The sequence below is a fragment of the Lactuca sativa genome, chromosome 3 (genome assembly GCF_002870075.4).
Source record: "Lactuca sativa cultivar Salinas chromosome 3, Lsat_Salinas_v11, whole genome shotgun sequence".
Lineage (NCBI taxonomy): Eukaryota > Viridiplantae > Streptophyta > Magnoliopsida > Asterales > Asteraceae > Lactuca > Lactuca sativa.
The window spans coordinates 83766348-83838436 of NC_056625.2; the positions used below are offsets into that span (position 1 = coordinate 83766348).

Here is a 72089-nt window from a genome sequence, read left to right on the forward strand (position 1 = left end):
CAATACCAGATTCATTTGCATTTGTAAAACGATGTTTTGCAAGATGTTTTGGAAGAAACTTCAGCGACTGCTTTATGGTTAAAGTTAGAGCAATTGTTGGTAACGAAGAGCCTACCAAACAAGTTGCATTTAATGCAGCGGTTGTCCTATCTAAAAATAATTGAAGGAGGTTCATTTGTTGAATATTGACTCACATTCAAACAATTAGTATGTAACTTGGAGAATATGGATGTTCATATGATGATGAAGATTTAACTTTATTCTTGATGCCTTCGTTGTCCGAATCCTACAACCATTTTTGTGACACTATCATCTATAGCCGTGAAACTCTTGGCTTAGATGAAGTTTTTACAACTTTGGATTCAAAAGAGAAGATGCAGCATATTAATGGTGGTGGTTCGAGTGATGCGAATGCCGAATGTTTAAATGCCCGAGGAAGGACTACAGATAGAGGTAAAAATCCTCAATCTTCCAACAAGAGCATATCCATGTCTAAAAGAAAATGAAAGTTTTGTAATTAATGTAAAAAAAGGGACATAAGATTGATGAATGCTTCAAGTTGAATAATAAAGAGAAAGCAAAAGAAAATGGTAAACAAGTTAGCACTTCAGGTGAAGCCGATGTAACAGAGGTCGGTTGTATTGGAGAACTTCTCACAACTTATTCAGATAAACTTGATTCAAGTGGTGAATGGATACTCGATTTTGGTTGAACTTTTCATATATGTCACAACAGAAGTTGGTTTTACACATTTTAAAAGGTTAACCTAGGCTATGTTCTGATGGGTAACAATTCTACATGTCTAGTTGTTGGACATGGCTTAGTAAGAATCTGGATGTTTGACAAGGTTATCTGAACCATTAAGGAAGTTAGATATGTTCCGAACCTTAGAAGAAACTTGGGGATACGAGTTTGCTGGTAAAGGTGGAGTTCTCAAGGTATTCAAAGATGGTTCTGACAGACTAAGGACCAAGCATAAAACCTTCTCTACTTTCTTGACGCACAAATGATTTCGAGTGAAGTTGTTTTTTTAATGTCTCTTTCTGATCCATATCAGTCCCGTCTTCGACACTTACGACTCGGCCATATGAGCTTGCAAGGCATGTCTGAAGTGAGTCGAAGAGGACTACTTGGTGAAAAAAAGATTATTGATTTAGATTTCTTTAAAGACTGTGTATATGGAAAGGCAAAATGAGTGAGATTTTTAAGTGGTATTCATACAATGAAAGGACCACTTTACTATGTACAATCAGATTTGTGGGGACCGACTCGAGTTGCTTCAAAAGGTGGAGTTGTTTATGTGTTCACTATCATTGATGATCCTATAGGAAGGTGTCGTCTTTCTTCTTGAAACATAAGGGATATGTTTTTTCTACCTTAAGAAATTGGAAACTACAAGTTGAAAAGCAATCAAGGTTGGTGGTAAAGTATGGTCGCATCGATAATAGACTTGAGTTATGCTCAGAAGAGTTTAATGCCTAGTGCATAATGTAACAACCCAAAGTTTTTAGTAAAATTTTTCATTTAGATAACGCAAACATTTTCATTAATTATAAAATTACAAACACATTTTTTTTCGAAATCCAAACATCAAATAAATTATTCATAATATCAGAGTGTCCAAAATAAAACACCATAGAGTGCATGTCGCGTCATCAGGTCGGGCTCTTTCTCTTAGATCCTGAAGTACCTGAAACAACCAATAAATTGTAAGCTAATGCTTAGTGGGTTCCCCATAACATACCCCACAATCCACATAATCACATAACCACATCAATCACATAAGCCATGCACAAAAACATATAAGGATGTCATGCAAACCCTCCAAGCTCTTACTCCAGGATGTTGTGGGCTCCTCCTAAGGTCTTATACCTATATGCCATGAGCTCCCCCATGGTCTTAGCTACTTGCCATGGGCTCCCCCATGGTCTTAGCTACTTGCCATGGGCTCCCCCATGGTCTTTACCTGGAATGCCATGGGCTCCCCCCATGGTTTGATATCCAACTGCCTTGGGTCATATTTCTATCCAGCATATTTAGCTTGCGTTTCCATTCCTCATTAGACGATTTAGTTCACACACATATGTTTAGAGCATGTGTTCTTCTTTCTGTAATTAGGGTTTCTTTATACTTTAGGGTTTCTTTGTAACCCTAGTTTTCTCTCTAAGTTCTTTACATTCTTATATGTTCTTGAGAGGAGTTTAGTTTAAGAGTAGAAAAGGATTGTTGTAGTGGCTTTAATTTGTAAGTTCTTACAAATAATATGGCTCTTAACATTTTATAAGAGAACTGATTATGTTGGGATGTGTTTGTGTACTTCTTAAGATGGTATGACAGCAATAGTGCTTGATCGTTCCTTGTCGCTATTCATTGGTCTCATTGCAGCGAAAGTTAGGGTTTTCGTTCTCATCTTTACTTCCGTTTTTGATTGTGGCCATTGTTTTACGATCATTATAGATTTGACACTCTTTGTGTCATATCTAGGATCTATTTTCTTTTATCATGTGGATCTGTCTCATTGGAGTCAGATCTAGGGTTTCTTCGTTGATCCTTTTAGATTGCTCACCTCTGGTGTTGATCTAGGGTTCTTCTTTGAGTGTCACCGCTATTTTAGACCTCGGTTACTGTGAGTCTGTGGTTTGTTTGTAGGTACTGCTTCCGCTAGTCGGTGAAATCTTTTGTGAGTTGAAGGAAGTTGGTTGCAATGCGATTCGATCGGTCAAACTCCAAGAGTGTTCTAATTATTCTCACTCGAAAACGGATTTGATCACCGAAATAATTCAAGTGAGGAATAGAACCAGAGATTAAGGTCTCTCCAAAAGTGTCTATTAGGATTATTGTGAGTTGTTTCTTGTTCCCTTCTATTATCGGTTTGAGAGAACTTGGTTATCTTGAGCACACCAGTCATTTTTTGTACCTTATCTCGTTGCTGGTTCTTCCTTGGTTTCTTCACCTGTGTAGACTTGTCTTAGGCCCCAACAAATCGTGGTGACCATTGGGACTTTAAGGCCTACACTTGGTTTGTGTTTCCTGTGTGTGATCTATTTTTTCTTTCTTGACCTGTGTAGACTTGTCTTAGGCCCCAACAAACTGTGGTGACCATTAGGACTTTAAGGCCTACACTTGGTTTGTGTTTTCTGTGTGTGATCTATTTGTTCTTTGTCTGGTTGTATATGATTGTTCATTATGACTGGACATGTTGATTCTGGTAGTACTGGTAGTAGTGGTACTAAAATTGACCATGTTGGTTTTGATGATCCTCTTTATGTTCATCAATCTGATAATATCGTAGCTACTATTGTTTCAATCAAACTTATTGGTAATGAAAATTTTAGGTAATGGCGAAGTTCTATGCTTAGAGTCCTTAAGGTCAGAAACAAAGTAGGGTTTATAGATGGTACATTAAAAAAGAGCAGTAATCCTGATACTAAAACCGTAAAATGGGAATGTACCAACGATGTTGTTTATTCTTGGATTCTTGGGTCTATCTTTTAGTCAATTTGTGCTGGTTATGCCTACTCTGAAATTGTTGAAGAGATTTGAAACGAAATGTTTGAAACCTATAATAAAGTTGACGGTTCTGTAGTGTTTAATATTCATCAACAAATAAAGTCCCTCAAACAAAATGGAACTAATTTGTTTGACTATTATAATAAGCTTGACTCTATTTGGAAAGACTTTGATGGTCAAACTAATTTGTCTGAGTGTACATGTGAGGTTGCTACAATGTTCAATAATCGTGCTATGCTTATGAATCTTATTAAATTTTTGAGTGGTCTTGACGATTCCTATAATTAGGTAAAGAGTCACGTTTTACTAATGGACCCCTTACCTAATGACAAGACTGCTTTCTCTATTTTCTCTCATGAAGTGTCTCATCAAAGAAATGGATATTTGTCTTCTACAAACATGGTAAAAATAATTAAAATCAAAATAGGGTTTATAATTAGAATTTACAATGTAAAAATTATAGGTTGAAAGGTTATTTAATGGAAAAATGTTATAAGCTGATTGGTTATCCAAATGATTATATACCTAAATGCGAGTTCAACAATCAAGAAATAGGCATTACTCTATTAATTCATCTATTTCTTCTAACAATACTCCTATTGTTTCCTCTAAATCTATTGTAGTGGGGGATACTCATTATCTTACAAGTGAGGATTACAACAAGTTTTTTCGTCTTATTCATGACAAGACTGTTATTGATGAAGCACCTACTAGTGCCAACATGACAGGTACTTCATTGTTTAACTCTTTTAACTATAATGTAAGTTTTCAAAAAAGGGTAGTTGATTCAGGAGCAAATCAACATATGATTGCAAACGAATCTCTACTCCATGATATTATTGATGTTTCTAAACTCATTCTTTAAGTGGATTATAACACTCCAAAATTCATAAAAATTTAAAAATTTTAAATTTCAACCATTAACCAATCATTGTGTACAAAATAGTCATTGTTTCAAAAGTATTATTCAAAATCATAGTTTTCCCAAGATCCAATAACGCAAAACAGGAATATGTGCACGATCAGGCCTTTGCTTTCCCACGATCATCCAAACTACCTGAAACAATAAAGTGAAGTTGTAAGCCAAAGCTTAGTGACTTCCCCCAAAGTACCAACACACACAACATATAACAACATATATTGGGTCCACAGTTAAAAGATTCGATTACCCCTAAGCCTACAATATGATTCTGGATTGCCTATCGGGCCTACAGCTTAGATATGGCTTGCTCCCGAGCCTACATCATAAGTATGGCTTGCCCTCGGGGCCCACATCTTATGCATGTCTTACTCCCAACTATGTTGGCTACCACACAATGTTGAACGATCTCAAACCAACCATACTATATCGACATATGCATAACTGATAACATGTATCCAACAAACAGATAATCATATTGTTGGATTAGGTGTCTAAGCTTATAACTATAATTGGTATGTACTTGACCTGATAGTAGCATGGTCCTTTTGGGTTGCCTTCACCGAAGCAACTAGACTGGATGAATAACAGAAAAAGAGGTAATTATGATTTATTAATATATTATGAGAATAATATATTAAAGGAGAAATCATATTGTTTAATTAATATTGGTCAAAAATTAATTTAGAATTAGTTTTGTGGTCAAAAGAAATTAATTAAACTAGGGGACTGTTATTGTAATTATTGGATAATTGCAAAGTGGGCTGAGGAAACCCTAAAGTAGGGAGTGGACGAAATCCATATGGATAGCCCATAAGCTTTCGTCCAAGCTAGAGTTCGAGAAGGATCTTATGGGCAACTTAGAGCCTAAGCAATCGATAAGTGTTTGACTGAAACCCTAATTCCTCAATTATATAAAGACCATCTTGGCTACCTATTTTCATCGACATATAACCCTAAAGACTTCTAGGAGACGAAATTAACCCATCCCCTCTCTATATAAGATTCTCCAATTGTTTGGTGTTTGTGATCTATCAGAGGCACAACACTTAGGGTGCTAGGATGTTAGGTTTTGTATACTACAACATCCTATAGTGCACATACAACCCTAAATACCTTGGATCTACGTTTTCACTAATTATACATGCAAATGGTTTCGAGGTCATTAAACCTATAACTAGCATGCATTTGACATAAACCATATAAGATACTAGTTAGGATAACATACCTTTTGATGGACCTTGAAGTCTTGATGTATTTGGCCTTAAAGAGCTTAACCCCAATAGTGTGGAAGCCTCACGTGGAATCACAACGCAATATGGACAAATGTGGAACTTGAGAGAAAATTTTGTGCACCCAAAAACACCCATGAACTCCAAGAACTTCATGTGTAACCACAAGTGGCGTTTTTTATGTCATGATGCATGTATTTATATGTGTAGTATTTCAAGAGTCATGGGTATAACCCAAATCCATACCCATGGGTTTTATGATCTATGGTTCATGTAGCCCAACTCTTTATGTATCTATATGTAAACTTGGTCCAACATTGATCATAAGCCCAACACATATACATATAACTAATTACCATAATTAGTCCCCATAGATTTATCCCTCCAAGGGTGAAAGGAATGGATAAACTTTGACTCATATGCTTACTCTATTTACTCATGAAATCACACACAAAAATGCGTTTTATAACACCAAGTTACCGGTGCTTTTTTTCATAATCAATGTGTAACCGACTTGTAGATTGTAACTCATATCTCTCAGTTTGAATAATATAAGATATTATCATCTCATGATCACTTGTGATAAAATCCATGAAGTGATACAAATGAGCGTGGGTTTAATCCAATACTCTAATCTTATTCCAGGAGCACTCATTAATACTACAGCTATGTCTAGGCTACCTAGACAAACTACAGACCCATTCATGACAATCTTGCCTCAATACCTACTTCCAAAGTATGATCGAGTGTGGACGGTTTGAATAATCTAGTTATTCGGGAAGTCAAAACATATAAAGTGAAACACAAGAATAATACTAATCCTATATGGCACCGAAACTTTTTGAATCATATTGATTACTCATTATTCATTGTATAATGTTTCGGATAATCAACTCAATACTTGAATGAAAACAATAGTTATGTCATGCTCCAAGCATGCACACTATGTTTACCTACGGTCATATCTTTGTGAAGTAGATCAATTGACAACATTTCTATGATGCTCATTTCACAATTTCCAAATCCTTATGATAAATGTAAGAATACAAGATTCTTAGACATTTACTGAAATCTGTTAGATTATAAAGTTATATGCAATGATCCTCTTGGAATGACTATGCACAAAAGTCACAAAGACTTGGCAACATACATTACAAAATATTCCAATTGAGAGCAATTCCATGGAAGTAAAGTCTTAAATTCAAAGTACATTCCTTTGAACATCCTTCTTGCATTAAGTTTTCTAATCTTACACATATTCAAAAAATAACTTCCACCTATGGAAACATTTACATATTCCCATTTTGACTATCACTTCTGAACAAGAGTTACCTATTTTCTAGAATATGTCAATATGGTCCTTTCCAAAATTTACATTATACTTCCAATTGTCCATGAGTAACCAGTCTGTGGTAAACCTCATATTGTCCTCGACAATTTCTTAATCATTTTAGTCATATCCAATTCTAATCCTTTTTCCCTCTTAATTCCCTAGGAATTTAAAAAATTTAGAACGGATAAATATTATAGCACATGTAATCGATCCTATACCAGAAGCACATGAGACACGATTCATGAAGAGGGATGTCGTAATCATAATCGAACTTTTGAGAACGCAACATATATAGAATTTCCTTATGTTGAACCATTCCAACATAACATTCATATATATATCCTTGACTAAAGTTTATTAAAATCTCAATCTAAGCTTGTAGAATTGGAATAAAGTATAAAATCCTCTCCCTTAATTATAGCAAAACAACTTTTAAAAGCGAATTGAAACTTTTGTTTTCTATAATTAACATTGCTAACTTGCAGTACTTACCATAATTGATTATGCTCCCACTTGCATAATAATTATTATTTTACTAGCATAACACTTATGCTCCCACTAGCTTTGACATGTACCCAGAAATCAGCTGGACTTCTAGAAATCAATACTTTATTGACTTTCTTACCAAAGTTTAGATTCCAGATACGATATGCTTTGATAACACTTTATCAAAATCTTACACCTTTCCTTACATAGCTCACATGTGTGTCTAAACAATTATGAAGTGGGTTGTCGTAATCATAATGTTTAGAACTTTTTTCCATTTTCAGAAGTCCATGTTAGTGTGCCGGTTAACCACACACGCTCCACTAACGACTTTGAGAATGCAAATATCACAATTGCTATCTACTTAAAATCTACTTAGTGAATGCATTTCCTCAACATCATTTTCATGAATTGGAGAGAAACCTTATGACACTTAGATTTTTCTGGTGTGTGTGTTCCTATCCATATAAATTTGTGATAACCACAATCACAAGACAAGGTTAGTGACAAATCCAAACTCATATGGACTGAACTTGTTTAATTTTAATTTTTTGCCTCCTGGCAGCTCAAGGGCCTACCATTGTTTCTAGGTTGTTATGCAAACAATTGAGAATTCATAGAACTCACAAGCATAGTCAACTTTTGACTGGAATAGACACAGAAATAAGAATATGTCAACATGATAGGTTACAAACCTCAAGTCATGGGCTAGTGATTAACATCACTCTTGATTAGTTCTTGAAACTATATCAAGATATTTTAAGACTCGAGAACCATTCCTTGACAAAACAAATATTCAAGAGTTAGTGCGGATTCTTATCAAGTTAAACACTTCACACAATTGCTCTTAGTTGGTATTTGTTTTATCCAAAACATCACAACTTACCAATTTCAAATGTATATGAGTACAAAACATTTTAATCTACATTTGAAAAGTGTTTTAAACCTTTTTAAGATTATGTCACTCAAGGCTCAATCTTGGAGTATGACTCTAGACTTGTTTTGGGAACGATGTATGATTCACTTTTTGATTTAACCATTTCAACAATTCTCGATTCCCCTTCTTAGCCATACAAATGACCTAAGATGTCCTTAGAGGATCAATTGTGATATGGTTTCATAATCATTAAGATGATCATAAAATATGATACTTAAGTACTCTCCCATCTTTTCAGATTGGAGAAACTTTTATCTTTCTGCCTAATTTGATTCTTCTCATTCGTCCTGCCATACATTGAAACTTTTCCAATGTTTCAGAATTACACTTAAACTTGTAAGAATAACCATATTTACTAAACTTTTAGTAAATCATATCAAATAGTCTCATCGTTCTCTGTGGTGGACCTAACCAACGCACAACCAAGTGTATTTGAACCCCTTTTCCTTCACTTGACTCACATACACATGTGGAAAAGGAATTAGTCTTAATTTTCCAAAGATGAAAATTCTCATTCTGTAACAACCCGAAGTTGTCCAACGCCGAAAACCGTTCTACCCGTAAAGATTCGCCGTTTACCAATTTGTTCCGATTTCGTTTGGGGCTAAATGATTTAAACTTATATGTTTATTGTAATCTAATGAGTGTCCAAACCCCTTAGGAACTCACGAAATTAGCCCAAAATGTTTAATTCAGAAATTTTAGAAACGTCCCCGCCAGGTTACGGAAACTTAATCAGGTGCGACCGAAAGCCCCGTTTAATGCTGGTATCGGGTAGAATTCCACCGTGTCCAAGTTTTGGGACCTATTTAAACGCGTTCAAGCTACCATTTGAAGCTTTTGCTTCTTCTCTCTACTCTCTCTCTAACCTTTCTCCTCAACCAAGATTAAGGGTCCAAAACCTCAAATTTAAGGCTTCTAATCACCAAGGTACCTTCCTTCACTCCTTGTATAAGATATTTGACCTTCAAATTTGAGATTAAAGCACGAATTAGGACCTTGTTCATGTGTTTACGGCCCTAGAACATGCTTGGGCCGCAAACACATATAAAGGGGATTTAGATACGACTTGTAGAATTATGGATTTGGCCTTGGAACACCTTGAACATCAATTTAGAGGAGTAAACTTGAGTTTACTGCCCAAGAACATGCTTGGGTCGTAAACTCTTATTCTTGGAGAGTAAACTCCTCTAAATGTGTTAAGATGCCACTTAAACACACCTTAAACCTTGGGATAAATTCTAGAAGAGTCTACCATCAATTTAGAAGCCTTAAACCTTAATAAAACACCCATCTAAGGAGTTCACGGCCATGAGGGGGTTCATGGGCCATAAACTCCTAAATCCATGCTAAAACTCCCCTAAAAATCCATACAAGGCTTGGGAAAAATCATTGGAATCACATGTGATTGTTTAAGGACCAAAACATTAAGGATTGGATGTGAGGGGGAGTTTACGGCCGTAAACTCCATGTTTACTGCCGTAAACTCCAACAAATGGTCCCTAAGTAAGTTTTGAACCATTCCAAAGTCAAAAATCCAAGTCTAGCATTTATTCTCGATTGTTATGAAGCCATTTTGCACCCAAAATCACCATCCATGAGTTCACGGCTGTGAACTCATGTGGATGCGGTGTTTAGGGCATTAAACTCCTTAAGGAGTTTACTCTTGAAGAGTAAACTCCATTCCCTAGTCATACAAGTCCTTAAATGCCACCCGGGTCCTTCCAAACACTTGTCATGGAGTGTTTCCACAACTAGAAGTGTATGTCCCTAACAAATAAATTAATCAAGTTTTAATTAGATACAAATCTATATCATTTCATAATCCATAGGAATCTTTTGTGTTCGCGAACCCAGAAGTGACGTTTAGGATCCAAACTGATGCGTTTCTCAACCGGTGAGTTCATACCCCTACCCTTTTTCAATGGTTTCCAATGTTTTAGGGGGGGGGGGGGGGGGGAATACAAGCAAATTACAAATGTTTTCAAAACATAACATTGATGTATTTCAATAAATATCTGGCAAATTTATAAATATTTTTACCCCTTATGTATTATGTTGAGCATAAGGGATGATTTATTAACTACAACTATATGAATTTCAGTTAAGGAAATAATCTAACTAATCAAATTATTATGGGAATAATTTGGGGTTCTTTAGTTCTCGTTTAATCACATACTTATATATATATATATATATATATATATATAAAGTTATTAGATAAACTATTTCTGATTCAATTTATCTCTGTTTAACTTCAGAATATATATTGCCAGATAATTTCATTGTATATAACTGTATTCACTGTATTACGTTTCATATCATTTTGTATGTTTGATATTGTATGAGAACCCTGTGAATAATTTAGTACTAGCTTGTGAGTTTTGTCATTACCCTTTGGGTTATCAGTAAATCCTCCCCGGAAGTGTAACCAGAGTCTCCTGGAGGGAGAGCATTAAATTTGTGAATAGATCTATTCGGGACTGACAATCCCACACCTTAACTGCTAGCTACAATTCGGCGGGCACGCCTGGGGTGACAAATTCTGGATATCGTCGGACGTCTGACAAGCGTCAAGGAGGTCTCGTTGTCGTATCAACATGGTTACCTGACTCACAATATGTATTAATATAAGTTTATTCACGGTTTCGCTTTGGGATTTGGTTTTGACTTTGATTCGATTTCATATCTACTTTCTATCTATAGTTTCCATATCTAGTACGAGATGATAGTCCCATGGTTTTCAATCTATTGATCTTTTATCTAGTGTAGGATGTTATTCCTATGGTTTTCAGTATGTATATATCTTATATCTAGTACGGGATGATAGTCCCTTGATTTCAATCTATATCTTGTACGGGATGTTAGTCCCATGGTTTTGAATCTATATTTAGTACGGGATGATAGTCCCATGGTCTTCAATATATATATATATATATATATATATATATATATATATATATATATATATATATATATATATATATATATATATAGTCCGGGATGGTAGTCGCATGGTTTTCAATCTATATTTTCATGTATATCAAACTATCTTGTATCTAGTACGGGATATTAGTCCCATGGTTTTCAAACTATTTACATCTATAGTTCATGTATATCAAACTATCTTGTATCTAGCACGGGATATTAGTCCCAGGGTTTTCAAACTATTTCCATCTATAGTTCATGTATATCAAACTATTTTATATGTAGTTCGGGATAGTACTCCCATGATTTTCGATATATAGTTTTATGTATTAAACTATACTCTGTGATATTAAACCGGTTTTGCAATTAGGAAAATATGGGATTTTCCTGGGGTAAAATACAACACATTATCAAATCAGTAATAAGTGATAACTAAACTACTTTACATAAGAAAATATGGGATTTTCTTGATTTCGTAACTATTTCAGAAAACTAAAGGAAACTGGTACATTTTTCAGAAAACAAACATCTTATGAACTCACCAGCTTTATGCTGATTTTCAAACTGCTTGTATTCTCAAGTCTGCCTTAGACAGGTACCCGGTGATCTCTTTTGGTGAAGACGGAGTGCGTAGAAGACACGTCTTTCTTTTTGTTCATATATATATATATATATATATATATATATATATATATATATATATATATATATATATACACACACACACACACACACATATATATATATATATATATATATACTATGTATCACACTTGTACGATTTACTTTTGAAACAATGTAAACTTTTATATATGTAATGTAATGGTTGTTTACTTTGATTACAATGTGCATTGGATTTGATACTCAACATGGAGTCAACCCCGGAAATCTTTCCACCTTTGGTTTTCGGGGTGTGACACATTCATCACACAACCCAAGTTGCATGATTCCAAGTTTCTATCCAACTGAAACTTGGGTGATGAGAATCTTTCCTTATTTGGTAAATTAGGACACTACCACAAACAAAAGAATCAAATTATTTTCCAATATTGCTATCAATGGAAACATATAAACAACAATTTTAACAAATGTCATTGTAAGGATATTTAAAATAAATGAAATAAAATAAAAATTCTCTTTATTAAAAATTGCGGAAAAATTTATCCTTACAATGCAAATACATATGAAAACTATGTTTTTATCTATTCCTAAGCAATCTATCATAACTCTTAAGCAGCAACTCAAAATTCTGATCATCGAACCATGCGATCGAAATCTATCTCTTCATGATCAGAATCAACTTAATCTTCCTTTAAGCTTCCTTTGATTCTACTAAACATCAAAATGTAATTACATTACATCATCTATTAAGAATCTCCAAACAGGAGCTTAATAGAATGGATTGAAACTCCTAGATCCTTTGAGATTCATTGAACATTTCAATGACATGTTTAAATCAATAGAAACTTGAACCACTTTTGGTTTTTCAATCCCATCATCCATTAGTTTAATAGTCAATCTAGAATTGCAAGCTAACTAAAAAAATAATAAAATAAATACCTCCGGTATTGGATTAAACCAATCTAAATCATACCTACAAGATGCGAAAGAGTCATCACGGTTCAAATTGAATAAGTATGCATCATGCAACTTGGCTTAAAAAATCTAGAAATCAAGAGATGATTATTCTTTGGAGCAATACATCGAACAGTTGGAGTGTGAAGCAGTTGCAAAGAGAACGTATGTGTGGTCTTCACTTAACACATAATCAGTGCCTAAAGTGTAGCAACTAATTGTTGTCTCCATTGACAAAACCATAATTTTTTTTTGGGAAAAGTGGAATCATTGATCAAATATTTTATTACAAACAACCAAATAAATTTGATCCCAATAGGCATACGTTGAACAATCAATTAACCTGAAAATAATTTAGAAAAAATATCAATATTGAGTAACCTACCTAATCTAGAAGATAAAGATGAACAAATTTTTGCATTTTACAATCAAATTAAATCCTTCGTTTAAAGGAGGTTGAGAAATCGAACAGTCAAATCCGTAAGGTGATTGTCATTGACGATGAACAAGAGAAAAAGAGGTGAAAAATAAAATGGGTAAGTGAAAAAATAAAGTCAACTAGCCATTAATATATAAATTAATATTTCATTTAATTAAGTAATATTTTTAATTAAAACGTAAGATTACTAATATACCCTTTATTAGGATTTTGAAATGATTGGTTCATATTGATCCCTACATCCACACAATATTTATCAATCCACATATGAACCTAGCTCTCTCGCTCTATCTCTCTCTGTGCGTATATATATATATATATATATATATATATATATATATATATATATATATATATATATATATATATATATATATAGGGTTAGGTTATTTTGTTTTCACTATTTATTGTGTGCATGTATGACTGATTCTGGACCAATCATTTTAGTTATTTTGAGAAAGTAATTAATGCATATTACATGTTGAAGATATAATAGGTATTAATTACATCTTCAGCATTTAATATGCATTAATTAGTTTCTTAAAATAACTAAAATGATTGGTCCAGAATCAATCATACGGGCACACAATAGATAGTGAAAACATTTGAACCTAACTCTCTCTCTCTCTCTCTCTCTCTCTATATATATATATATATATATATATATATATATATATATATATATACACACACACACACACACACTAGGCGAATGCCCGCGCGTTACGCAGGAACACCTTTATATTTGAAATCTTTACAATATTGATTATTTTGAATTGTATGATAACATATACATCTATTATAACTATATAATATCAATCGTTTGAATGACTTCTACTCACGAGTTACTCATGAATAAAATTAAATATAATATATGGTTTAATGTTATTTATAGTTGTTGTTATTGTTAATTAATTTTTGAAAATTGATTTGTTTAATGTTTTAATTTCTATCATTATAATTATTTAAAACATCAAACATTATTTTTTTGATTTTAACGGTAACAATATAATCATTTATATAGAGTTATCTTTAACAATTGTTATTGTAATTATTTTAAACTACTTATTTGAAATTTTCTAACGATTCTAAAAATATCTTTAGGAAATATTTTAGTTAAATTGAAATTACAATTTAGTTTTTGCATTTAGCACTACAATTTATCACTTTTAACTATTCACAAAATATATTCATTGGGGTTTTTAAGTGGAACTGAAATTTATATTTTAGATGACAATGTTATATTTAAATTGACAATTTAAGTATTTTGTCCAAACTGTTCAATAGTTATAGCTTTAAACTGATAATGGTTTATATGCAACAACATATTAAATCTTATAAATTAAGTATAATATGTTAAAAGTTAAAGACATACCTTTAAAAGTAAAAGTGAATATATTATTTTAATATTGAAATTCACTTTATTTATGATTACACTTTAGGTTTGAGATTTATTTAACCTTATTAACCAACTTAAAATCATTATTAGAAAGACACTACAATTTATCAATTTTAACTATTTAAAAAATATTCTTTGGGTTGTCTAAGTTAAACTAAAATTTATATTTAAGTTGGCCCTATAATGTCATATTTAAATTAATAATTTAAGTATTATATACAAATTGTTCAAAAGTTGTAGTTAAAATGATAATGGTTTACATCCGACAATATATTAAAACTAATAAATTAAGTATAATTGAAAGTTAAAAGACATAACTTTATAATTAGAAGTAAAAATATTTTTTTAATAATGAAATTTAGTTTATATATGATTACAATTTAGGTTTGATTTTTATTTAACCTTATTAAGCAACTTATAATCATTATTAGAAAGAAATTGAAAAGTCATGGAAGTTTCAAATGAATGTGGTGAAAGCAAAAATACTTACTAATATTGAAATTTAATTTATATATGATTACACTTTAGGTTTGATACTTATTTAACGTTATTAAGTAACTTATAATCATTATTAGATTGAAATTGAAAAGTCATGGGAGTTTCAAATGAATGTGGTGAAAAGCAAAATGCTTCCTTTATATATATATATATATATATATATATATATATATATATATATATATATATATATATATATATATATATATATATATATATATATATATATAGTTAGGTTCAAGTATAAAACCATAAAATAATGTGTGAATGTATGACCAATTCTGGACCATTCATTTGACAAGGGTATAATAGTAACTTTAGCTATAGTTAATTATGGTAAAAACTTAAATCTTTTAATAACCGTTTATATTGATACTACACGTTAACAAAAAAAACCAACACCACGCATCATCGTCTTCGTCCCACAAACAACACCACCGACCCTCATCACCAGGTCCATCCCCCATCATCGGTGCCTCTCTTCTTCTTGTCTCTATGTTGTTCTTGTGGTGTTCTTCTCTGGTAAGTATCTTCATGAGTTGATGAACCCTTTTATCGTCCAGATTCAACCTCTATGGCTTCTGCAACTACAATCGTCGGGCCACCTACCTTCTCTCTGATTTCTCTGATTGACTGTTACATCCATGTTAACTTGTAAGTCGAAGACTGTACATCTTCTTTTTCCCCTTGTCTTGTTTATTTTATCTCTTATTAGAGATTTGGAGTATTGATTCAGGGTTTCTTAATTGCTTTTTATTAGGATTTTAATGTTTTGATTTTTTAAGAATAAGTGCTAAATCTAGTTAGAAAAAAAAAATAATATAACACGCATCAATCTTTTGCATTCATAATCATGTATTTAAAACTAACTTGAGTTGGCTTACACTCTACCTGCTTCTGAGTTTATTTTTTCTACTAGTAATTTCCTCAAACACTTTATCTGCATACAATAGTAATTCAAGTTTCTACATTTTTAATATGCTTGATTGGTATGATAGTTTATCATCGTTGAATTTGGAGTTTTGAATTGCAAATAATAAAGCCTATATTTTCACTTCACTAAATTAGCTTGGTTTTCACCTCTGCTTTCTATGAAAATTCAGTTTTTTTACTGGAAATTTCACATACAGTTCTTGCTGTTTTCTTTCATATTGCAATAGTAAAGTAACATTTTTTTCCATTTTATCCTCTTTATTCTTAGGTATATGTAATTAGTTTACTTAATAATAAATTATTATCTTGAAAAAAAATAAGAATCTCATAGTTTATGTAAACTATGGAAAATCCGTTGGTTGTTCTAGATAAAAAGCTATCAGCAGACTAGTTTTTGATTAGAGAAGAAGCTCGGTGTATGATGGGAGGTGGATTACTAGATGAAAGAAATAACTATGGTTTAAGTACATTACCTCAATCATAGGTATATTTCTATATCTTTAAAATATGTATATATTGAGTATTCACAAGAAAATGTTGTTGAAATTTGCTACATATATATTGTATTTATGTGCAGGTGAAGTTCTTGACCAAACTTGTTGCTTAGAAACCTGGAAAAACAGTATACGAAATGATTATGGATGTAATACTAGGCAAATAAGAAGATTTTGGCAGTAGTTATGAGGAAGAAAGTACAAGGGGGTATAAAGGTCTTTTCTTTTTCTTCATATTAAGTGATGTTTGAATAAAGTTTTTGTGTGAAAAATGATGTTTATAAAATATTCAAGAAAATGATGGTATTGAATCATATATTCTACAAGAATGTGAAAGATGCTAACAATTTCTTTGTTAAAAGTATGAAAGAATGGGATTGAATCATATATTCTCCAAGAATATGTATGTATCTTTTGTCTATATATTCATCAAGATTGCTTTTTTTTTTTTATCAATAAATATCAAATTATAAATGCTTAAAGAATGTATTCAAATTTGTTTCACATCATATAATAGAAAGTTGTATGCTACTAATGATATTGTTGTAATTACAGTTGTAGTACAAGCAGCACCACAACAACAACAGGAACCTATACAAGCCCAACTTGTACAAAAAGATGCATGATCCTATATGTATATATAGATTTATGTAAATAGTTGTTTAGAGATTTCTTCAAGAATATTGGGTTATGTAAACAATTGATTAGGTTATTAGTTAATAATTCCGTTTAACTTATCTACAGTGTGTAGTGTTTGAATAATAACTATTTTATAATAACACATTCTTGAAAAATTCGGTAAATAATTCTACATTTGAATATATTCTTTAAGAATAGTATGTTGTATTTGGAATGATATTTGATCAAAAAGAGTTCATTCCTTAAGAATTCAGTGAGTATTGCTACATTTTGTTATTCTTTAAGAACTGATTATGTGAGTATTGTAAATAAATAAATATTTGGAAATCATTTGAAAATTTCAAACATAAATTTTATTACTTCCGTATATATATCCGTTAAATATCTTGCTTATAATCCGAAAACTCCATATATATTGTTAACCAGTTTTAAAATTTTGCCCTTATAATTAATTAAATACAGTTATATTGTAAATGTTAGTCCATGATAATAGCATGTACCCTATGATCAAATTCATTCATTCTTTTAATCTAACGGCCAAAATTTGGTTACACATTTACACAATACTTGTGATTCATATTTGATCCTAACCCTATATATATATGGCGTGTTCAGAAAAATTAGATGGTAGCTTGGAGCTTGTAGCGTTTTGTTAAACGCTACATGAAGTAGCATTGGATTTGGAGCGTTCTGATTAAACTAAATGCTAGAAGCTTGTAGTGCCAAATGAGGCTTTCTATTTTAAATGGAGCGTTTTGTCAAACGCTAAAAGCTAGAAGCTCTCAAACGCTCCGTGCCGAACATCTCCTATATACAAGGTTGTTCAACTCTTTACTCGGTACCTGTTCGGCCGACTACCGAGTAGCGAGTACTCGGGGATTACTCGGATTTGGTAATTCATGTAGAAATATTTGTAGGGAAATTATATATGTCAAAATCATAAGATAAAATCACAAGTTGATTGAAATATATAACAAAATTAGATACATGTGAATCATAAAATCTAAAAAACAAATAGTGATCTCACTTCGTGAATAATTACTGAAAATTTAAGATATATATGTAGTAATAATGACATGTGTGTGTGTGTGTTAAATAAGAACTCAATAAGTATATTATTCATATTAATCACCGAATTGACCGAATTTTACAACACTGCTCGGTTCAGTAAGGGGGCGATCTGGGAGTAATCAGAATTCTGTAATTCGCCTCGGTAAGGGGGTGAGTGGCGAGTACTCGGGGAGTAATCGGCCAACTTGGCGAGTTTTACAACACTGTCTATATATATATATATATATATATATATATATATATATATATATATATATATATATATATATATATATATATGTGCATGTGTGTGTGTGAGTGTCTATATATATATATATATATATATATATATATATATATATATATATATATATATATATATATATATATGGTAAGAAGTTTTTTATACATATTTTTTTGACAAACAAAACAAATGAATCACTAGATGAATTAAAAATAACATGATTCACAAAAAAAATTCAAAAAAAAACATCTCGGTGATTCATTTATACAATGAATGTGTATATATAGATACACACACACACACACACACACATATATATATATATATATATATATATATATATATAGATATATATATATATATATATATATATATATGACTAGATTCAAATATGGATGAGTATCTATTGTGCAGACATGTGAGATAATGACAAATAAAATATGTAGTTTGCTAATCTGAATACGTTCAGCCTAATATAACTATTGCCATTTTCATGCATTCTTACTAATTAAATCGCCAGAATATTGTTAGAATGTATTATTGATAACCGTATCTTGTAAGAATGAAAATGAGTGAAAAACGATGTGAGAACAAAAATGAAAAAGAATTAGTGAGAGTGCATGATATTGACCATAGTTGTGTGAGGTTGGACATACTCACATTACCAAACAATTATTCTGTTAGTTATTTTTATAGAATAGAAATGTCCACCAATGTCCTAACAATAGATGTCATCAACATTTTAACCTAGCCCTATTTATGTATATAGGGTTGTGTTCAATAAGAAACCATTTTAAAATTTAGAACCAAGGAACCAATCTATTCTCAAGTTTTAAAGCAAATTTTTCATCAAAAAAAAAAAAAACTAAAAATATAGATATACATAACTTTTTATCCTCCATCCATTAAAATCTATGCAGATTCACAGTCATACTATGAATTTGTGCAGATTCATACAGTGAATTTATACAAAATTAATGATTTAAAGTGCCGATTCACAATGTGAATCTGAACAAATAAAAAATAAATAAAACTTATCAAATTTGATATCAATGGAAAGAAGATAAAAAGTTATGGATTTCTATATTTTTAGAATTTTTTTCGATAAATAATAAGATCTAAAACTTAAAAAATAATGGTTCCATGTTCTATGGTTTAAAATGGTTCCTTGTTGAACTTTTGGCTATGTATATATACATATGTGTGTGTGTGTGTAAATCTATCGTGCGAACGTGTGGACATTGTCTTTATATGAGAAAGACTAAGAAAATATGTTGTTTCGTAATGTGAATACGTTCAACATCGTATAACTATTGTCATTATCTCACATTCTCACTAATTAAATCATCTATAAGGGTATTATAGATTTATTTTATAATTCTCATTCTCTCACTCAGAATGTTGTCAGAATTTATTATTGATAATCGTATTCTGTAGGAACGTAAATGAGTGAAAAATGATGCGTGAGAACAAAAATGAATAACAATTAGTGATGATTCATGATAACGACGATAGTTATGTGAGGTTGAATGTATTCATATTACCAAACAACTTATTCTCTTAGTCATTATCATATAATAGCATTGTCGACACATGTCCACAAAATAGACGTTCATCCACATTTTAACCTAGACCTATACGTATACATATATATATATATATATATACATACACACACACACACACACACACACATATATATATATATATATATATATATATATATATATATATATATATATATTACAACAAGGTAAATCAAGATGTAAATAAATACAAATATAGTACAAACAATTTATATACTCTAACATCCCCCCTCAGGCAAAAGGATGGAGGCCCAAGACATAGAAAGGAACTTGGTATATAGATTTTCTTAAAGATACAATTACCCAAATAAAATGATAATCTAAGTTAATATGCTTTTCCTGTTTATGGGAAACGAGGTTTTAAGTCAAGAATAGAGCACTATGGTTATCACAGAGTAAAGTAAGTCGATCAAGAGGTAACACATGAAGTTCTATTAGTAAGAGTGCAATCCAAATGATCTCAACAGCAGTGTTGGTCATAGCTCGGTATTCAGATTCACTGCTGGAACAAGTAATAATGGGTTGTTTCTTGGCACCCCAAGAAACCAAGTTACCTCCAAGAAATATTGAGTATCCATAAGTAGATTGCGTCAGAATAACTGAGAATATATAGATTAGGCAGCTTCTGAAAAGTAAGGTTGAAGGTAAGCGTGCCTTTAATATACCACTGAGGAAAAAACCCTCATTTCTGTTGTCAACTTCAAGACCCAAAATATAATTTAGCTGTCCAAAATTTACTGATGAAGTCGAGTAGGGTGTGAAAAAAAACCGAAACCAAACCAAAAACCAAAAAAGCCCGAACAAACCAAAAACCATAACTGAAAAAACTAAACCATTTGAAAAACCAATGGTTTGGTTTTTGTTTTTTAAAAAAACCTAGGTTCAGTTTAGTTATTCTATATCTAGAAACCGAAAACGAACCAACCAAGGTACAAAAAATGACATCGTTATATTTCTAAATATCACTTTATTAGTAAAGTAATCCATATAATAATAAAAATTAATATTTAATGGTGTGCGTGAAGTGTGTATATGATAGGAGGGGTTAGAGGGTTAAATAAGTATGATCTTTTAAAATATAATGAGTCGAGTCTAATAATTTGTTAATGAAAAAAATACAAAATAAATTAGCTAAAAAACCGAAAAACCAAAAAAACTAAAACCGAAAAAAAAACCCGATGGTTTGGTTTTTCCAAATTAAAAAACCGAACCTTTTGGTTCAGTTTTGGTTTTAGCGAAAAAGCAAATGAAAATGAACCATGCTCACCCATAATGTCGAGCAATAAAGGAGCTAATGACATGTTCCTGATTACCTATCAAAATAAGATCATCAACATACGCCAAAAGATATATGATGCAACAGTCACATTTAAAAACAAATATGGAGGTGTCGACTCAACTGCAAACAAAATCATCATGTTCGAGAAAGGTATTGAGGCGTTGAAGCCATGATCTCAATTCTTGTTTGAAACCATACAATACGTTTTCAAGCTTACAAACATGATAATGAAACTAGGCATTCATAAACCCATGTGATTTTTCCATATAAACACTAAGCTGCCTATGTTGAAATGCATTTTTGACATCCAGTTGATGAAGCTTCCACCGGTGAATTATAAAAGGTGATAAAAAAAATACCTAGTATGGATTCTTTGACAACCAAACTAGGCATGTGTGATTAATATAAGTTCGATATCTAAGTGAAACACTGAGCAACAGGGCATGCTTTATGGTGCTCAATAGTTCCATCAGAGTTATACTAGGTCCAAAAAACCCATTTGGAATGGACGATATTTGAGTGATTAGATATGCATATCAAGGAATAGGTGTCGTTAGAGTAAAGGGACATCATTTCATCTTGCGTTCTGGACATCCATTGTGGATATTTTGAATATGTTTTGACACCTTTTGGATCGCAACTTACAAATAACGCCAAACACACTATTAATCAGCTTGATGCTTTGGTTTAAAAATTCCCTATTTTGATCTAGTATTCATGGAATGAATGTTTGGTAATAATGAGCTTGAAACTTGCTGAATTGGCATAGAAGTAGTCCTAATAGGTTGGGAGGAAGAAATAAATTATGTTGTGCTATCCTTTAGATAATGGACATGCCGAGCAAACAATGGGTTTAGGTAAAACTGAAGTAACATTAAAACATCCAAATTTGGTCAAGACATAAATAATATCAAATGCAACATTCCCTAAATGATTATGCAAAGTCCAATAAGAAGATTTAGTAGATGAAAATGAAACCAAAGCTTTATTCCTATCATTGAAAAAAAGAGCCCAATCTCACATCTTTCTTGTGCTAGAGATTGTCACGTCTTTTTGTCATAATGGCCAAATGGGTTGAGAAAATAGAACATCAACCGAGTTATCTACTGTAAGATTTTGATGGGTTTTGAGCATTACATCAATCTTATGGTGCACATACAAACCCTAAAGCTTTGGATCTAGTTTGTCTAATTGTACATGATATAATCATCCAAAACTCATAAACCCTAGATCTAGCATACTATAATCGATATTAACATATAAATAGGGTTTAGATCTTACCTTGATTGTTATATAGAAATAACAATCATAAACTTTCTTAAACTTGACTTTTGAAAGCCTAGTGCCTCAAGTGTTGCACCTCTAATGGAGTCACAAACACCACTTAGCAACAAGATGAACATGAGAGAAAGGAGAGGCACCAAAAACGTCCAAGGGTTCTCTTATAAAGGTTAAGGATGTTTTTGGACGACTAAAGGGTTCCTTTTATACTTAGGCTTTTAGGGTTATCAATTATGAAACCCTAATTCCCTTGCTTAGGCCCTAAGCAACATATGGACTCCTTATTGGACAAGCCTTGGATGTAATCCTAATGGACTCTCCAAGAGATTTCGTCCACCTTATTCCAATAAAGTCCATGAGCTCAAACTATAAATATAACTGATTTGCATAATTAGTTCCCGTACATTTAATCAGTCTCCTTTGATCATCAAATTAATTTCTAATCAATACTAATTAAATAATATGATTTATCTTAATATATTATTCTCATAATATATTATTAAATCATAATTAATCCTCTTTCTTCATAATTAATCCTACAAGTTTCTATGGTGAAGGCAACCCAAAAGGACCATGCTCCTAATCGGGTCAAGTACATACCAAAATAGTTATGGGCTTAGACACCTAATACAACAGTCTCCCACTTAGATAAGTCTAATAACTATTTTGCAAGTATGACTACGGAACCTGATAAGCAATCGTAGCTTTCAAAAGCCGTTCTCAACTCTGATCTTATCAGATACGCGTCATTCAGATAAGGGATCATATATTCCTCCATTCTACAAGATATCGTATGAACTGAGACATGGATTTTAATCATCCTCTCTGTTCATATGTTGTTTCCCGGTTTCTGATTTATGACGACCGACTAATTGAATAGATCAAATCAGTCCAGGCTTGGCCAAGCTCTTTGGGGTGTCATCACTAAATCATCGATGTAACAACCCGAAGTTGTTCATCGCCGAAAACCCATTCTACCCGTATAACTCGTCGGAGATCGAAATGTCCCGATATCGTTTTTGGGTTTAGTTATCTAAAATTATATATTTATTTTCATTCAATGAGGGTCCAAATCATTTAGGAACTCATAAATTTAGCCCAAAACATTTATTTCATAAGTTTTAGAAATATCCTCGTCGGGTGACGAAAACTCAATCGGGTGCGACCTAAAGCATCGTTTAAGACCGGTATCGGGTAGAATTCCACCGTGTCCAAGTTTTAGGGACTATATAAACATTTTCTAGCACTCATTTGAAGCTTTTTCCTTCTCTCTCTACTCTCTCTCTAACCTCTCTCCTAAATCCCAAGATTAAGTGTCCAAAACTCAAATTTAAGGCTTCAAATCCTTAAGGTACCTTCCTAGCCTTAATCTACAGCATGTTTAGCTTCCAAATTAGACACTTAATCAAGAAATTGGACAAAGTATGTGAGTTTACGGCCCAGGAGGCAGCCTAGGCCGTAAACACCATTTTGAAGGGTTTTTAGCCCTTAAACTCCTTCCTTAACTCATTTGGACTTTAGATATGGCTAAGGGACTTCAAGATATGGACTTAGAACACTTAAATCTATGATTTTGAGGACTTTGAAGGAGTTTACGGCCAAGGCATAAGCTTGGGCCGTAAACTCATGAAAATGGTGTTTTTCATGTCTTTAAACCCTTCCAAATCACCCCTACAGCTTAGATATGAATTATAGGACTTTGATTCTTGCATTTGGACACTTGAAACATTAATTTTGAGGGACTTAGATGAGTTTACGGCCAAGGAGAGTTCTTGGGCCGTAAACTCCACAAAACTTGGCATAAATCTCATTCTAAGATGTTAGAAAGCCATCCAACACCACCAAAAGTCTTGGAATAAATCAAGGGACCAACCAAAAATACTTTGAGGGCCTAAAACACAACATTTATGGGGTTTCTAAGAGTTTACGGCCAAGACATGTTCTTGGGCCGTAAACTCCAAAATTTTTGGTGTTAGAATGCAAACTACACACCCCTAAGGCCCTTAGATGAATTTTGGAAGTCCTTTCATGCATGTTCTAGGCCTTGAAACACTTTGGAACACCACACACAAGAGTTTACGGCCATGAAGGGGGTTTCATGGGCCGTAAACTCCATAAATCCCCCAAAAATCCCATGCAAACTCATGTTAGGCCTTGGATTAATTTTACCAATCACATGTGATTTATTCTAGCACCATTTAGCACCATTTCCTTGAATAATTAGGAGTTTACGGCCAGGAGCCTATGCTAGGCCGTAAACTCCCATAAATTAATCATTCTAGTGATTTTAATCCATTCCATGCATTTAGATCAAAGCCTAGAATCATTTCCCATGTCCATGTAAGTCATTTAAGCCATTTAAACACCCAAAACCACACCCACATGAGTTTACGGCCGTAAACTCATGTATGTGTGTGTTTTGTGGTTGTAAACTCATGTAAAAGTTTACTCATGGGGAGTAAACTCAAGTCCTAAGTCCCTAGTGTCATTTCCCATCCCTAAACGCCACCCGGGTCCCTCCAAACACTCGTATCGGAGTGTTTTCGCGACTTGAAGAAATTGTCCCCATCCAGCAATTAATCTAAGTCCTAATTAGATACAAATGTGTATCTTTACATTATAATTAGGAATCTCGTGTATTTGCAAGCCTCGGATCAACTCTTAGCATCCAAATCGTCATACTTCTCGTCTGGTGAGTTCATACCCCTACGCCTTTTTCACTGTTTTTAACTGTTTTCAGGGGGGGATACAAGCAAACCAAAACTGTTTTCAAATCATAACATTTATGTGTTTCAAATAATATCTGGCAATCTTATAAACTCTTTTACTCCTTATGTATTATGTTGAGCATAAGGAATGATTTGTCAATTACAACTAAATGGATTTTAGTTAAGAAAATAACCAATCTAATCAAATTATTATGGGAATAATTTGGGGTTCTATGTTTCTCTTTATATCATGTACTGATATCTGTATTAAATTATTAGATAAACTATGTCTGATTCAGTTTATCTCTGTATCATTCAAATGTTTTTGCCAGATAATTTCATTGTATGTATCTATTTTCACTATATCATGTCTTAAAGCCTATGTATGTTGTTATCATATGAGGATCCTGTGAATAGTTTAATACTAGTTTGTGAGATAGTCACTACCCTTTATGGATGATCAAGTAAATCCTCTCCGGAAGTGTAACCAGAGTCTCCTGGAGGGAGAGCGAAGAGTTTGTGAATAGATCTATTCGGGACTGACAATCCCACACCTTAACTGCTAGCTACAGTTAGGCGGGCACGCCTGGGGTGACAAATTCTGGATATCATTCGACGTCTGACTAACGTCAAGGAGGTCTCGTTGTCATATCAGTATGGTTACCCGACTCACAATACGTATTAATATAAACTTATTCACAGCTAGGATCTGTTTAGAATCTATATCTCGTTCGGGATGGTAATCCCATGGTCTTGTAATCTATAACTTGTTCGGGATGGTAATCCCATGGTTTTATGTCTATATCTCGTTCGGGATGATAATCCCATGATCTTGTGTCTATATTTCGTTCGGGATGGCAATCCCATGGTTTTGAAACTAAATCTTATACGGGATGATAATCCCATGATTTTATCAAGTTATCTTATATCTAGATTCGGGATAGTGATCCCATGGTTTATCAAACTATTTATATCTACTTTCGGGATAGTGACCCCATGGTTTTTATCAAATTATCTTATAACTGGTTCGGGATGTAGTCCCAAGATTTTCAAAATACTTTCTATTTACAGTTCGTCTAAATTATAGTTTTGTATATTAAACTATACTATGTGTTATCAAATCAATCTTACAATTAGGAAAATATGGGATTTTCCTGGGGTTAACTTATAACTGTAACAGAACTGTAATGAAAGATAACTTAACTACTTTACATAAGAAAATATGGGATTTTTTTGGATATCAAATCTTTTCAGAAAACTAAAGGAAATCGATTCATTTTCACTAAACAAAACCGCTTATGAACTCACCAGCTTTATGCTGATTTTCAAACTGCTTGTATTCTCAGGTCCAAGTTAGACAGGTACCCGGCGATATCTTTTGGTGAAGACGGAGTGCTCTGAAGACTCGTCTCTTTTGTTCATATGATATATGTATAACTTTGTACAATTTACTTTTGAACCAAATGTAAACGTTCATATATATGTAATGTAATGGTTGTTTACTGTGATTACTATGCACATTGGATTTGATACACAACATGGAGTCAACCCCGGGAACGTTTCCGCCTTTGGTTTTCGGGGTGTGACAATCGAGGGGCCTACTTATATCGCTTTTATCCCTTTAAGGAAAAAGCAACAGATAAACATTGACTCATATGCTTGCTCTATTCACTCATCAAATCACACACAACAATATGTTTTATAACACCAAGTTACTGGTGCGTTAACGTATTATCAATGTGCAACCGACTTGCAAAGTGCGACTCATATCTTTTCATTTCAAGAATAGAAGATATTATCGTCTCACAATCACTCGTGATAAAATCCATGAAGTGATTCACGTGAGCGTGAGTTTAGTCCAATACTTAAATCTTATTTCAGGAGTACTCATGAACTCTACAACATACTTGTTCTATGTCTAAACACCTTCGACAATATACAGATGGATTCATGACAGTCGTGTTCATACCTACTTCCAACATATGACCCACTGTGGATGTTTGAATAACCTAGTTATTCTAGATGCAAAAATATGCAAAGTGAAACACAATAATAATCGAATCCATTATAGTCTCAAACTTGTGAGCATAAATAGAACACTAATTATTTAATCACCATAATGATTACACATTATTCATTGTATACTATTTCGAGTAATCAGCTTACTACATGAATTAAAACACTAGTTGTCCCATGCTCCAAGCATGCACACTATGTTTACCTATGGTCCTTACTTTGTGAAATAGATCAATTGAAAAACACTACCAATGATGCTCATTTCACAAATCCTAATCATTACATTTGTAAGAATGCCAAATTCTTGGCACTATCAGAATATGTTAGATTCTAATTTTTTATGCAATGATCCTTTTGCAATGTCACAGCACAAAAGTCACAAAGAATCTGCTAACGGAAATATAAACTGTTCTATTGGAAATTGTTACAAGCCAATTACATGAACTCTCACATTCAAAGTACATTCCTTTGAACATCCTTTTTGCATAAAAATTTCTAATCTAGACATAGATTCTTAATATCCAACTCCCACTATGGAAACATTTCCATATTCGCCATATGACAACTCATTCTTAACAGAATCTCATCTATTCATAATAATGTCGATATCGTCCATCCATAACTATACTTCCAACTGCTCACAAGCGACCAATCCTTAGCGAACCTTAGATCATCATTGGCAGTTGTTTAACCACTTTAGTCAAATCCAGTTCTAGTCCTTTTTCCCTCTTAATGCCCCAGGCATTTGGAAAATTTAGAATAGATTATCCTTTATAGCACATATAATCGATCCTATATCTGAAGCATATGGGACATGATTCATGATGTCTCACATAAGACTAGTCCTCTGCTATAATGTTTCTATTTGCCATGTTCTCACAATTCGAACTATGAAGAGGGATGTCGTAATCATAATCAAATTTGAGAACGCAATTAACATTTCCATATATAGAATTTCTGTATGTTGAACCATTCCAACATAACATTCATATATATTTGACTAAATTTGATTAAAATCTCACAATCTAAGCTTTTAGATTTGAAATGAAGTATAATATTATCTCCCTTAATTATAGCAAAACAACTTTTCAACCCTTGCAACTTTGCAAATTGAAACTTTTGTTTTCTATAACTAACACTACTAACTCGCAACACATAATAATCATGTTTCCACTAACATGATAATTATCTTCTTATCAGCATAACATTTATGCTCCCACTAGCTTTGACATGTATTCATAAATCAGCTGGACTTCTAGAAATCAATACTTATTGACTTCCTTAACCAAAGTTCATATTTCTGATACGAGATGCTTCGATAAATCTATGTCTAAGTTCATACACCCTTTAGAATGCTCAAATGCGTGTCTAAAAAATTTCAGAACTTACTATAATAAGTCTTAAATGTTCAAAATATTTGCCACTTCTCATAATTCGAACTACGAAGAGGGATGTCGTAATCATAATCAAATTCAAGAATGCAAATATTAAAATTGCTATCTCTTTATAATCTTTTTAGTGAAAGCGTTTCCTCACAATCATTTTCATGAATTGGAGAGAAACCTTATGACACTTAGATTTTATTGTGTATGTGTTCCTATCCATGTGAATCTGTCAATTCCAACCATTATCATAAGACAAGGTCTATGACAAAATCAACCTCTCATGGACCGAACTCGTTCAATCTCAATTTCTTGCCACCTGGCAGCACAAGTGCCCACCATGTCTTCCAAGTTGTTTAGCAGCTCACCTATACACATCGATGAACTTTCATTGATTAAGGTGCTTTGCCTCTATGCATTCAAATGAGAACCCATAGAACTCACATGTATAGTCGACTCAACTGGAATGGAACAGAAATAAGAGTATGTCAACACGATAGATTATTAAACCTCAAGTCGTGTGCTAGTGATAAACAACTAGGTTTATTCTTGATTTGTTCTTGAAAATTTTCAAGATCATTAAGACTCCCACTGACCTCTTGACATATAGGATTCTCTTTTCAAGAAACATTCCTTGGCAAACAAATATTCAAGAGTTAGTGTGGGTTCTTATCAAGAAAAAACACTCCACAAAATTGGTCCCAGTTGGTCTTTCTCTTATCCAAGATATCACAACTTACCAATTTCAAATGTGTACGAATAAGAAATCTTTTTCAAAATCCACATTTGATAAGTGTTATAAACCTTCTTAAGATATGTCACTCAAGTCACAATCTTGGAGTATAACTCAAAGAGTTGATTTTGGAACAAGTATGATTCACCTTTTTGATTTAACCATTCCAACAATTTCTGATCCCTCTTCTTAGCCAAACTATTGCACTAAGATGTCCTTAGAGGGTCAATTGTTATATGGTTTCATAATCACTAAGATGATCATAAAACGTGATAGAACTGTACTCTCCCTTCTATTTAGATTGGAAAAAACTTTTATTTTTCTAACTAATTGATTCTTCTTATTCGTTCTGTTATTCATTGAAACTCTTTCAATAACTCAGAATTACACTTAATCTTGTAAGTATAACCATATTTACTAAACTTTTAGTAAATCATAATAAACAGTCTTATCGCTCTTTATGGTCGACTTGAGCTGTAACGACCAAAAAAATTCAACAAATTTTAACTTTTCAAAAACAACTCATTTTAATAATCTTATTACAAAAAGGTTTTCAATATAATTATTATCAGAGTCTCCCCAGAATCACATCATAAAACATAATCACGAGGAGCGGTACGATCACGCCTTTGCCTTGCCACGGTCTCCTGAAGAACCTGAAAAACATTAAACCACAACTGTAAGCCCGAAAGCTTAGTTAGATACCCCCAAAATACCAACCACATATACCATACACGCATAACATGTCATGTCATATCCGATCACAGAACAGCCATGCACTTCCGGTCTACTGTGTGACTGGTCTACCGCTCCGGCCAACAGTCCACCTAGTCCACCCTCCGAGTCTAGCCATATACATCGAGTCTACAGTGTGATTAGTCTGCCCGCACCGGGCCTTCAATCCACCTGGTCCACTCTCTGAGTCTACAATATGACTGGTCTGCCCGCACCGGGCCTTCATTCGGCTTGGTCCACTCTCCGAGCCTCGGCATGTCTGGTCTGCCCTCTAGGGGCCTACAGCCTATCCGGACCGCTCGCTGGGCCTTCGGGATAACCGGTCCGCCCTAGGTATCTTGGCCTACAGCACAAAGCAGGACCCGCCTCAACCCAACCCAGTCCAACAACCATGTGCACATAAACATACAATCATATAACAATTCACAGTCAACAAGCCGATCTAACAGATCACACAACATATCATCATCCTAACCAGGATACCGACCTAACCGGTCACTAGCATAGCATCACCATACATAATAGGATACCGACCTTAACCACGTCTTTAACATATACCATCCTAGCTACCAGGATGCAAACATATCAAAGCAATAACATAACCACAAATACCCGGATCTCAATCCGATAAAGGGCCGGCCTTGGTGCCTTAGACCATGTTGATATAGTGAGGATAACTCACCTCGCTACTGCCGACTGAACAGATAAACCCAAGCTGCTCCGACCACTAATACGATCTGCAACACCGACCAATCACCAAAACTCTGAACTCAAAACAAAAGCCAATAATTACCAAAATGCCCCTGGAATCAACTGGTCAACCCTTGGACAAAGTCAAAGTCAAAGTCAACCTCCTGATTGACTTTACTCGCCGAGTCAACCCAATGACTCGTCGAGTCCCCCTGCTCAGAACTTCCCCAATCCGCGACTCAACTCGTCGAGTCACCCCGAGACTCGCCGAGTCCAACAACTCCGAGTTCTTCCTCACTCGACTCACCGAGTGATCCCTTGACTCACTGTTACACAGCTCACCCTGAAGAAGGATTAAGACCTCGCGACCAAACTCGCCGAGTCCAAGAACAGACTCGTCGAGTCTAAGGCTATCTTCAACCTACTCGCTGAGTTGTTCTTGCAACTCGCCGAGTTCCAGTCCATCTTCAAGCAACTCACTGAGTACAACTTTGTGACTCGCCGAGTGCCTATAGATCTCATCCCATACAGAAGCCTTCCAGGCCATGCAATTAATCCAAAACGTAGATCTACCCTCCTACAACCCATCCATCACGTAAAGTGGCAAACTTTACGTGAATCCAAGGAGATCTAGGCATTTTACACTCTAGCGCTAGGGTTTGGGACAAGATGGCTTCACCAAACACTCAAGAACAGGTACTTTAATGCACTCTAGACCTTCTCTATTTCAGATCTGAGGTAGCAACCTCAGATCTATCCTTCAAACTCAAGATACCACAACCTAAACCTCCCACACATCCCAAAAATGATGGATCTAGATGAATAGCAGCCCAAATATGAGATAATACCTCAAAAGGAAGCCCCAACAGCAAGGATATCCGAATCTAAGCAAATCCCCTAGCTCCAAGCCTCCTAACTCTCCAAGATCTTCCTCCAAATCTCTTTTCCAAGGATCAATTGCACTCAAATCCTTCACAATCGCGTTTCTAGGGTTTTCTGGACTTCAAGGGAAGGTAAGGAGGCTGGAGAGAGGGTATAATGTCCTTTATATAGGGCTTATCTTCCGAAATTAGGGTTTTCTCCACCCAGCACCAAGTCGCCGAGTCTAGTCGTCGACTCGCTGAGTTGGCCACTTAACACGCGACCAAAGTCGCGACCCTACTCGTCGATTCTACTCATGAACTCGCCGAGTTGCCCTTTCCTAATTACACTTTTAGCCCTTCAACATTACTCTTGATATTCCGGGATGTTACAATTCTCCCCCGCTTAAATTAGGCTTCGTCCTCGAAGCCTGCGGCAACTCAATTCCAGAATTACTCTCGCACTGCATCACCTGGTATTAACCAGACCAAGTTCCTCAAAGCACGACCATCGAAACGCAAAACCCAATTTTCCTTCCCGCGGTGTTCCGACCACCGCTTCAAGATGGCCACTGGCCTCGCCCTCTGACAACCACACTTACCAACTCATCAACTGAGTATCATTCCATGATACCTCACCCGCTCCAATTCACAACAATCATTCGACTCAACGAGCTAGAATCACCGGACACCCGATTTGAGTCCAACTCCATCCACTCCAGGTTGACAGAAGGACACATCCTTCAATCTCGGAGCAACTCCCATGAGTTCTCCTCTTGCAATCTCATGCACATGCTGAACTAACTCTAGCACCCTCGAGATGGGACAACCCGTCACACTGACGACACCTCCAAACATCCCCCCCCAGGATGACTCACCACTATATACACAATTCCTTGATCAGAATCAAGCTGGGAATCCATGAATCCATCCCTGCATCCCTTCTGAGCCTCTTGGCTCTACACCCGCGGAATCCCTTCTGCGACCTCAGCAGTCATCCAATCCGGATGTGATTCCACACCACTGCCGCAATCACGCTGCTCAAAGACCATAATTGGATCATTCCAACCATAACTCTGCACTACCGCTTTCACTTCCATGAATTTACACTTCCTCTCGGAACTACATTCCTCTCTCTTTCCTTACCAAGGTAATCCACTTGGCCGCCTTGTCACTGCGACAAATGCCATGGTGCTCGCCCAACGCTACACCACTCCCTTATAGCATAACTGCTATCGATGCAACACACATGCTATGAATCTGCTCGCAAGGACTCTCGAGTCCATGCACCATCTCCACTAATCAAGATCAATACCCGGGGCCAGACCTTCTAATGCTAACACATCGCGACATACTCAACCCATTTCCTCGAACCGGTCTAACAATACCTGCAGAGTCTTCAGCATGACTGGACCGCCTTACCAGGCCTTCAGCCAATATGGACCACTCTCAGAACCCTCAGCCAATCTAGACCGCCCTCCAGGGCCTTCAGTCTGGCTGGACCGCCCTCTGAGCCTTCGGCTTGACTGGTACGCCTACCGGCCTTCAGTCTATCCAGACCGCTCAACTAGCATTCATCATTCTGAGTTATCTCTCTGGGAAATCCCCCCATGCATACTGTTCTAGCCCTCTAGGGGTTCCGAAATCTATCTCCATCATACATACTCAATCCAGGCCTGATCCCAGGCTCTCCACAATCAAATACGCTTGGTCTGAATCCCGCCCCGCATGCCTACCACTTACTCATACCAGCCTACGCTCTTGGCTGACAGAAACACTGATGAATCCCAAACAGCTAACAACCTCTTATGCTCATCGATATTCCGGAGAATTTTCCTGTTCTCCCCCACTTATAGCACTGACTATCAGTTACCGGTCGTCATCACCGACCTCCCTCAACCACCTTACACCACACAAACACTTATACGCGAATTTATCCCCACTAGCGCAAGCAACCTTCACAAAATCACATAACAACACTGATCATCTCGAGCTCGAAAGAAACTCAATCTGCAGCTAACCACTCCTCAGAATGTAGATGCTACCCAACATTCAAACCAGACGCCAGATTTCCACTAATAACCCCCATGAATGATAACCAACGAAATTCCCAATACTAAACCCATAACCATACCAAACCCTCAAAGAACAACGAAAACCAAAATGAAAACCACACAACGAGACTAGCAGACAAATAATACTCCACAATAATCACAAGATAACAAGATATCAAGAAAGGAACATACCCGCAGCTGCATCCGCCATTGCTCTGACCTCCTCTGCTGTAAGCTGAAAAGCACGACCCTGAGCCCTTGGGGGCTCCGCTCCATCCTGACCTCCGCCAGTGATCCTCAAAGTGGCCGGTGCTGGAGCCTGCACCGGTCGTGCAACAAGCTGTGGACAGTTGACCCTCAAGTGCCCAACCTGATGACAATGATAACAAATCCTCAAATCCCGAACCGGCATTGATTGCCGACAATCCCTCGCATAGTGCCCCTTTTTTCCACACTTGCGGCATGCACCACCGGACCTACACACTCCGGTGTGACCCTTCCCACACTTCCCACAAGTGTGGCTGCTTTGATCTCCTACCCTAGAATGAACGGTCTTGGACCGTTTCGACGCCGGCTGCGACTACACCGGAGCCTGCCTCAGCTCTCGCAACAGCAACTCAATCTCTAACTCACGCCGCCTGGCGGCCTCCTGCAACTCCAACAAAGTCTCACACCTCTGCGTAGACACAAACTGTCTGATATCCCTCTTGAGCATACTCAGATATCGGGACATCTGAGCTTGCTCCGAAGCGAACTCAGGGTAAAACATCGCCCTCTCAGTGAACATCCTGGTGATCTCCGTCACTGACTCTGAATCCTGCTTCAGCTCAAGGAACTCCTGAGCCAATCTCTCCCTCTCAACCCGCGGAAGATAACGAGTGTTGAACATCTCTCTGAACTGATCCCATGAAACCGCAGCCCTCTGCGCATCCGAATACGACCCCGTGGTCAATCTCCACCAATCCTTCGCCCCAAGCCTCAACAGGTTCAGAGCACACCTCACCCTCTGATCAACAGAGCATGAATACGTGAAGAAACACCCCTCCACGTCCGACAACCATCTCATAGCAACAATCAGGTCCTGAACTCCATCAAAGGTAGGAGGCTTCGTATTATTGAAGTCCCGATACTGAAAACCTCGACCGGCTCCTCCCCCTGCCGCTGCTACAGCCGCTGTAGCTGCCGCGGCAGCCGTCTTAGTGAGATCCGCATAGCGCTCATCAAAATACTCAGCCATGGCGGTCTTGATCGACCCAAACAGTTTTGGCAGCTCGGCCCGGAACAACGCAGCAACCTCATCATGCAGGATCTCACGAATCCTAGCATCTAACTCGCCTATGCTCATTTGACCAATAACCTCGGGCGGTACTGACCCACTCTGACCGCCCTCTTCGGTTGCCGATCCTGACCCGGATCCGCTCCCAGCATACCTCGTGACCACCATACTGAAAAACACCACAAAATCTCAGGTACTTTCCACTAATCCAGGAACCAACCCCTGAACCAACCCTAGAGGTTGTGGCTTACTTGATACGCGTATGGGTCCTGTGCTTTCAGTAGTATGGTCCCATACTACCTTCCACACCTACCCATATTTATATCAATTATCACCACAACACCCTAGTGAAGAACAACATAACAAGAACTCAACCCTCACTCCTAGAGGAACACTGGAAATCTCTCACAGAAGAATCCCTAGGCTAGCAAGCATCATAAAACAGGCAAGATTATCATGAAATCCTGAAGATCCCTAGCCTAGTACTAGCATGTTGTTCTATCAAAGCTCAAAAAAAATATCATGTATGGTATTTTGGGGTTACATACTGGCTCCGGCTAATCGTACCTCCGCGTCCTCCTTTTACTCATTTTGAAAACCCTTTTAAATTCTCCTTTTAAAAACTCTCCTTGATTTGAGACTGGATTCACACGAATGTTCCTCCAATTCACTCAAACCAAGGCTCTGATACCAACTTGTAACGACCATAAAAATTCAACAAATTTTAACTTTTCAAAAACAACCCATTTTCATAATGTTATAACAAAAAGGTTTTCAATATCATTATTATCAGAGTCTTCCCAGAATCACATCATAAAACATAATCATGAGGAGCGGTACGATCACGCCTTTGCCTTGCCACGGTCTCCTGAAGAACCTCAAAAACATTAAACCACAACTGTAAGCCCGAAAGCTCAGTGAGATACCCCCAAAATACCAACCACATATACCATACACGCATAACATGCCATATCATATCAGATCAAAGAACAACCATGCACTTCGGGTCTACTGTGTGACTGGTCCGCCGCTCCGGCCAACAGTCCACCTGGTCCACCCTCCGAGTCTAGCCATATACATCGAGTCTGCACTGTGATTGGTTCGCCCACACCAGGCCTTCAATCCACCTGGTCCACTCTCTGAGTCTACAATATGACTGGTTCGCCCGCACTGGCCCTTCAGTCGGCCTGGTCCACTCTCCGATCCTCGGCACGTCTAGTCCGCCCTCTAGGGGCCTACAGCCTATCCGAACCGCTCGTTGGGCCTTCGGGACAACCGGTCCACCCTGGGTATCTTGGTCTACAGCACAAAGCAGGACCCGCCTCAGCCCAACCCCAGTCCAACAACCATGTGCACATAAACATACAATCATATAACAATTCACAGTCAACAAGCCGATCTAACAGATCACATAACATATCATCATCCTAACCAGGATACTGACCTAACCGGTCACTAGCATAGCATCACCCCACATAATAGGATACCGACCTCAACCAGGTCTCTGACATATACCATCCTAGCTACCAGGATTCAAACATATCAAAGCAATAACATAACAACAAATACTTGGATCTCAATCCGATAAAGGGCAGGCCTTGGTGCCTTAGACCCTGTTGATATAGTGAGGATAACACACCTTGGAACTGCCGACTGAACAGATAAACCCAAGCTGCTCCGACCACTGATACGATCTCCAACACTGGCGAATCACCAAAACTCTGAACTCAAAACAAAAGCCAACAAATACCAAAATGCCCCTAGAATCAACTGGTCAACCCTTGGTCAAAGTCAAAGTCAAAGTCAACCTCCTGACTGACTCTACTCGCCGAGTCAACCCAATGACTCGTCGAGTTCCCATGCTCAGAACTTCCCCAATTTGCGACTCAACTCGCCGAGTCACCCTGAGACTCGTCGAGTCCAACAACTCTGAGTCCTTCCTCACTCGACTCACCGAGTCATCCCTTGACTCACTATTACACAGCTCACCCTGAAGAAGGATTAAGACCTCGCGACCAGACACGCTGAGTCCAAGAACATACTCGCCAAATCTAAGGCTATCTTCAACCTACTCGCCGAGTATTTCTTCCAACTCGCCGAGTTCCAGTCCATCTTCAAGCAACTCACTGAGTACAACTTTGTGACTCGCCGAGTGCCTATAGATTTCATCCCATATAGAAGCCTTCCAGGCCATGCAATTAATCCAAAACGTAGATCTACCCTCCTACAACCCATCCATCACGTAAAGTGGCAAACTTTACGTGAATCCAAGGAGATCTAGGCATTTTACACTCTAGGGCTAGGGTTTGGGACAAGATGGCTTCACCAAACACTCAAGAACAGGGACTTTAATGCACTCTAGACCTTCTCTATTTCAGATCTGAGGTAGCAACCTCAGATCTATCCTTCAAACTCAAGATACCACAAGCTAAACCTCCCACACATCCCAAAAATGATGAGTCTAGATGAATAGCAGCCCAAATACGAGATAATACCTCAAAAGGAAGCCCCAACAGCAAGGATATCCGAATCTAAGCAAATCCCCTTGCTCCAAGCCTCCTAACTCTCCAAGATCTTCCTCCAAATCTCTTCTCCAAGGCTCAATTGCACTCAAATCCTTCACAATCGCGTTTCTAGGGTTTTCTGGACTTCAAGGGAAGGTAAGGAGGCTGGAGAGAGGGTATAATGTCCTTTATGTAGGGCTTATCTTCCAAAATTAGGGTTTTCTCCACCCAACACCAACTCGCCGAGTCTAGCCGCCGACTCGCCGAGTTGGCCACTTAACACGCGACCAAAGTCGCGACCCTACTCGCCGAGTCTACTCGTGGACTTGCCGAGTTGCCCTTTCCCAATTACACTTTTAGCCCTTCAACTTTACTCTTGATATTCCGGTATGTTACATGAGCAGCGCACAACCAAGTGTACCCGATCTCCTAGTCCTTCACTTTAATCGCATTCTTATGTGAATAAGGAATTAGTCTTGATTTCCCAAATATGAAAGCTTTCATTCATCATACAATACCAGTTGCATGATTCCATGTTTCTGTCCAATTGAACCTTGGGTGATGAGAATCTTTCCTTATTTGGTAAATTTTAGACACTACCACAAACGAAAGAATCAAATCCATTCGTAATATTGCTAACAATAGAAATATACAAACACCATTTTTCACAAATGCCATTGCAAGGAAACATAAATAAGACAAAATCAAAATTTATTTTATTTATAAAGGTGCGGAAAAACGTTTCCTTACAATGAGATTACAAATGAAAACTATGTAAATATTCCTAGCAATCTATCCTAACTCCAAAGTAGCAGCTCAAAAATCCGATCTTCGAACCTTGCGATCGAAATCCATTTCTTGACGATCAGATTTAGCTCACTTCTTCCTTTAAGCTTCCTCTGTTTTCTTCGATCCTACAAAACACCAAAATGCAATCTTATCACCTCATGTATTAAGAATCCACAAATAGGAACTTAATAGAGTTAGATAGTGGATTTTACCTGAAGTAGAGTCATACATCTTGACTCTCCCATCTCTTAGATCTCTCAGGTAGTCAGGACAGCTTCGCAACGAATGCCCCTTCTTTTCGCAATAGAAATAAGTGGACTCTTTTTGAATAGCACAAGGAAAAATCTCAAACTTATCCTTTTATGGATTTCCAATGTCGCCATTTGCAATATCCATGGAAGTTTGGGAGGTTGATGTACCAGACAAATTTGCTTGACTAGTGCGCCAAATCATCGCAGATTCAGCAACAATAATCAAATAGGTGAGATCAATGAGGGTCACGTTGTGGTCCATCATATAGTATTCTCTAACGAACTCACTATATGAGTCAGGAAGCGACTGAAAAACCCAGTCAACAGCCAGCTCCGTAGAGACAACAACACCCAACATACCCAACCTGTCAATGTGTGACTTCATCTCCAAGATGTGTGCACACATAGACTTTCCATCATCGTGTTTACTTGCCAAAAGGGCTTGAGTAAGCTTGAACTTTTCAAGCCTTTGAACTTGTGGGTCAGGGAGCATAATTGTAGGAGGTGGAGGAAGTGAAGCATGATTTCCATTTCCATGATCCAATCGTAGAATATCATCTTTCATTTGGAAAGCTTCTTCTAAAGGATTCAGGAAGACAACCATGTTGTCAGAACTAGACATCTACAAAAGGGAGAAAATTCAAGTTAGTTGATTGAGTCCTTAATATTACACCCAAATGAATCATCAAGGCTAGGATCCAACACAATACTCTACAACTCAGAAGAGGGATGTCATAATCTAGTTGCAGAATATTCGAAGGTAGGTAAATGACGATTTACCAATTTCCACCATGAAAAACGAAAATGATCATCAAGTTTTAAATGAATTGAAACTCCTAGATCTTTTAAGATTCATTGAAGTTTTCAATGGCATGTTTAATCTCTATTATGCCCTTCAAGTTTGTGACTGGGATGCCGAGGATCACAAACAAGGTGTGAATAACTATGAAAATGTACTTGGTACGCTCAATGTTACTATCACCTAATCAATGTGCCGGTTAGCCACACACATTCCATTGATCTATGATAAACATCGAGTTATCCTTTGCCACCCTTGCCAGTCCCAAATTAGTGTGTCGGTTAACCACACACACTACACCAATGTCTTGGCAAGGTGCAAAGTGTAATTTCATGGGTTAGCACCAAATTCACATTTTTCCTAAAGTAACTAAGATTTGGGAACTTTACAAAAGCGTTTAGTTACTTTGCATTCATTATACTTATAATGGAAGGTTGCGTCCTATCCTACCCGTTCGGCTAACGACCCTCCACCGGTCAAGAGTGCGGTGGGTAAGAGTGGATACCCAATGGCGGTCATTTTATAGGCCGCTTTCTTAAACACCCCTAATAGACCATCTTCGCGAATGAAGCCTACTAACGGTAAGACTAACTCTTTACTCATACATATACAATATTAGACTTTTAATTTTATATATAGTATAAGGGTGTATTTTACACTTTTAAAATACTAGGTGGTCTAATTTAATAAATTATACTTTTAATTTAATTAAATGTAAACCATATCATTATGGATTTATCAACTCACTTTTAATTATACATTTAATTAAATTAATAAAACCATAAGGGTGTCATTTGAACTTTTCAAAGTATTAGGATTTTAGAATTTAAATAATTCAAAATTAAACTTTTTATCAACAAATTTAAATTGCAAAACTTGAGGGCAAGTTTTAAGACTTTTCAAAGCCTTCTAGATCAAATTACCAAATAATTTAATTAAAAAATTAATTAGTGATTATCTAAATTTGGCCTAATTCAATTTTCTTAGAAGATAATTCAAATCAAAACTACAAATAATTAATCTTTATCTTATAAAACAAATAATTATCTTAATTTTGACAATTATCTACTATTTGGATTAGGATAGTCAATACCATAATAAAAAAAAATCGGATTTTATCTGTTAAAAAACGTTTTGGTAATTATCCTAAGCCAAAATAGGTGGAAATCCTGAAAAAATTGGCATCTGACCCTTTGACTTATCGAGTTGACACTGAACTCGTCAAGTTCCTAGTGGACTCGGCGAGTCAATCCCCCAGAATGTAGTTTTTAATGGTTTTTAGCTTGAATGATCAACTATAGCATCAAATACATTAGATAAACAACCTAGGCTCTGATACCACGGATGGGTTTTGAGCATTACATCAATCTTATGGTGCACATACAAACCCTAAAGTTGTGGATCTAGTTTGTCTAGTTGTAAATTTAATAATCATCCAAAGCTCATATACCCTAGATCTAACATACTATAATCGATATTAACATATAAATAGGGTTTAGATCTTTCCTTGATTGTTATGTAGAAATAAAAATCATAAACCTTCTTAATATTGACTTTTGAAAGCCTAGTGCCTCAAGTGTTGCACCTCTAATGCAGTCACAAACACCACTTAACAACAAGATGAACATGAGAGAGAGGAGAGGCACCAAAACGGTCCAAGGGTTCTCTTCGAAAGGTCAGGGACATTTTTGGAGGCCTAAAGGCTTCCTTTTATAGTTAGGCTTTTAGGTTTATCAACTAGGAAACCCTAATTCCCTTTCTAAGGCCCTAAGCAACATATGGACTCCTTATTAGACAAGCCTTGGACGAAATCTTAATGGACTCCCCAAGAGATTTCCACCACCTTATACCAATAAAGTCCATGAGCCCAAACTATAAATAAAACTTATTTACATAATCAGTCTCCATACATTTAATCAGTCTCCTTTGATCACCAAATTAATTTTAATCAATACTAATTAAAATAATATGATTTCTCTTAATATATTATTCTCATAATATATTAATAAATCATAATTAATCCTCTTTCTTCATAATTCATCCTACAAGTTGCTATGGTGAAGGCAACCCAAAAGGACCATTCTCATAATCGGGTCAAGTACATACCAAAATAGTTATGGGCGTAGACACCTAATCCAATAGTTTTCTCACAGGTGATAAATTCTTTATGAGATTAGGAACAACCGATATATCACGAAGCTTAACATTACGAGGAAGATTTGAGTAGCTTGTATATGTAACACGTAACGATTGTCCATTACCAAATATCACATGAATATTATCTGGATAAGAAGAGACATTGTTTAGACCATTAGTAGATAGATCCATATGAGTAAAAGGACCCGAATCAACAAACTAATTAGGTGTGAAGGTACTCAGATAACATTGAGCTTAAAAGGCTTGAACTAAATTAACATTATGAGGGGTGGCATTAGAGGCAAATGAAGGAAGACTGGGACATTACTTAGCAAACTATCCTTCCTTTCGACAAAGTTGACAATGGGGAGGCCATCTATAATGAGCCTGACGACCCAACAGTTTGAGTTATATGACCGACCACGTCCTCGGGAATTTGACCCTGACCGAGTCTCTTCAGTAGAAAAGGAAACAAAAGGATTGAAGGGGTTGAACCATGCAAATATTTTTAAAATAATTGATCACTTTTGGCTTGTAAGATAAGATTGTGAAACACTAGAACGTGTTTAGAAGCCCTTATGGTAGTGGAAAACATTTCAAAAGAAGCACCCAATTCACACAAGAACCACTAAATTTTGTCAATCTCCTCTACTAGTTGATCGAATGTTGAAAGTTTATCACATAAACCTTTAAAGGCACGACTGAATATTAAGATTGAAGTGCAAGCTATATTTGGGCAGTAGTAGATAAGCCAAGAACTTCGTATACAGCTTGTTCAGAGAGAGGGAGGCAAGAGGAGTAGAATCACCTCCATTTGATCAGCTTCATACCATGACTTGTAACCCGGATTAGCAAAATGTTTGTCCTAAAAAGTAATTTTCATCACAGGTCCTACCCATCAACGTGGTTCACTAACTTCTAATAAGATAGGAAGGGAAGCAATTGAATTATCGATAATAGGTAATTAAAGGAATTAAATTTTTTAATCATGTGGAAAATCGTAGACATGGGTAGGGTTCCATCAAAAGACTGAGAAAAAGACATGTTGAATTGATCGATTGAAGAAAAAGAAAAGAAAACAGGATACAGCCAGGGGTGAATCGTGAGAGAGAGAGAGAGAAGAATGGAATTTTCCTAATTAAATGGTTGAAACCATATACACATAAAAATTCTCATCACCAATTAGGTGAGATGAGGGCTATATATATATATATATATATATATATATATATATATATATATATATATATATATATATATATATATATATATATATATATATATATATATATATAACGGTCAGTTTTTCACACTAGGTACACCACAATAAAACTCATATATATTAACAACTTTATAAAACATTTTAGTGTACACTAATGATGGGTTTTGAGCATAACATACAATCCTATGTATGCATGCAACCCTAATAAGATCTAAGTCTTCTCTATTTGAACATACAATATGAACAAAATCATGAAAATCCTAGATCTATGATAAATAATCGAAATTCACATAAAAGAGTTATGATACATACCTTTAATAGTTATGTAGTAATAACAGTCCAATTTCCTTAAAGATCTTGAAACTTGAGAGCAAGTGTCGCAAGTGTAACAACTCTAATGAATCACAAACACACAAGTCATTGATGAAGTTGAGGATCCATTAGAATCTTTCAAGCTTGAAACTATGGAAGTTTCACATATTGACGTCATGGATGGGTTGCTTGAGGTAGAAACTAAAGATATTACAGAGAGTGATGCAAAAGGTTCAACTTGTCCAGAAACCATGTACACTTCAAGTATTAAAATTACAGAAGCCGCAAATGGGGATTTGGTAGAAGGGTTGCAAGATATATACATGGAAGTTTCAAAAAATTTAGATGAGGCAAGTCGGATTCAACTTGTTGATGTCCATCTTGAGGCAACAATGGAAGTTTTAACTACTGAACGCATGTATGTTATGGATCTGGATGTAGAAGATGAGTTACAACAAGTCATCAAAGGTAATAATGATGAAAGTTATGTTTCATATGTGATGCCTACAAAACCAGTTCTAGAAGAGAGGAAAAAGAACCATTTGTAATTCTTGACCAATGATCGAACACTTGATATGCGTCACTAGCCAATCTTTAATCAAATCCATGGATAACTATAAACTCATAAACCCAATGTGAAGTTCACTTAAAATAAAGAAGCATGAAATGAAGGAACAAAATCTTTAACCTTATTTACCCTTTGTATCTTCATTTCTTTCAAATCAGTGTCGTCGTCGGCGTTGACTACCCTCTGTATCTAGATTTCTTTTAACTAAATCCCCTCAATCGGTTTTTCCTGCTTTGAATTCGCTCTGATATCCTCGTCTCTTCTAATTTTTACGACCACACACACCCAAAGGTGATGGTGAAAGAAAAGTGGTGTCAATCGATTGGAGAGGTTGGGATCGATTGGAGAGGCCGTGAAACTTGGATGGGTGTCAATGGAAGCGAGAAAAGCGATTTAAAGTACGAGAAAGAAATCCATAGTTCGTTGGTTCGCTCTTAAAATAAGAGTTTGCTGCTTATCTTTATTATATATATATATATATGTATATATATATATATATATATATATATATATATATATATATATATATATATATATATATATATATATATATATATTATCCTCATGTCACCTAATTGGTGATGACAATTATTACATTTATAGTTCACGCTCGTCCGTTTAAGTTAGTAGAACAAACGAACGAACGTGAACGGATAAACGAACAAATTTTCTTGTTCATGTTCATTCATTTAACGAACGGTAATAAACAAACATAATTGAACATATATGAGTATAAACAAACATATAATATAGTAATGTAATCAAACATAATTAAACATATATGAATATAAAAGGAACTTCAATGAACGAGCATAAACGAACTTTCATGAAGATAATTGAACATACAAGATCATTGATCATGTTCCTTCATTTAACTAAATGAATGAGAATGTGTTTTCATATTCGTAGATTTATTAAATAAACAAACATAAAAAACTACATGCCGAATGGTTCACGAACTGTTCGTTGAACGTTCGATGAATTTACATCCCTAAGTAGTACCTTAACAAGAAGTAATTTAAATACAGATATAATATATAATTGTATTAACAATCATCAATAGTATCTTAACAAGAAGGCATTTAATTGCATACGTATCATCAGGGTGCATCATAGGAAACTAGAAAAAAAAAATAAAGAATATTGAAAGTGAACTATATCAGGCCTTCATCAAGAAATTTGAAACTTGGTGCATTGTTGGCCTTTCTTGTGGATTGGAGTTCAAACATGCCCTTGAGAGACTCAGAACAATCTTAACTTGTTTCTCTGATTGGGATGACGGAGGCGGTATCCGACTATCTCCCACATTTGCGTGCACAAGATGATCATCAGATAGTGTTGGTAAATATGCGATTAGTTCTCCAGGATGCTTTCCCATGACCAATTCTAGTGCAACAACTCCAAAGCTATATACATCACATTTCTCGGTTATCACCATTGTATAAGCAAGCTCTGCATCCAAACAAAAATAAGAAAAAAAAAACAAAAAAGCTATATCAACTGCACACGCTTCTAACATAGATAAACTTGTATGTACATTATGAAACATAAGAAGATTTAGAAATAGAATCACAAGATTACGTTACCTGGCGAGATATAACCATATGTGCCAGCAATTGCGGTCCAGTTGGATGAGTCTAGCTTTAAAAGCTTCGACGTGCCAAAATCAGAAATATGAGCCCCATAATCGGAATCAAGAAGAATGTTGGCAATGGAAATGTCTCTATGAATTATAGGAGGTGAGCAATCGTGATGCATATAAGCCAAACCATTAGCTATGGTCTTCACAATATTGACCCTTTTCAACCAATCTAGATCTTTTGCTAAGTCATTGCTTCTTAAGATTGATCCAAGGCTTCCCTTTTCAAGGTATTCATAAATCAAAAATGAGTGGCGGGCATGGGAGCAATATCCATAGAGTTTCACTATGTTTCGATGCCTTATATTCGTTAATGCTCGTACCTCATTAAGAAATCCATTATGGTCACCATTCCCAGATGATGAATGAAGTTTCTTGACAGCTACCACATTGTTAGGTTGTAACTCGGCTTTGTACACAGCCCCGTAACCTCCGGTCCCAATACAATATGCTTCATCGAAATCATTTGTCGCCTTCAAGATATCATCATACACTACTCCCCCATCAAAATTTGTTATGGAGAAATGATCACCGCCCTCTTCGTCAAATGGGTTCTGTGGAGAATGTATCATTTGTTTTCTATAAACAATGAGGCCACACACATATAAACCAAGTAAAATTACCCCAATAAGAGGGAGCATAATTACAAGAATGAGTTGATGATGTAAGGGATCATTTCTCTTGTTCAAGATTGGACTTGCACAAAACTTTAGTCCTGTAAAATTTCCACACAAACCTAGATTGCCTTGTAAGGATGCATTTACAAAGTTAGAGCAAAACGGAACTGGACCTGTGAGCTCATTGTTAGACAGGTCGATGTCAATCCCACTAGGCAAACTAGTAAAAGCGTTTGGATTAGAACCAGATAGTCTATTCTGAGAAAGGTTCAATTTTTGCAGGTTTTTCAAACTTTAAACTTCTGATGGTATCTCTTCTGTAAGCAAATTCTGAGACAAATCAAGTTCTGTAAGTTGACCTAATTTACCAATCTCAGATGGAATTTTCTCACTAAGCTGGTTATTACTAAGATTCAAGTAGTGGATGTGTGCCCAATGACCAATACTTTTTGGTATAGACCCATTCAATCTATTTCCAGACAAATCAAGTTTTTCAAGGAATTCATAGAATTGAAGCTCCAGAGGTATGATACCTGAAAGTTGGTTATCAGATAAGTACAAATACAACATACTTTTCATCTTCCCAAACTCCTTTGGGATCTCACCAACCAAATGATTCGAAGACAGATAAAGCCTCTGAAGTTGAGTCGAATTTCCAAACTCCGGAGGAATAAAACCACTAATTTGATTGTTTTTCATCCTAAGATCACTAAGAGATTTCAAATTCACAATTTGGATAGGAATGGGACCAGAAAGCTGATTGTAATGCATATAAAGGGCAACTAAAGAAGTCAAAGCACCTAATGATGAAGGAATAGAACCACTAAGTTGATTGTTGCTCACCCCAAGATGAGTGAGAGACTTCAAATTCCCAAGTTCAGTAGGAATGGGACCAGAAAATTTATTATCCTTGAGGATCAGGCGTTGTACATTGTCCAGGTTTCCTAGTGATGAAGGAATTGAACCATTAAGTTGATTGTTGCTCACCTCAAGTTCAGTGAGAGACTTTAAATTCCCAAGTTCAATAGGTATTGATCCAGATATATTGTTTGAGTATAGGTACAAGATGGTAAGCTGGTGCAGATTTCCTATTTCAGGTGGGATTATTCCAGAAAACTTATTCAATGATAAATCAAGATATACAAGTTTTGTTAGGAGTCTGATTTCTGGTGGGATGGGGCCAAAGAAGTTGTTAACACTGAGATCAAAATGTGTAAGATTTCGTAAGAAAGAGAATGCAAATTGGTGGAGTGTACCTTTAAATCCAGATGAACTGAGGTTCAACCTGTGAATGCTCCAATCAGCATTGCAAACTACTCCAAACCTAGAAGTGCATTGAACTGATGCACTGGAATTCATAGGGAGGGGAATCCATGAAGAGAGCAAGGAGTTTCTGGGGATTTGAAGGCTTGATTTCCATTCAAGTAAAGCATTGGTTTCCTCCAAAGATGCATAAGCAATATTTGGTATTCTGAGGAGTGTAATGATTAATATAGCTAGAGAGAAGAGTAACAAGTTTGAAGACAACATTATCTTGCTTTGGTGTGTCATGTTTTGAAAAATGATGGTTTGTGTCCCTTTAATTTATACTTGAACAACCATTTTCTGTTTTTTATTTCTCTATTTTCAACAAAAAAATCTTGGTCAATGTCATATTTATCATACAGCGTGTCTTTTATTCAGTGTCATATTTTCCACCAAGAAATGTATTACACTTTGAATTATAGTCCATATTACAATCCAGGAAGAAAAAAAAAAACGAATGTTCACATTGTGTCATAGGTCAGTGGGGATGGGATGGGAATGTCCTACAAAAGAATTTATAATTAATAAATGTAGTGCCACATCAAAATTCCTTGGTAAAAAATAAATTAGTTGTTCATATTTGACTGTTTTTACTACTGAAAATATTGAAAGGGTAGAACAAGTCAAGACAATGTCTGAAACGCCATCAGAGAAACACACAGCTGCTATCATGATTAATTCTTTTTTTACCATTTTTTTGCTAAAATAATTTTCTTGTTTCATGGTATTCAGTGTCTATTTTAGTACATACCATCGTTGATGATGCTGGATATTCTGTACATTTTACTGTCCTTATCTTCACATGATTGACCAAGTTTTTCCTGTAAATTTGTTTTGCACACCAACTATTCGACTGTTTCTTCAGTCAAGTCAACATTTTCTTTTTCTTGAGATCTAATCATTGCGCCAATTTCAGAGCAATCTGAAACAATTGCTCATTCTCGTATTCTTTGTCTTGTCGTAATCGTTGGAAGAAGTCTTGTAAGAATTGACATTGTTGCAAAGGAACAAATAAGGCTTTATATTTTGAGGGTTTTTTTTTTTTTTTTTTTTTTTTTAGCGTATCTTAAAAATATTGTTTGAAAAGTAGGGGCAGTTTTAATGATTTGTTTTAAAAGTAGCGGAACTTTTTAAATATGGTATTTTAAAAAGGAAAATGGTGGGATATATATATATATATATATATATATATATATATATATATATATATATATATATATATATATATATATATATATATATATATATATATATATATGGTTAGGTTATTTTGTTTTCACTATCTATTGTGTGCATTTATGACTGATTCTGGACCAATCATTTTAGTTATTTTAAGAAAGTAATTATTGTATATTACATGTTGATGACATAATAGGTATTAATTACATCTTCAGCATTTAATAGACATTAATTACTTTCTTAAAATAACTAAAATGATTGGTCTAGAATCAATTATACAGTCACACAATAGATAATGAAAACATTTGAACCTAAATCTATATATATATATATATATATATATATATATATATATATATATTAAAATCCCAATATTTTCATCGATTTGATAAAAACGTTTTAAACTTTATTTTTTAATAGTAAAGTCGAAATTACCGGCAATTTTTGAAACTTTTACTCTTTTTTCCGGTTAGCCAGTAATTACAACTTTTTTTGTCAAAAAAATAAAGTTTAGGACTTTTTTGTTAAATCGTAAATTCAGACTTTACTATCAAAAAAATAAAGTTTAGGATTTTTTTGTCAAATCGTTGAAAATATTGAGACTTTAGTGTATATATCATTTTTTTTGTTAGAAATTTAATGGTATGATAGTCTTTAAGCATAAGAGTTATTGAAACATTCTCTAGTCAGCTAGATCTTATTGAAATCATTAACGTTGGTTCTTGTTAAATCGTTTTTTTAATCACAACAAACCGACATTAAAAAAAATGAAGATAATCAAGAAAGAAAGAAAGAATCTGGGTTGTGTTAGCTTTTTGCAATCCCGAAATCGGAGAAATAAAAAAAACCGAAAAAAACAAAATTGCCCTTCTTTCCCTTCTCCACATTGACACCCTTTTGGCTAGGCATGTGTTGTTTGTGTTTGTATAATCTGTCTCTACATTCACACCCTTTTGACTAGGCATGTGTTGTTTGTGGTTGTGTTGGCTTTTTGCAGTCCAAAAAATGGAGAAAAAAGAAAGTTTTACAAGTCTTTTCAAACAAAAAAAATGATATATACACTAAAGTCTCAATATTTTCAACGATTTGATAAGAAAGTGCTAAACTTTATATTTTTGACAGTAAAATCCTAATTTGACGATTTGACAAGAAAGTTATAAACTTTCTTCTTTTGACAAAAAAAAAGTCCTAATTGCAGGCTAACCGGAAAAAATGATAAAAGTGTCAAAAACTGCCGTTAATTTGGACTTTACTGTAAAAAAAAAGTTTAGAACTTTATTGTCAAATCGATGAAAATATTGTGACTTTAGTGTATATATCCCTTTTAAAAACTACGAAATATGTAATTATTTTTTAATTTTAACGCTTAGAAATTATTTAAATATTTTTAGTTAAATTGTTTGTTTCTCTATTTTTTTTCTTATCCTTAACTAGTATATGAACTATAATAATATCTTATTATAAATATAAAGAATTAATATATCATATTATAAACCATATAATAATATTTTTATACCAATTTAAAATAATATCTTAATAAATCAAATTTGATTTATCATTTCAAAAGAAAGTTATATGATATGTCTCTAAAAACAAAAGCAAAAGTTATGTTTACTATATATCTCAACAACCAAAAAAATGATTATATGAATTGTCACATCGTATTGTAAAATCGTTCACCATTTTTTACATTATAATTTCAACTTATTAGATGTAGATTCATTTCATAATTTCTTTAAAAAATTTCATCATTATTTCCTCATTATAAGTTCATTCATCTTTCATTTGCCTCTCTCAATTTGGTGGCATATATAATATTTCCCGACTCATAAATGATTCAAGTTGACATGACGTATTATATTTGGGTGAGAATGACCAAAATTATTGTGGGAAAGTTATTGTTGGAATTAAAAAAACATCTCATGAATAAACAAGACTGCCTATAAATATTTGTTTTGTACATCCCCTTTGTAATTTTGATATACCACAACGAGAGTCACAAGTGACCAATTCCTCAAATCTATCATTTCTTTTTCCGAATGATGATATATTTCACAACGAGAGTCACAAGTGACCAATTCCTCAAATCTATCATTTCTTTTTCCGAATGATGATATATTTCAGGTAGATGATGACTTTAGGTTTGATGAACCCAACTCATGTGATAGTGACGATAGTATAAGTGAATCACAAAGAAATGTTGAGGATGATTCAGATGACGTGTGTGAAACTCTACTTGTGAACTTTATGAATGATATTGGAGTGCTAGGAGATGATGACATTGAAATTTCTCAAGATACCATTCATATAGATGTTTGGGAAGAATCACAAAACAAAACAATGTTCAGAATTTGTAACACCGTAAATTTTTAAACAAATTTTTCATTTTTAAATCACATAATTCTCATAACACATTTCACAAAAATCTCATTTAGTTAATTTACAAATCGCAACTCCATGATTGTTTAATTAAAATCCAAGATACTCATAGCTCTTTAACTGGTGTGTACAATCAAGTCGACGTCTTCCCGCGTTCCTGAGAAAACTTGAAAAACATAACACATAACACGGTAAGCATGAAGCTTAGTGAGTTCCCCAAAATACCACATACAACGCATTAGCCACTCAAGGCTATATCAGATGGGTTTAGAGTAATACATCATTCCTATGGTGTACATGCAAACCCTAATAGCTTTGGATCTAGTTTGTCTAATGAATATGCAATTGAATCATCCAAAGCCATAACCCTAGATCTATCATAATATGAACTGAATTAAGGGTTTAGAAATTACCTTTGATTGTTATGTAGCAATAACAATCTATTCCTTGGCTTCAAAAATCTTAGTGCCTCAAGTGTTGCACCTCTAATGGAGTCACAAACACCATAAGCAATAAGGATGAAGAAGGAGGAGGAGGAGAACACCAAAAAACGACCAGAAACCCTCTTGAAAAGATTAGCCACGTTTTTGGGTCTCAAGGGTTCTTTAAATAGGTAGACAATTAGGGTTATCTAACAAGGAAACCCTAATTTGACTGCTTAAGCCCTAAGCAGCCCATGGACCCCTTCTGGAACATGCCTTGGACCAAAATCATATGGGCTTCCCATAGATTTTGTCCAACCTATATTCCAAGGTGATCCATAGCCCAATTGCAATTATCTTATAATTACAATTCCAGTCCCCTAAGTTTAATTATCTCTTTTAGCCACAAAATTAATTCTTAATTAATTCTTGACTAATATTAATTAAATAATATGATTTCTCCTTTAATATATTATTCTTATAATATATTATTAAATCATAATTATACCTTTCTCTCCGTAATTCATCCTACAAGTTGCTTTGGTGAAGGCAACCCAAAAGGACCATGCACCATCGGGTCAAGTACATACCAAAATAGTTATGGACTTAGACACTAATCCAACAATATCTATGTAAGACCCTCCGGTCGATGTATCTCAGTGGGACCCTCCAGTCCCGAAGCTCGTTGGACCCTCTGGTCCGGTCTTAGTGAGGACCCTCCGGTCTAGTCTTAGTATCTCATAATATAGCATATATATCATACAGAAAAATACATAACTCAAGTAAGCATATAAGACCCTCTGGTCACAAGTAATTACCACTCTAGGTAAAGTATAGTGAGAAGACTCACCTCGAAGCAAGCAAGCAATTACACCTCGTACACGAATCACTAATCTAGCCTCCGCCTAACACACATGATAATTATCTCTATTTAAAATCGCAAATAAACTCATACTAGCCCCACTCTAACTCTTGGGATGGGTAAAAGACCATTCTAGCCCTCCATGGTCTCCATTACTCACTTTGGTCAAAACCCCAAAAGTCAAAAAACGTCAAACTCGAGTCAACAGTCCATGTTTGACCTGACTCGCTATGTACACCCATGTGACACATCGAGTCCCCTCGCTTTTCTCAGCAGTCTCGTGGAGGTAGACTCAGCTCGTCGAGTTGACTCCCAACTCACCGAGTTATTGCATAGCCGAACATTAGGACAAACCCTAACTAACTCGTTGAGTTAACTCATGGACTCGGCGAGTTCACTCAACTTGATTTCTCATTCAGGCGTCGAAGGTCAGCTCTACTACACCAGACTTTAGATCTAGTCCTTAAAGGCACAAAAGTCGCATAAAGTCTTGAAATGCCAATACAAACTCCGATGAGGGTTAGATGCACAGAAGCTACACTCTAGCTCAATAAAGCTTGGAACTTTGCTCTCTCAAGTCCTTCTACAGTCCATATCTGAGGTTTTAACCTCATGATATGCTCAAATAACTTATTGCTAAGAATGGATGGGAGAAAACCCTCAAAATCTCCATAAACTAAGATCTCAGAATGGAAAGGTTAAGATTGGAGCTTTTTACCTTTGCACTGAAGAATAACCATTGAAGAAATCTGGATCTATAGCCCCTCCTTGATTAAACACACCAAGCTCTCCAAAACTCCTTCAAAGGATGCACAAAACCACTTAAATTATCTCTCCACTTACTCTCTAGCTTTAATGGCGATTAGGGTTTGCTCTCAAGGGTGTAGGGTAACTAGTGAGGCGCAAATGGGGGCACACGTTCCCTTATATACAACCCTAGGAAATTAGGGTTTCTCTACCCAGTACCTACTCGACGAGTCGGTTCTTTGACTCGTCGAGTCCACTCATTAAGTCCACGCGAGCAACTCGAATCGACTCGGCGAGTTGGACCCTCAACTCGTTGAGTCTCTCCATAAATCTCCAAAATTAAAATACACAATAATATACCTGAAAATCCGGGTGTTACAATTCTCCCCCACTTGAATTTAATTTCACCCTTGAAATCGCCCCTCAACAACACATAGATCTAACCCAATAACCCGAAAAGCACCACTAAAAGGATCCCATACCACTCAGATATATCTTCCCCCATGGACACCTGAATCCAAACATGAACTTCCAAACCCGGAATAAGATGGACCTTTCTGCTGCTACGATACCCCTTCTGATTCTCCAAACTCTGGAAACTCTAGCAGCCTGTCTCACTGTCAGACAGCCCTCTCAAGATATCACCATGTTTATTTCTCCTTGAATAACAGACCCCAATAACTCACTGCCCCTCTGATTCTCTCACTGCGATAAATAAAACAATACAATGCCCAAAAATCGGCTGCCGATCACTTAAACCAAATATATTAAACAATCCAAATCATACTCAAAGAGATGAAAGGATCACATCACACCAGGGACCCATCCACTGAACTGCAATCAAAACCCATCTGAATAATGAACTTTCAACACCCTGTCCTTAAACACAACAAAAAGATCATGCTTGTTCAGTAGTATCCTCTAACATCTAACAAACATAAACCCAACTCCCTCTCAAATATCCCTTTTAACACTGAGCACCAGGTTAACTCCTGACCCAACTGCTGACCCTCCTAAGGTTACCTATTGCATACCCCAAACGTTTTACTCACTTCCTTCTCACATTAACTATCTCGGACCATTATGACACACAAGTCACGGAGTTTGCTTTACCCCCAAGCGAATACTACAATTCCAACTGCAATCGTTTTACCCTCGACCTCTGTCGTCTTTTACTCATTAGTTCCATGTGTCTCGCGGTCCTTCCATACAAACGAACTGACCCACTCAGGTCTCAGACATCAGATGACACACAATACTCCTCACGATGGAACCCACCACTAAATCCGGAATTTCATTTCGCCTTCTCAGAACACCTCTAGAGCCAACTCAAACTCAAGAGTTCGGCCCGACGCAGATCTGGAACCACTTGTCCCAATGAAACACTTCAACTCGTAACCCATGGCTTGCAACTTACACGTACATCACTTCTCTAATTCCTTCTGATTGCGATAACCACGCCCTAACTCAGGATACGACTACTCCCGACCATTAGGGAGATCCGAGCCTTGCCCCTGGTCCGACCACCAGGTTCCCACAAACCCAAATGATAAGGCTATCCAAGCCTAGGAACTCCTCTGTGTCTTGGTCTGACCAGTGTATACCACGGCTCCCTGTAGATTCACAATACTTCTTTCTCTTATTCGTCGGCTAATGAAAACTACGGTTCCCCGCAGTCCCACAATACTCTCCCTCTGATCAGTGGAGACTAATGTTGGGTTTTAGTATACTACAACATCCTATGGTGCACATACAACCCTAAATACCTTGGATCTATGTTTTCTCTATTATACATGCAAATATGAAGTTTCCAAGATATTACCCTATACTAGCATACAAATATCATATACTTGGGTAATAAAATAAATAGAATACATACTTTGTTGTTGTTGCTTGACTCCATGAAGCTTGAGAGCCTAGTGCCCCAAGTGTGACACCTCAAATGGCTCACACAACATCATGAACACTTGGAATAACCATGAGAAGAAGACACTCCAAGCTCAAACTAACTAGCCCTCATATGTGTATTACTTGCATCAATTTCTTGAGCTAAGTGGTTCCTTATATAGTATGCACATTAGGTGACACCATGTAACCCATGATTTTACCCATTGCTTATGCTCCATGGGTTTTAACCTCCATGGAGTATCCATGGACCACCACATGGGTTAAACCTAACATAATGAATATTGGATCATAAGCCCACATATATAAAAATGAATGATTTACACAATCAATCCCCATATATTTAATTAGTCTCTTTTGATCAATAAATTAAGTCCAAATTTATTCTTGATCAATATTAATTAAATAACATAATTTTATATTAATATATTAGAACTTATAATATATTAATATGTGACAAATGTGCTCTTCTCATAAATGGTCTATCCAAATGTTCCGATGCCATGCAACCCAAATGGACCATGCCAAGTCGGGTGAAGTCTTAACAATTATAGTTATGGACTTAGACACTAATCCAACAGTCTCCCGCTTGGATAAGTCTAAAACTATTATTGCGTATGACTTCAAACCTAACTGGAAATCGTAGTTCTCAAAAGCTGTTGTCAAACTCTGACCTTGTCGATGAACTCTGACCTTTGTCAATGACTTGTCCATTAGATAAGGGATCATATATTCCTCCATTCTAGATATCATATGGACTGAGTCTTGGATTATTAATCATTCTCTCTGTCCATTTGTTGTTTCCCGATTTCCGATTTATGACGACTGACTGATTGAACAAATCAAATCAGTCATGGCTTGGCCAAGCACTCACATGTATCATCATTAAATCATTGAGGGGCCCACAGATATCGCTTTATCCCTAAGGTAAAAGGAATGGCTAAACTTCGACTCATATGGCTTGTTCTACTACTTGTTGAATCATACATAAAGGCACGTTTTATAACATCGTGTTACCAATGTGTTTTCGTGCAATCAATGTATAACCAACTCATAGTAACAACTCATATCTCTAGGTTTGAAGAATATAAGATATTATCGTCTCATGATCACTCGTGATAAAATCCATGAAGTGATTCCAATGAGCGCGGGTTGAATCAAATACTCAGAACTTACGAGCACTTATGAGTGTTGTAGCACCACTTTGTCCAACATCTTAGACCTTTACAAGCCCAACCCATGACAGTAATGATTCATATCTACTTCCAACATATGATCGACTGTGGATGGTTTGAATAACTTCGTCATTCGGGAAGAATGACCTAGTTATTCTGGAAGTCAAAACATGCAAAATGAAACACAAGAATAATTGAATCCAATATGGTCTCAGAACTTATGAATATAAATAAAACATCTTTTATTTATCACCATATGATTACACGTTATTCATTGCATACTGTTTCAGCTATCAACTTTTTCTTGAATTAACACAACAGTTGTCCCATGCTCCAAGCATGTACACTATGTTTTCTAAACACTAGTCATGCCATACACCAAGTATGCACACTATATTTGTCTATGATCTTTACTTTGTGAAATAGATCGATTGTGATGGGTTTTGAGCATTCTAACACTTCCTAAGTGTACATGCAACCCTAATAACCTTGGATCTATGTTTGTATAATTATCATGCAAAGTTGATTTCCAAGGCTATGATCCTCTCTAGCATACATGGGGAACAATTTTAACTTGAATAATAGATAGAACTACACACTATGTTGTTGTAAGTGTTCCTTGAAACCTTGTGAGCCTAGCACCCCAAGTGTGATGCCTTAAATGCTTCACGCAACACCATATGCTATGGAGTAAACTTGGAGAGAATGTATAACAGTAAAAAATCGGTTCTAGCCCTCTTGTTTCTTGTCTAACCAATTTTGGGAGAACACATGAGCTTTATATAGTGTTGACATATCTAGGGTTACACCATGTACACCCTAATGTGTCATGACTCTTCATTTCCATGATCCATGGGTTTGTAACTCCCATGGAGCCTCCATGGAGCATCCAATGGGTTTAACCCAACTTGATTATCCATGGAGCCTCTTAGCCCACTATATAAGTTATGGATGATTTACATAATCAACCCATATATTTAATTAGTTATCTTTTGATCACTTAATTAATTCTATACTAATTCTTGATCAAACTAATTAAATAATATTATTAATATATTAGAACTTATAATATATTAATAAACCACAAGTGTTATTTCTCTCATTTAGCCTATCCAATTGCATGGTGCCATGCAACCCAAATGGACCATGCCGGGTCGGGTCAAATACATACCAGAAATAGTTATGGACTTAGACACCTTATCCAACAGTCTCCCACTAGGATAAGTCTAATAACTATAATTGCAAGTATGACTTCAGGAACCGATCGGCAATCATAGCTCTTTTCAAGGTTTCTCGAAACTGAGAAGATGATGGTACGCCATTTTAGATAAGGGATCATATAATCCTCTATTCTAGATATCAGCTGGACAAACACATGGAACATAGTCTTGCTTATTGTCCAGCAGTTTGTTTCCTGATTTCGGATTTGTTTGACATAGAACTTAATTGAACACATCAACTTAGTTCTGACCGGGCCCGGTACATAGGTCAAAACAAAATCATCGAGGGACCCATATATCAGCTTCTAATCCAAGAAGGAACAGATAAACCTTGACTCATATGCTTGTTCTACTACTTGTTAAATTACACACAAACGCATGTTTTATAACATCGAGTTGCCAATGCGGTTTCGCACGTTCAATGCATAACTAACTCATAGTTAACAAGTCATATCTCTAGGTTTGAAGACTTATATGATATTACCGTCTCGCGATCACTCGAGATAAATTCCATGAAGTGATACCAGTGAGCGTGGGTTGAATCCAATACTCAGAACTTATGAGCACTCATGAGTGTTGAGGCCATGTCCAACATCTTAGACCTCTATAACCAACTCATGACAGTCTTACTTCATATCTACTTCCAACATATGACTGACTGTGGATAATTTGAATAATATGTAAAACAACATAAATATTCTGGAAGTCAAAACATGCAAAAGAAATAATAGTAAATGGTTGAGAAGAGATAGCAACACTTTACTCATAAATAAACACAACTTTTATTCATCATCAAATGTCAATTACATTTTACAAATTTCAAAATTATCTAACTACTAAAACTAACATCATCCTTCAGCCCTATGCTCCTAGCATGTTGGAGATGCTTAACCCTACCCAGTCCCTTCGTGAGGGGATCTGCCGGGTTCTCATCCGATGATACCCTCTTTGCCACGAGAAGTCCTTCTTTTATACGATGTCTGATGAAATGATATTTTCTATCGATGTGTCTGGATCTCCCATGATCCCTTGGTTCCTTTGCTAAGGCAACTGCACTTTCACTATCACATAAAATCTCTATAGGCTTTGATATAGTTGGTACAAATCCAAGGTCTCCAATGAAGTTCTTTAGCCACATAGCCTCTTTTGCCGCCTCGCTTGTCGCTATATACTCTGATTCGCAAGTTGAATCAGCCACTGTCTCCTGCTTGGAACTTTTCCAAGAGATTGCTCTTCCATTTAAGGTAAAGACCCAGCCTGACTGAGAGCAGAAATTATCCCTATCAGTCTGGAAGCTAGCATCACTATACCATACAACTCTCAAGTCATCACTTCCACCAATTGTAAGGACCCAATCCTTAGTCCTCCGTAGGTACTTGAGAATGTTCTTTACCGCTGTCCAGTGAGCCTTACCAGGCTTCCCCTGATACCTGCTAACCATGCTTAAAGCAAAGCCTACATCAGGACGAGTACAGGTCATAGCATACATGATCGAGCCTACTACCGAAGCATAGGGTATCCGACTCATTTCTGCTATCTCATCCTCAGTACTCGGGCTCTGAGTCTTACTCAGTCTAGCGTTACTCTGGATGGGTAACTCTCCTTTCTTGGAATCTTGCATGTTGAATCTCTTCAACACCTTGTCCAAGTAGGTACTTTGACTAAGTCCAATTAGTCTTTTACTCCGGTTTCTCAAGATCCTTATCCCTAGAATATAGGCAGCTTCTCCTAGGTCCTTCATAGCAAAACACTTCCCAAGCCAGGACTTAACTTCCTGCAGAGTTGGAATGTTATTTCCTATGAGTAGTATGTCATCCACATACAGTACCAAAAAGCTAACTATACTCCCACTAGCCTTGACATATATACAAGATTCGTCTTCACTCCTAGAGAAGCCAAACTCTTTGACCTTCTCATCAAAGCAAAGATTCCATCTGCAAGGTGCTTGCTTTAATCCATAGATGGATTTCTCAAGCTTACACACTCTATTAGAGTACTCTGTGCTGACAAAACCCTCTGGCTGATTCATGTAAACATCCTCAGGCAACTTTCCATTAAGGAAAGCAGTTTTAACATCCATTTGCCATATTTCATAGTCATGAAATGCAGCTATGGCTAACAATACCCTAATAGACTTAATCTTGGCTACTAGAGAAAAGGTCTCATAATAATCCACTCCAGGAGTTTGAGAGAAGCCCTTTGCTACCAGTCGAGCCTTATAAGTGTGTACATTACCATCCATGCCGGTCTTCTTCTTGAAGATCCATTTGCACCCTACAGTCTTACGACCTGGTACATTCTTAACCAAGTTCCAAACTTTATTGTCATACATGGATTGTATCTCGCTATCCATTCTTTCCATTTAGCAGACTCAGGGCCTGCCATGGCTTCCACATAGTTGTTAGGTTCATCCAGACCTACTAGTGTCTCATCACTAATAAGTGTCTCACCTTCTGCAATAATATGGAAACCATAGTAATGCTCAGGTACATTCCTAACCCTTGTGGAATGCCTTAGAGGTACAACTGGAGGTATAATTGGATCAACAGGAGGTTCCTCCTCAAGTTGACTGCTAGGGTTTGAGGTTCCTTCACCACTTGACTCTTGAAGTTCTTCAAGGTCAATTAGCCTCCCACTGTCTCCTTGGCTTATAAACTCTCTCTCTCGAAAGACAACCCTCCTTGCTACAAAGACCACATTCTCACTAGGTCTGTAGAAGAGGTAACCAAAGGATTTTTGTGGGTAGCCGATGAAAATACACTTCTCGCTTCGAGGTTTGAGCTTGTCATGAGTCTCGCGTCTCATGAAAGCCTCGCAACCCCAAACCTTGATGTGGGCTAGACTAGGAACTTTACCAGTCCACATCTCGTGAGGTGTTTTGGCAACCTTCTTTGTAGGGACCAGATTAAGGATATGGGTGGCAATCTCTAAGGCATACCCCGAAAATCAGATTGGTAGCGTAGCTCGACTCATCATGGAACGAACCATGTCCAACAAGGTTTGATTACGCCTCTCAGCTACACCATTCAATTGTGGTGTCCTAGGAGGTGTCAATTGTGAGACAATCCCTCATTCCCTTAGATAATCGAGGAACTCAATACTAAGATACTCACCACCATGATCGGATCGAAGCATCTTAATGTTCCTGCCCAATTGATTCTCGACTACCTGTTTAAACTCTTTAAACCTTTCAAAAGTCTCTGACTTATGCTTGATTAAGTAGACATATCCATATCTACTATAACCATCTGTAAAAGTCACATAATAACAATTAGCATCCCTTGTGGCATGTTTGAAGGGTCCACACACATCCGTGTGTATAAGATCCAACAAACCTTCACCCCTCTCACAAGAACCTGTGAAGGGTGACTTTGTCATTTTTCCAAGCAAGCATGATTCGCAACTATCATCGAAATTTAGGTCAAATGACTCCAAGACTCCATCCTTTTGCAGTTGGCCTATGCGTTTCTTGCTTATATGTCCAAGACGACAATGCCATAATGATGCTTTATCCAAGTTATTATCATTAGTAGAATCAATACACAATACATTATTTCCTAAGTTATCTACAACAGAAACAGCTTCATACACACCATCAAAAGGTAATGCTTTAAAATAAAACACATTATTTCCACCAGTTTCATTATCAAAAGAAAAGGTAAAACCTTGTTTATACAAAGCATGAAAGGAAATAACATTTCTTGCCATTTCTGGCGAATAACAACATTTATTCAAATCTAAAGTAAATACACTACTAAGCAACAAAGTATAAACTCCAATCTTGGTGACAGGTGAAACTTTCCTATTCGCCATGATCAAGTTTATCTTTCCATGCTCCACATTCTCACTTCTTCTTAGTCCCTGCAATTCAAAACAAATATGAATACCACAAACGGTATCAAGGACCCAAGAGTTAGAATAGAGTGAATTATTAGATGAGATAGTGTAAATACCAGCATGGTTGGGTTTAACTTTCCCATCCTTCAAATCTTGCTGGTACTTTGGGCAGTTACGCTTCCAATGCACATCTTCGTGGCAGTAGAAGCATTTAGCCTCTTTGGGATTAGAAGAAGGTGTAACGAAATCTTTCTTGATTCCGCTAGAAGAGGAGCCATCAAGGGTCTTACCCTTGGTACCCTTGGAAGGGTTCTTTCTCTTTTTCCCTCTACCTTTCCTGATTGCTAGGACAGGTACTGAGTTTGGAGTAGTAGCAGGAGTGGTCACAACCGACTTACCTTTCAGACCTGATTCTACGGTCTTTAGGAGTCCCTGAAGTTTGCTAAGTGTAACTTCCTCCTTATTCATGTCGTATGTCATGCGGAATTGATCATAACACGAAGGTAAGGAGTGCAAAATAATATCTATTGCTAACTCCTCAGGGAAGCTCACATTCAACTTCATCAAGCGGTCCACAAATCTTTGCATTTTCTGCATGTGGCCCGTGATGGGTTCTCCATCTTTCATTCGGGTTGTGATCATAGAGGAGATGATTTCATATCGCTCTTGACGAGCACTCTGATGGTAGCGGTCCATCAAATCCTGGTGCATCTCAAAAGGATAGTAGTCTTCATAGGACTTTTGGAGCTCGTCTGTCATGGTGGCCATCATGATGCATGCCACTTTGGTTGCATCTCTTTCATGTGCCTCATATTCAGCAAACTCCTCAGGAGTAGCAGTTGGCTCAGGCACCTTGAGCTCCTTGTCAAGAACATATTCCTTGTTCTCGTAACGAGTGACCATCCTGATGTTTCTGATCCAGTCAGTAAAGTTAGATCCATCAAAGATGACTCTCCCACAAAGGTTCGTGAGAGAGAAGGAGCCTGTAGGGTTTGAGCCAGGAGTAACATTGTTGGAAGACATTTGAAAAGAAGAAGGTAAGTTTAGTTTAGATATAGGGATAGTCCTTAATAAAACACCCAAATGTAATATGAAGGCTAGGATCCAATCACAATATATTATAACCTAGAAGAGGGATGTCGTAATCCAAGTTATAACATATTTGAAAGGTAGGTGAATGACGATTCACCAATTTCCACCATGAAAACGAAATATAAATTATTAGGTTTTATTTGGCTTTTTAGAAATTCCTAGATTCTTTAAGATTCATTGAACTTTTCAATGGCATGTTTCAATCTCGAGTGTGCCCTTCATGTTTTGTGACTGGGTTACCGAGGATCACAAAACAAGGTGTGAAGTAACCATGCAAATTACTTGGTACCCTTAATGTTTTTCACTTAATCGTTGTGCCGGTAAACCACACGCGCTCCTTCCGACCTCATGAAAAACCTTAAGTCAGCCTTTTCCTTCCTTGTTAAGTCCATGTTAGTGTGCCGGTAAACCACACACGCTCCACCAACGACTTAAACAAGGTGCAAAGTGTAATTTCATGGATTAGCACCTTATTCACATTTTTCCTAAAGTAACTAAGATTGAGAATTTTTAAAACATTTAGTTACTTTATAATAATCATTATACTTTTAATGAGAATTTATAAGTCCTTGTCTTACCAGTTTGGCTAACAACCCTCCACCAGTCAAGCAAGTGGTGGGTGAGAGTAGACACCCATTAAGTTGTCATTTTGTAGGCAACAACCTTATACCCACCTTATAGACCGACTTCATGAATGAGGCGTACTAGCGGTAAGATGACTTTGTTCTTATACATATATATATATATATATATATATATATATATATATATATATATATATATATATATATATATATATATATATATATATTATTATTATTAACTTATAATATTATAAGTATAAGGGTTGAATCTTAACTTTTAAAATTCTAAGGATTGGAACTAAAGTTTTTAATCAAGACTTTACTTGTTCCAAAACTTGAGGGCAAGTTTTGTAAACTTTCAAAGCTTTTCATTTCTTGTAACTTATGAGTTTATTAGGATATTAAAAATGAAGACTCTTCATTTTTATAACCCATGTGTTCTTTTAATGGTTTTTAACAAAGTGACTTTTGGTTTTCTATCACTTGAGGACAAGTTATGGACTCCATTAAAACACATTATGATCATGAATTAATCTACCACATAGGTTACAAATAATTCCTATGATCATCTAAACAACATAAGAACAAGAACATGAATATGAACACTTTCAAGAATCAAAAATTACACTTTAAAAACTTGTAATTTTGACAATTTTCATTGTAAATGGATTAGCATAAACATTACTCCAGCTAAAACATGTTTTCAAGTACCAAAACAATTTAGGGTAATGTTTCTAGTCCATTTCCAGCAACTAAAATCGAAATTCTGAACACATCAGCCTCTACTCGTTGAGTGCAAGAACAGACTCGACGAGTAGCTTGCAGTTGTGCATGGACTCGTCGAGTCCCCCCATGCACTCGGCGAGTTCATACGAGCAGAAAACAGAAAATCGATTTTTTCAAGCAGTTTGCACAAAAAATCAACAAACAAGCCTAGGCTCTGATACCATTGATGGGTTTTGAGCATTCTAACACTTCCTAAGTGTACATGCAACCCTAATAACCTTGGATCTATGTTTGTCTAATTATCATGCAAAGTTGATTTCCAAGGCTATGATCCTATCTAGCATACATGGGGAACAATTTTAACTTGAATAATAGATAGAACTACATACCTTGTTGTTGTAAGTGTTCCTTGAAACCTTGTGAGCCTAGCACCCCAAGTGTGATGCCTCAAATGCTTCACACAACACCAAATGCTATGGAGTAAACTTTGAGAGAATGTATAACACTAAAAAATCAGTTCTAGCCCTCTTGTTTCTTGTCTAACCGATTTTGGGAGAACACATGAGCTTTATATAGTGTTAACACATCTAGGATTACACCATGTACACCCTAATGTGTCATGACTCTTCATTTCCATGATCCATGGGTTTGTAACTCCCTTGGAGTCTCCAAGGAGCATCCAGTGGGTTTAACCCAACTTGATTATCTATGGAGCCTCTTAGCCCACTATATAAGTTATGGATGATTTACATAATCAACCCATATATTTAATTAGTTATCTTTTGATCACTTAATTAATTCTAAATTAATTCTTGATCAAACTAATTAAATAATATTATTAATATATTAGAACATATAATATATTAATAAACCACAAGTGTCATTTCTCTCATTTAGTCTATCCAATTGCATGGTGCCATGCAACCCAAATGCACCATGCCGGGTCGGGTCAAGTACATACCAGAAATAGTTATGGACTTAGACACCTTATCCAACAGATTGAACATAACTCCAATGATTCTCATTTCACAGTCCAAAATCCCTACCGCAAATGCAAGAATTCCAAATTCATGCCATTTACCGAAATCCGTTAGATTCTAAACTTATATGCATTGATCCTCTTGTAAGGATTATGCACAAAGTCACAAAGACGACAACAAACATTATAGAGCATTCCAATGGAGATCAACTCCATGGAAACATCCTTCTTGCATTAAGTTTCCTAATCTTACACAGATTTATTGAACAACTTCCACCTTCCCATATTCCCATTTTGACTATCACTTCTGAACAAGAGTTGCCTCTTTTCAGAATATGTCAACATGGTCCTTCCAAAATTAACACTATACTTCCAACTGTCCCTGAGCGACCAATCTTTGGTAAACCATAGATTGTTCTCGACAATTGCTTAATCATTTTAGTCATATCCAGTTCTAGACTTTTCCCTTCTTAATGCCCTGAGCATTTGGAAGAATTTAGAAAGGATAAATATTATAACACATGCAATCGATCCTGTACCCAAAGCAAATGGGACACGATTCATGATGTTTCACATAAAGACTTGATTCTAGATCAGTCTTTTGCTACAATATTTTTTATTTTCCATGTTCTCAAAACTTCGACTATGAAGAGGGATGTCGTAATCATAATCGAATTTTGAGAACGCAATATATATGAATTTTCTTAAGTTGAACCAAACCAACATAAAATTCATATATATTCTTGACTAAAGATGATTAAAATCTCAATCTAAGCCTTTTAGAATTGAAATGAAGTATAATTTCCTCTCCCTTAATTATAGCAAAACAACTTTTTCAACCCCTGCAACCTCAAGAATTGAAATTTTTGTTTTCTATAATTAACATTGCTGTCTTGAAATACTTACTAACATGACGATTATTAGCATAACACTTATGCTCCCACTAGCCTTGACATATATCCAGAAATTACTGGACTTCTAGAAATCAATACTTTATTGACTTTCTTACCAAAGTTCAGATTTCTGATACTAGATTTCTTTGATAAGACTTTATCAAAATCATACACCTCTCCTTAAATAGCTCACAGGTGTGTCTAAACAATTTCAGAAATATGAAAAGGGATGTCGTAATCATAGTCTCAATTGTTTAGACCTTTGCTTCATAATTCCATGTTAGTGTGTCGGTTAACCACGCAGGCTCCACTAATGACTTTGAGAATGCAAAGATTGCAATCTACTTAAAATCTACTTGGTGGAAGTGTTTCCTCACCATCATTTTCATGAAGTGGAGAGAAACCTTATGACCCATAGATTTGATGGTATATGGGTTCTTATCCACGTGAATTTGTCAAAACCATAATCACAAGACTAGGTTAGTGACAAATCCAAACTCATATGGATTGAACTAGTGCAATCTAAACTTCTTGCCACCTGGTAGCACAAGGGCCTGCCACTGTCTCCTTGAAATACGGGTTTTTCTTCTTGATTACTTCTGGAAACCCTTTCAAGATCCTTTTAGACTCCCACTGTCTCCTTGACCTATAAGACTTTCTTGCAAAATATTCAAGAGATAGTGTGGATTCTAATCAAGACAAACACTTAACACAATTGGCTTAGTTGGTCTTTGTTTTATCCAAAACATCACAACTTACCAATTTCAAATGTACAAGAGTAGAAAACTTTTACTCTTAAATTTGAAAAGTGTTTTATACCTTCTTTAAGACATGTCACTCAAGTTACAATCTTAGAGTATAACTCTAAGAATTGTTTTTTTTTTTGGAACGAAGTATGAATCATCTTCTTGATTTAACCACTTCAACAATTCATAACTCCTCTTTTTAACTATCAGAATGCACTTAGAGGATGAATTGTGATAAGGTCTCAAAATCATTAAGATGGTGTTAAAACATGTTACTAAAGTACTCTCTCATCTTTTCAGATTTGAGAAACTTTTATCCTTCTACCTAATTTGATTCTTCTTATTCGTTCTGTCATACATTGAAACTTTTCCAATGTTTCAGAATTATACTTAAGCTTGTAAGTATAATCATATTTACTAAACCTTAGTAAATCATAACGAATAGTCTTATCCATTTTTTTGTGGTGAACATTGGCTAGTGCACACGAATGTGCACTTGATCCCTTAGTCCTTCTCTTGAGTCACATATACATGTGAACACAGAACTAGTCTTAATTTTCCAAAGTTGAAAATTCTCATACATCACACTAAACGCCTTGTATGATTCCAAGTTTCGGTCCAATTGAAACCTAGGTGATGAGAATCTTTCCGTATTTGGTAAACTTTGACACTACCACAAATGAAAGAATCAAATTCATATTTCCAATATTGCTATAAACATACAAACATCAAGTTTTCATGAATGCCATTGTAAAGAGATAAAAATAAAGTAAAACAAACTTTTATTTATTTTAAAATGCGGAAAAAACTTTTCCTTACAATGCAACATAAAATGAAAACTATGCTATTACATGTTTCCTAGCAATCCATCATAAGTCCTAAGTTGTAGCTCAAAAATCCGATCTTCAACCAAGCGATAGAAATCCATCTTCGCAGTCAGATTCAACATACTCTTCTTTTAAGTTTCTTCACTTTTCTTTGATTCTTAAAACATCAACATGTGACCCAGTCACATCATGTAACAAGAATCTCATAATAGAAACTTAATAGAGTCAGATAGTGGACTTTACCTGAACTAGAGTCAAACTTATTAAATTTAACATCCTTAGGTAAATAGGCTGCTTCACAATCAATGTCCCTTACTTTGGCAATATAACCATATGGACCCTTTGGTAATGGTACATGGGACTATCTCAGACTTAGCCTTTCTCTTTACCATTTGGCCAACTGAATTGACTATGGCCGATCCCTTTCCATTGGGAAGAGAATGCTTTTTCTGGATTTCCATTGTCATCATTGTCAATGTCCATAAAGTTTTGGGAAGTTAATCTTAGCAAATAGATCAGATCATTAAGGGTCTTGTCATAGTCTGTTTCATAGGAGTCCCGAAGGAACTCACTATGTGACTTAGAAAGTGATTGGACATCCAACTTTCTCAAGACTTTGACACCCAACTCTCCCTACTTGTCAATATGTGACTTTATCTCGAAGATGCAATTACACATAGACTTTGCTTGCCAATAGGGATAGAGTGACCTTGAACTTGTGGGATATGGAGAATAATTGGAGGAGGTGGAGGAAGTGAAGTTCCAAGAGATTTGGGAGGATTATAGATGTCTGAACTAGAGATCTTTTGGGAGATATTCAAGATAGTTGATCTAAAGTCCTTAATATAACACCCAATATGAAATATTAAGGCTAGGACCTTACAAACTATTTTATAACTTGGAAGAGGGATGCTGTAATCCAAGCTATAAAATATTTGAAGGTAGGTGAATCACGATTCACCAATTTCCACCAAGATAAACGAAATGTATTATTAGGTTTTAATTGGTTTTGAAACTCCTAGGTTCTTTTGAGATTCATTGAACTTTTCAATGGCATGTCGCAATCTCGAGTGTGCCCTTCAGGTTTTGTGACTGGTATGCCGAGGATCACAAAACAAGGTGTGAATAACCATGCAAATATACTTGGTACCCTTAATATTTACCCCTCAATCGATGTGCCGGTTAACCACACACGCTCCACCGATGCTATGATAAACATTAAGTTACCCTTTCCCTACCTTGCTAAATCAAGCTAGTGTGCCGGTTAACCACACACGCTCCACTAACTGACTTAAGTAAGTGCAAAGTGTAATTTCATGGGTTAGCACCAAATTCACATTTTCCTAAGTAACTAAGATTGGGAATCTATAAATGTTTAGTTACTTAGTATTTATCATTAATACTTTTAATGAAGGGAGAATTATAGTCCTTGTCCTGCCCATTCGGCTAACGACCCTCCACCGGTCAAGGAAGCGGTGGGTGAGAGTGGACACCCATTAAGCTACCATTTTATAGGCAATAACCTTATACCCCCCCACCCCCCCCCCCCCTTATAGACCGACTTCGTGAATGAGGCCTACTAATGGTAAGACGACTTGCTCTTATACATATATATAAATATTAGTAACTTATAATATTATAAAGTATAAGGGTTGAATTTTAACTTTTAAAATTCTAAGGGCTTAACTTGGAATTAAAGTATTCATGGGAAAACTTTACAAATTCCAAAACATGAGGGCAAGTTTTTGAAACTATTAAAAAAATTTTATTTCATAACTTATGAGTTTAATGGTTCATTAAAATGAAGACTCTTCATTTTTTATGTAACCTCTTATTCTTTAATAACACTTTTAAAGAAGTGACTCTTAAACATCCATAACTTGAGAACAAGTTATGGAGTCATAATACTATTTAATGAAAAAGTCTCTTCATTTTTTTTATGTAACCTATGAGACTTTTATGAGTTTTAAGATTCATAAATGTGACCTTTTATGTAACTTGAGGACAAGTTACAAAAACACATTTTATGAACTACCTCTAGATTAATTAGGATTGAAAACAACTAAAACACAAACTTTTTTTCCATTAATCTAAACTAACTCCTAAATCAAGGAAACACAAAAAAAAAAATTGTTGGATTCCAGAACTCATGGAGTTTAATGTTTTGTTTTATGATGAAACTTTTCGTGTTCCATAACTTAAGAACAAGTTATGGAATTCTTTAAAACATTAAGACCAAGTTTTGTAACTCCATAAAAATTTTGAATCAATTTTTTTTAAAACCTTTTCATATCCATAACTTATGGAGGTTTCAAAAAACTCTTTAGATCAAACTTTTAAAACTAATAAAATAATCATATCATTTTATTTTTTAGTAAATTTGACCTAACTCAACTCATATATAAAATGATTCAAATTTTACAAATAATTAGTTTTTCACAAAACCAAGTAATTATCTTAAAATTTGACAAACGTCATGTTTTTTTTTTCTTTTTTTTTCAACGTTGAAAATAAAACATTTGCATCAATATAACAGAAAACAATCCATGGCTCTGATACCAATGTTGGGTTTTAGTATACTACAACATCCTACGGTGCACATACAACCTTAAATACCTTGGATCTATGTTTTCTCTATTATACATGCAAATATGAAGTTTCCAAGATATTAACCTATACTAGCATACAAATATCATATACTTGGGTAATAAAATAAATAGAATACATACCTTGTTGTTGTTGCTTGACTCCATGAAGCTTGAGAGCCTAGTGCCCCAAGTGTGACACCTCAAATGGATCACACAACATCATGAACACTTGGAATAACCATGAGAAGAAGACATTCCAAGCTCAAACTGACTAGCCCTCATATGTGTATTGCTTGCATGAATTTCTTGAGCTAAGTGGGTCCTTATATAGTGTGCACATTAGGTGACACCATGTAACCCATGATTTTACCCATTCCTTATGCTCCATGGGTTTTAACCTCCATGGAGTATCCATGGACCACCACATGGGTTAAACCCAACATAAGAAATCTTGGATCATAAGCCCACATATATAAGAATGAATGATTTACACAATCAATCCCCATATATTTGATTAGTCTCTTTTGATCAATAAATTAAGTCCAAATTTATTCTTGATCAATACTAATTAAATAACATAATTTTATATTAATATATTAGAAATTATAATATATTAATATGTCACAAATGTCCTCTTCTCACAAACGGTCTATCCAAATGTCCCGATGCCATGCAACCCAAATGGACCATGCCGAGTCGGGTCAAGTTTTACCAATTATAGTTATGGACTTAGACACTAATCCAACAACTACGCCCCCCTATAGTTTTAAAACACTCTCTCGCTCACCAGTGAAAGCTACGGCTCCCCGCAGTTTCATAACGCTCTCTTGCCGCCCAGTGAAAGTTACGGATCCCTGCAGTTTCACAACTCTCTCTCTCTGTCTGGTGAAAGCTATGGCTCCCCGTAGTTTCACAACGCTCTCTCTCTCACTGGTGGATAATATTGCTCCCCGTAGTATCAAAACACTCTCTCGCACTAATTCATGGATGCTACAGTTCCAGTAGTCTTACAACAATTTCTCTTACCACCCTACGATCTCATCTTCAAGTCGATGCCACACTGTGTTCACTAACTCATGATTTGCGGCTCATCATAGATAGGTGCACACACCCATCCAAAATAAGCATCACTACTCCTGACGGCAACCGCCATGACAAAAACCCATTTTCTCGCTGCAATTCACATTCTTAAATAATCTTACTTGATGTCAATTAGCCGAAGGGCTTCCACTGGAACCATAGATACTTGATACACCACTTGCCGTTTCTTAACTCCAGACTCAAAATAATCCGAAATTTGGACATCATACTCTGATACCTCGGTACACCATCACAAAACCTCACGATGTATTGCCTCAACCACTAATCTCATACTCACGGCATCATACTCAGATACCGCATTGCCCTCTCATAATCTCACAACCAATCTTCCGCTCGTGCCACTTGTAACCTCGGAATATTCCATCTTTTAATTGAAACACAGAGGCATCGCCAATAGCTAAGAATGAGTTGACGAAGATTCGAAGCTCCACCCTCTACTGATCACCACCTATACGAAACTACTCTTACTGACTCAGAAATTGGTTGACAAACCAAATACTGCCCCTCGTGGAGTATAGATCATAATCTAAATCTATACCCGCAAAGCTCAGCTATTGCACCTTGAACTCAGCAACCCAATCGTCTCAAACCCAACATTTGTAAACCCAAAAAATCGCTAGCCATAATAAATTCTCTGACCAATAGCCACCTGCCATGGATTCACTCATCCTTTCTTGAATACATACTCATACATCTTTCCGTGTACCACTTCGCCTCATCCATTAATAACCCTGGTCTCATGTGCCCGCATCGCAGATATCCATAACCAATTCTCTAACCACAATTGAATGGATTGCTGATCCTCTTAATAGAACACCCAGTTCTCTCCCCCCCCCCCTTCTTAGGGTTTCAACCATCACCAAATGGCATACCAACAATCTATTCCATAGAGTGTTTCACCATGGATATCACACTTAACACTTGAAATATACCACACAATCACTCAATGATCTTCCCAATGGAAACCAAGCAATACCAACATTCCCGTAACTCTGAAAAAAAATATCGGAATCCTCCCATTGTGACTGAACGACACACCGCCAGATACCCCAACTGTTCCGAATTAACCCCAACTCTCGGCCCGGACATAATGCACTATCACGCCCTCCGTCTCTGACTCCTCGACCAGCTTCCCAACGCGGGAATAATCATAAAGCACAAGACCTCACTTCTCATAATCGATAAACAATGTAGACAACGAGGGCCACTGCCCCGATATACTCCTCTTACTCATACGTCTCCTTGGATAAGACACTTCCTTGATTTCTTCCATCTCAGTCCCACTAATGACTCTCTCATGGTATAAGAAATACCTCACATCAAACATACCGCTCAAATACCCTTGTGAAAAGGTCGCAACCCATCGCTGCCCCACGGGGTTTTCCTCCAACTCTGAAACCGGAGGCTCATTATCTCTTTTGCTTCGCCAGGACACGAGGGCTGTGCAACTCTTGTCATGGAAGCTTACA

General features: G+C 36.0%; 2 protein-coding genes and 1 long non-coding RNA gene across 3 annotated transcripts; 1 reads left to right on the top strand and 2 right to left on the bottom strand.

Annotated features, from left to right (window-relative positions):
- Window positions 1-15651: 15651 nt before the first annotated feature.
- On the top strand, window positions 15652-17476 carry LOC111920283 (uncharacterized). Its single transcript, XR_002859800.2, has 4 exons — window positions 15652-15910; window positions 16558-16673; window positions 16767-16899; window positions 17239-17476. It is a non-coding gene; the product is annotated as an uncharacterized LOC111920283 (long non-coding RNA).
- Window positions 17477-44733: 27257 nt separating this feature from the next.
- On the bottom strand, window positions 44734-46677 carry LOC111920284 (MDIS1-interacting receptor like kinase 2-like). Its single transcript, XM_042900606.1, has 4 exons — window positions 45384-46677; window positions 45029-45249; window positions 44849-44917; window positions 44734-44799 (listed from the first exon to the last, which is right to left on the bottom strand). The coding sequence occupies exons 1-4, from the start codon at window positions 46075-46077 to the stop codon at window positions 44734-44736; spliced, it is 1050 nt and encodes a 349-aa protein (XP_042756540.1). The 5' UTR covers window positions 46078-46677.
- Window positions 46348-47583, bottom strand: LOC111920307 (probable leucine-rich repeat receptor-like protein kinase At1g35710). The gene has a single exon (XM_023915885.1). It carries the CDS (start codon window positions 47581-47583, stop codon window positions 46348-46350), a length of 1236 nt encoding a protein of 411 aa, XP_023771653.1.
- Between the last annotated feature and the right edge of the window lie 24506 nt (window positions 47584-72089).

Excerpts from the sequence above, each read along its gene's own strand:
- LOC111920284 (XM_042900606.1), bottom strand. The coding sequence starts at position 46,077 with ATGCTCCCTCTTATTGGGGTAATTTTACTTGGTTTATATGTGTGTGGC. Across the intron at positions 44,918-45,028 it reads TTGTTCTGAGTCTCTCAAGG|TTTCCTATGATGCACCCTGA; the intron begins GCATGTTTGAAC and ends TTTTTTTTCTAG. Across the intron at positions 44,800-44,848 it reads TTAAGATACTATTGATGATT|GTACTACTTAGGGATGTAAA; the intron begins GTTAATACAATT and ends CTTCTTGTTAAG.
- LOC111920307 (XM_023915885.1), bottom strand. The coding sequence starts at position 47,583 with ATGTTGTCTTCAAACTTGTTACTCTTCTCTCTAGCTATATTAATCATT.